At 36.9% G+C, this 72,089-nt stretch overlaps 4 protein-coding genes and 1 long non-coding RNA gene across 7 annotated transcripts in view; 3 read left to right on the top strand and 2 right to left on the bottom strand.

The window, feature by feature from the left end:
* LOC145781958 (large ribosomal subunit protein eL20-like) overlaps window positions 1–2,706 on the top strand; it is a 4,986-nt gene extending 2,280 nt beyond the window's left edge. Inside the window, exons 2-5 of the mRNA XM_082593669.1 lie at window positions 148–263; window positions 643–792; window positions 1,943–2,096; window positions 2,573–2,706. Of these exons, the coding sequence (XP_082449795.1) occupies window positions 148–263; window positions 643–792; window positions 1,943–2,096; window positions 2,573–2,671 (519 nt within the window). The 3' untranslated portion in view covers window positions 2,672–2,706. The remainder of the gene's footprint in view (window positions 1–147; window positions 264–642; window positions 793–1,942; window positions 2,097–2,572) is intronic.
* A 1,767-nt stretch (window positions 2,707–4,473) lies between these two features.
* LOC145782480 (uncharacterized) lies at window positions 4,474–8,150 on the bottom strand. Its single transcript, XR_014290839.1, has 3 exons — window positions 8,021–8,150; window positions 7,425–7,484; window positions 4,474–5,075 (listed from the first exon to the last, which is right to left on the bottom strand). It is a non-coding gene; the product is annotated as an uncharacterized LOC145782480 (long non-coding RNA).
* An 11,059-nt stretch (window positions 8,151–19,209) lies between these two features.
* LOC145782459 (uncharacterized) lies at window positions 19,210–30,249 on the bottom strand. 3 transcript variants are annotated; one of them, XM_082594251.1, is made up of 14 exons: window positions 30,128–30,249; window positions 29,409–29,565; window positions 29,025–29,209; window positions 28,523–28,658; window positions 27,774–27,968; window positions 26,882–27,084; window positions 26,424–26,499; window positions 25,887–26,009; window positions 25,406–25,563; window positions 24,788–24,916; window positions 23,680–23,821; window positions 23,239–23,482; window positions 22,429–22,474; window positions 19,210–21,993 (listed from the first exon to the last, which is right to left on the bottom strand). In XM_082594251.1, exons 1-14 carry the CDS (start codon window positions 30,193–30,195, stop codon window positions 21,924–21,926), a joined length of 1,932 nt encoding a protein of 643 aa, XP_082450377.1. In that variant the 5' UTR covers window positions 30,196–30,249; the 3' UTR covers window positions 19,210–21,923. The 3 variants fall into 3 exon arrangements, with proteins under 3 accessions (XP_082450377.1, XP_082450379.1, XP_082450378.1); XM_082594252.1 differs by lacking the exon at window positions 19,210–21,993 and having other exon boundaries at window positions 22,468–22,576; XM_082594253.1 differs by lacking the exons at window positions 28,523–28,658; window positions 29,025–29,209.
* A 6,098-nt stretch (window positions 30,250–36,347) lies between these two features.
* On the top strand, window positions 36,348–44,403 carry LOC145781808 (DNA polymerase beta-like). The gene is made up of 10 exons (XM_082593480.1): window positions 36,348–36,490; window positions 37,987–38,111; window positions 39,694–39,827; window positions 40,367–40,468; window positions 40,914–40,968; window positions 41,630–41,773; window positions 41,929–42,015; window positions 42,332–42,405; window positions 42,524–42,663; window positions 43,028–44,403. The coding sequence occupies exons 1-10, from the start codon at window positions 36,430–36,432 to the stop codon at window positions 43,120–43,122; spliced, it is 1,017 nt and encodes a 338-aa protein (XP_082449606.1). The 5' UTR covers window positions 36,348–36,429; the 3' UTR covers window positions 43,123–44,403.
* LOC145781810 (prefoldin subunit 5-like) lies at window positions 44,403–47,249 on the top strand. The gene has a single exon (XM_082593481.1). The coding sequence runs from the start codon at window positions 44,449–44,451 to the stop codon at window positions 44,911–44,913; it is 465 nt and encodes a 154-aa protein (XP_082449607.1). The 5' UTR covers window positions 44,403–44,448; the 3' UTR covers window positions 44,914–47,249.
* The last annotated feature ends 24,840 nt before the right edge of the window (window positions 47,250–72,089 follow it).

Below are 72,089 nucleotides of genomic sequence, written 5' to 3'. Positions count from 1 at the left end.
TTAAGTTTTAGGTCAATCGCAACAATGATGGATGTAAATAATTTCTTACATATGTAGTTCAAAAAGCGACCCACATAATAAAAACTAAAGTGATCTCTCTATAGCTGCTTTTTTGCTTTTAATTCAACATGAGATTCTGTTTTGCAGCTTCGAGAATACAAAGTCGTGGGACGAAAACTCCCCTCTGCGACTGTTGCAAATCCACCTCTGTTTCGTATGAGACTTTTTGCTCCAAACCATATAGCTGCCAAGTCTCGATTTTGGTAAGCGTTTTGTCTGTTGTAAATTTATTTTACAGTTTCTAAAACTAAGATTTATGTCTCTTCAAATTAATAAAGGTTACAAGTAATGTTTCAATGTAGCTAGATCAATTTTACTGAAATAAAGAAACCTTGTAATGCTAAAGGTAACCGATTTGTTTGTTTTTTTAGCCCTTTTTATGTTATTCTCTTAAATTGATATGGTGTAAACTTGACAGTTGATGTATTTTCTGTTGTAGGATTTTTTACAAAATTCAATTTCAATGTAAAAATTTTTGGATGTTTTTGTCTTAAAATTAAATATTTTTTTAAAACTCTAAACTAAACACCAGAATACGCAAAGCACTCTAAGTTAATGAGTCGCTTGTCCATCCCGTTTCAGGTATTTCTTGTCGTATTACAAAAAGATCAAGAAAAACGCTGGAGAAATATTACAATGCGACAAGATTCCTGAGAGATCCCCTGGTGTCGTGAAGAACTTTGGTGTGTGGTTGAGATATGACTCTCGCAGTGGCACGCATAACATGTACAGGTATTTAGTGTGTGCACAACATATATTTTCAAAAATATGTAACCAACATCTGCAAACCCTGGGAAATTTGCTGCCACCCTGATGTCAGCATCATATCAATGGGTGTTGTCAACCTGTTCATACTGCTCAATGCGCATTGCCTTAGCAAGGTGCTGGTTGAATGAGCCTCCTTTTCACTTTTTGTGTGGCCCTCCTTTCAGCTAACAATCACATGTATATATTTTCATTCACATGTTAAACATTGACACGTATAATTTTTATATGCCGTATATTTTCAATCTTGTTTTTGGTTTGTATGTAGTTGCCGTGACGTTCTTATTAATTCTGAGTATATGAATCAGTGTTTATTTGCAGTGCAGCCCCCAGTAAGCATTACATTTTCCAACAGGTCCTTTTGTTAAAAAGTTACCCATCCCTGCCTTAGCTCTTTTGCTGCGAAACTTCGCGCCATTGCTGTACGGAATTAACCTCAAAAGTTTTGATAAATGAGCGAGATATTCATCATTATTGCATTTGCACAGCAGAGTCAGTTTTTTTACCACACAGATGTTACTGTGCTGGTTGAGCAAGTGCTACTAAATATGTTCTCCCAGCCAGAAATCTTGAAAAGTGAAAACATGATTGCTTGGTTTGGAGGTTGTGTTTTCACACTGATTTGTCTTGAGAATTTTTCCTTATGTCAGCGAATAATATGTTTTATGTAACAGCAATCAAACAAAAAATGATTTTTATGCAAATTTTTTTCCGCTTTCCCTATTTTGTTAATATGTTCGTTTGTCTGTTTGGAGAAAAGCAATTTTAAACTATACGTCTGTACCGGAATGGCCCGATTCGGTGAGTCCGATCCCTTAACGGGGGATTTTTTCATTTTTTTTTTAAATTATTGGGTACCGTAGCCTAATTATCATTGCCGTTTTAGGGTTAGAGGTTAGGAACTCACCGAATCAGACTCACCGAATAGTAGCAGACCTCGTCTGTACACTGTACAGTTTATCTTATTGCATCCAAATTTAGATTAATATTTTAACTTTTATATATATCTAAATTCTGTTGTTCACTTGAAAAAGACTCATTGCTGTCCCAGAGTCGGATAATACCGCTTAACAGCAGCACATGACCAATAATGACATTGTACTTTGACTGTTATCAGAGAGTACAGAGACGTGAAGGTTGCAAGCGCAGTCACCGCATGCTACAGAGACATGGGTGCTCGACACAGAGCAAGACCTGGCTCCATTCAGATCATGAGAGTGAAGGAAGTTCCTTCCAACAAATGCAAACGGAAGCACATCAAGCAATTCCATGTGAGTAAAATTATTTCTTGGAATTTTTAGCAGGTAGTTATCAATTGTCATCATACAATTGGTCCTATGATGGAGGAGGCTCCGTTGGACTGCCACGTACAAAGAATGGAAGAGGGCTCCTGGCCTAAGCTGGTTCAGTCGATGGAAGTAGAATGACATAAATCACGTGAACGACTAAAAAAGAGGTGGTGCGATAACGTGCATAGGGACCTCCGAAAGGGAACGTTCTGGCGGTCAACGTTCAACATAGGAGTACGTGGAACCCACCATAAGCCGGGTCGAAATTTGCTGACGTCCAACCTTTGTTAATACGGGAAACAATGGACGTAAAACAGTGCACTAACTATAATTGTTTTATTTTCATTGATATTTATCATAGCGGAAAGGTCCGAAAGGAAATGAGTAATAATAAAGTAGAAATAATATGCAGTTAAAACTGGTGTTAAATTACTTCTAATGCGATGTTTCGCTCGCAGAACGCGAAGATCCGATTCCCGATGCCACGACTGGTTCTGAGCAAATCCCGACAGAACGCTCCGAGGTTCAAGACGAAGGCTCCAAATCTCTTCTTCTAAACCGCGACTTTAGAATAAATAATATTCCCAAACTTGAGTGTTTCATGCAAGAGTGTGAACGAGCAATCGAAGTGGCAGTCTGTCCAGGGACCAGTAGATAGTTAAGGTCACTTTTGGATATGACTTTGGGCTAACTTTTTTATTGCGTAGCTTTTAGATCAGTTGTGTTTGTAATTGAACTTTAATTAAATCGCTATCGGAGAGTAATTTCAAATTTGACCCAGAAAATGCGCTGTACAGTAAACGGTTTCTAATTTCATGCTTCCAAAGATTTTAGTTTCTCCCATGTCGTAACTAATAATAGACCCTAACCCTACTTTTTTTGAAAAACTTTTGTGCACTGCAAAAATTTAAAGAAAAAAAAAGTGGCTTCGATGGGCGTCGAACCGTTGTTCTCACAAATATAGGCACAAGGTGAAACCACTGAACTAAACACGCTAACAAAAAGATGTAAGTTATGCATTCACACGGTATTAATTCAAACTTTAAGCGAAATAACAGAAAGTTTGTGGAAAAAAAATCGCAGCCTTGTCACCGAGGATGATAGAGTTAAATTGGCGGTTTTTGAAATGTCACAAAACCATCCGTTGCATGAAAAGCTTTCCGGTGAGTAGAACCATCGTTTCTTGAGCTAACCGGACGCTTAAATCATAGATAACTTGCAACACAAGTAATCTCTGCTTAAACTGACTGCCTTTGTTGGGGAGATGACGTTTTGGATCGCCAATACCGTGGCTTAATGATTGCCCACACGTGGTGGTGCTTTTGAGCAAGAATTTGCTAGATCATGCTAAACAATTTTTACAACTGAATTTTGTAGTGGTCAGTACTCAAGCTAGCAATCGGTTTGAGCTGGTTTCATTCCCTTAGGGAACGTTCAAATATTACGTAACGCTTTTTTCCGAATTTTTGACCCCCCTCCCCCATATAACGCCAACGTAACGCTTTTTTCAATCTCCCCCCCTCCCCCATGTAACGCTTTTTCACTACGAATTCAGTACAAAAAACTACCATTCCGTACTCGAAAGCGTTACGTAACGTTTTGCTTGAACCCCCGATGTGACGCTAACGTAACGCTTTGCATGAACCCCCCCTCGAAGACGTTACGTAATATTTGAACGTTCCCTTTTGGAGGATGTTCATCACGGCCCTCAAACTTTTTCGATAGCCTACTGGGCCAAATGCTTAATTTCATTATCTTCGGCGGGCCGCATATTTTGAGTACCGGTATTGAAAATACACTCAGTAGCCTATTTAAAAGTAAAACTGTTTACATGCGCCTGTTTAATTACGTAGGCCTACATATAGCTAACTAAATTTGATTTCTTGCACAAAATTATTGAAATAGGCATTCTGAAGAAAACACGTGAGCCGCATTGTAGGCCTAACTCGCGGTTTTCCTGAAAAACTTCGATGCGACTTTGCCAAACTGGCAAATGTTTTTAACAAGTAACGACCAAACAAAAATTATACTATTGGCTGCTGTAAAACGTATGATTGATTGGATAATCTTTACGGCCAAAATGAAAACTGCACCGTTATGGTTAGCGAATCGCAATTGCTTACTGTTCTAGTAAATAAACTACTAAGCCTTGAGCAGAATGACAGATAAATCGCTCCTTTCTACATTCCAAAAAGGTTGTTTGCAGAGCACTGGCCTTTATAACTGCGTGACTGCTTTACCCTGCATTCTTTTGTCGTTCTGTTTACTCTTGACATGGCAGCATCCTAATGGAATAGGTAGTTGATAGGTGAAATTTCTGTCCCAGAATTTCCGTGTTTGACCAGCACATCAGTTTTCGTTTAACATTTTTTTATTAAGAACATGAAATTGCATTTGAAGAAATGTAAGCAACAGCGCAAAATAAGACTGGCGTTTTGATCAAGCAAACCACAAATAAGTAAAAACTGTTTCTCAAATGCGATTAGTTCTTCAAAAAGACTTTTAATTCACATCTTCATTTCTAGTTTTTCTGTTACCCATGGCAGCTAGATCGAAGGAAAACAACACAAAAAGTAAGTTGGCTAGGTCAGCCTACTGTTTGAATATCATATGACTCAATTTTGTTAAATATCTTTCCTTTATGTAACGTACGGTAGGCTACTTGTTGCAAGTCACAACTTATAGCCTACGCTAGGCTGTGGCAATAATTGTGCAATATGATGATTCGGATCGCCTTGTTCAAGGACATCATAGGATATTCAAACAGTCCACAACAAATTTCGGCTAAGAAAGTCACGGGCCGTCTCCATCAGTATGCAAAGAGTTCCACAATCAGAGAACGGCCAGCTTAATTTCACCCTCCTTGATACTGGGGAGTTGTCGAATGGGAGGAAGGTGCACAAACTACAGCTTCCTTGCTTCCTCCAGGCACGGAACTGTGGATTGCTGTTTTTTGAGGATCTGCACAAAATAAAAAGCCTGTTAGCCGTAACATAAACGAACTGCAACCGGCGGGCCAAATTCGGCTCGTTTAGTCTCCTATTCTGGAAGTGGCGGATCCAGAGGGGGATTGGAGCCCCCTACAACACAGAAAGGCAACTTTATTCATGGTGTATTTGCAAGGACGGATTAATGGAAGACCTACACATCATAGTGTTTTGTTGAAATCCCCCCAACCTTCTTAAGGCTATTTGTTGGATCCGCTCTTGTATTCTGGCCCACCTGATGGTAGTGTAAAATAGTGTTTCTGATTTTAATCAATTCCTATTGTTCAATGTCACAAATCGTTGCAACAACACCACATGAGCTGCAATTGAAACTGATCAAACTTCAACGTGACAGCGTTTTGAAAAAAATTCAACTCTCAGAAGATTTACGAGTAGCCTAACAATGACTTTTACAAGTTTTACGCGCCACTGAGTGATACCAGCTTTTTAAAGATTTGTGAGATGGCACAGGGAATGCGTGTGTTGTTTGGGTTCACATCACTTTGTGAACAAATTAATCTCATGAGTCATGAGTATTAACTAATCTAATCCAACTATAGTTGTCACTTCTTTGATAAATGCGCAAATCTGTTCTCGTAAGCCAATCGTAGCAACCAAACTAACGCCCAATCTACATCCTTTGATGAAAATTAAACCTCAGCTACTGTGTTAGACTGTAGTTACAGTAAATCCAATTTTTAGATCTACTGTATTTTTTTGTAGCAAAAAGACTAATAACAACTTTGCGGTAAAGATGAACAGAGTGCAAGTTTTTAGTTCAGTAGCTTATTATAAGTTTATTTTTAGTAATGGACGCTTCGTCTATCGTAACAAAAAAATAATAACCATCCCGCTGAAGGTTGTAAACTTTGCAAACAATGGTTGCTGAATAATCAAGCAAATATGCACCTGCCCTGCGTTTCCCTTGGATAATTGTTACCGTAATGTGACACGTAAGTTGCTTATCTAGCAAATTTCGCCATTACTGTTATTTGCACAACCTTTGGTCGCTATGTGAATTAACGATTTGTCAGTAATCGTAATATTGTAAATTTAAAAAGAATTCCAGTCAGCTCTTAACGGAATAGGTTATATTGAAAGACAAAAAACGGAAACAGACTAAAAACAATATATTAAAAACATAAAAGAAATGGTGACAGCCAAGCAGGTGCACCCATCTTATTCACGTGTGGATTTCTAATCGCATGTAAAAATTGAATGATAATTAGGGCCATTTTTATTTTGACCTAAAGAAATTGTTTTTTGACTTTATTTTTATCAAATTTTGACTTTATTTTGACCTAACGAAATTGCTTAGTTGTAGAGGGCACAGTTCTTCCTTGAATTGATACCAGTTACCCAAACATAATATTTCGTCCATTTCAGACCCAAACGTAATATTTTGTCAAAAAGTCAAGATGTTTTATGGATTATAAAAAGTACGTCGTGTTTTTTGGCGATAGGAAAATCTCCACAAATCTGCCTAACTTTTCCTGAGACGATTTAGCTTGCTTAGGCATTTTTGTATTACAGAATGTCAGTAGGCTATTCCTAAAATCCAAACTGTTGATCTTCGAAAAGACTACGTTTGTGAAGAGGGAGTGTTTTATAAAAAAATTGTCTAAATACGTATCAATGAATAAACAATGGACAATTTGCGATAAAAGTTATTGCTGATCCGTGGGCATTGTGACATATTTCCTGCTTTCATGGATCAATATGGTTTAATTATGTTGCAGTTCCTGATTTACAATGCTTCCACGAGGATTTTGACAAAAATTACTCTCAAGAAATACTAAAAGTTTGTCAAAAGCCATAATTTGACGAATTTTGACTTTATTGAAAATTTTGACTTTATTGTCGATTTTGACCTATAAACTTCTTGGAAACAGTCCCCTAGGTGCTGAAAACAACTTTATTCTTTGATTCGTGGATAGACGAGTTCCTTAAAAAATTTTGACTTTATTGACTTTTGCGGGCCCTAATGATAATTAATTTAATGTTTTTGTGCGAACTTGGCTTAATTTATGGTGGACCGTGAGTCAATGAAAAAATCGCACGGAGACCATCACACAAACTGTTTGAAAAAGTTTGACAACCACTGCATTAGAATCATAGCAATCCGCTCATATGACGTGACATGCAAAAGACAGCTGGGTTACGTCATTCATTCAGATAATAATCTGATTGACTCATTCTTTTTATGACAAGGCACGAAAAAAGATCGATAAAATTTTCCTTTTGAAGTGACTGTTGTAAAATTGTCATGCAGAGACACTAGGCTGCTGAGTTGAAGTAAGACAACTTAGTTTTTACATCTCACCATTATTGTTGTCCGTTTTGTCTTCGATGCAAAACACACTTTTCCAGAAAGCCTCACAGGCTGAAATATGCAAAAAGCAATTGATTAAAGATACTCAGAAAGTAAACCAGTTAAAAACCAGCACATAACCTACCCCTTCCATCCATAAAAAGATGGCAGCTTATTAAATCGTTGTAACAAATTGAAGAAGTAAGATTTATTTCTTGACAAAACGTTGTTTCCGTTTTCTTATGAAATGCAAGCTTTTATAGCTTTGGTTCGTTTGTATGAGTTCATGTGCGCCCCGATAGCTCAGTGGTTACGCGCCTGGCTCAAGATCACGCGGCGCTGGTTCGACTCTCGGGGTGTGCGCTTGAGCAACGCACGTTGACTGCTTTCTATTCAGCGGCACCTAGTGAATGGAATAATTCCCCGACAACAACATTTCAACAACCGGAAAACTTCACTCTGCCAATCTCGGTAACCGGCCCTGCGTCAAAAGCCTCTACAAGTATGCGAAACTACCAGGAATAATGACCTATCAAGCCTTTGTCAGTCCGAGGATAAAGATTTAAAACAAAACCAAACCAAATATATGTGGTTATTAAATCAATTACCTGATATTATTAGTCAGCACATTTAAATAGTTGAAATGGTGTCTTCAGTTGGAAAAAATAAATCACGTAGTGTCTCCAAGTTTAAATATAGGCTACATAAAAGCTGTATTGATATATATTGTATAAACCTGCAAAAAATGAATTCAAAATGGTTGCTGAAATCATAATAAATATTCGTTTTTCTGAAGGAATCGAAACTGCTTTGTGTTGCCAAGAATTTTACGCTCACCATGCCTTGGAGTTATAGAACGTCTCAGTATTAAACAGGCTAAACTTGAACTTTTGAAACTGCTTAGCCTACTTTACTGTGACAATGCATGACAGTATTTTTTTAACCAGGCTATGTAGTAAAGCCGTTCGAAACAACGACATAGCTAATATTTCGAAACGTTTTTAAAAAAAATTTTTTGCCCTGGTAGTTTAGAAATGGGTCTACATACAATTTCGTTGTCTCGCTACGAAAATAGATGGTGGGAAACGCACAAGAATTACGTGATTGTTTTTATAAAGACTTTCGTTTTATTTCGAATCGGTTTTCATTAAGCAAATTTTTAGGTAAAAAAAACTGTTTTAGACATTCTGGTTAGGATGCATAAACAATTTTACACTTTAAGTTTTCAAATCAACTCTTTATATTACCTCAATGCACGCTATTAACTTATATATCTTAAAACTTCTATTACAAGCGTGTAGTTTTTTAAACAATGTAAGTGAAATATTCTTTTGGTTTACTTCAAACTCTTAAATGTATTACTTACAAAAGCTCAGCAATAAAGTTCATAAATTTGTAACCAAACTGATTCATTTCAACTCTATCAAATAGCTCGTTCTACATCCACTATGAGAACTAAAAGAAATAAAATCAATTTCTATCGATTTGTTAGAACACTATAGATTACTGAAAGTTCAACGGTAGGACGTTTCCTTTGTATCTCAACAGTATTTTTATTTTTCAAATCGCCTAGTAGCCAAAGTGCAAATAAGCTAAGAAAATGTAAATACACGTCATATGGCCTATCAAGTTACACCTTGCACAACTCTTCAATTTTAGTCACTGAACGGTTTCTATTTTCTTTATCCTTTCTAAAAGCAGAGACACTGCTACTGTAACTGCATTACAGTATTTACCACAGTTACTATTTTCAGAACATCTTACGTCATACAGTGACACGATAACTCACGTGTAGCCTGTGACAGTGCGGGATAGTAGCTACTCGTTCTTTCTGTTATTTGCGTAAACTAAACTGTGAACTACGAAAAATTTCGTGCAATTAAACATACAGAGAATTTCCAGCCTTACAGAGAATTTCCTACTCGCCTTAAGGAACTTCTAAAATCTAAACTGTTAGTGACTGTACTATGTTATTTGCCAGTTACTCAATACGCATCCAGTTGGTTTACCTCGGGTCAGCAAGTTGACTCAGGCTATGACTAGTAGCCCATAAGGAAATGATGCAGCGTTTTTTGAAAGGCATTTGAAATGAAGGTATTGCTGGTGTGGCAACCGAAATTTGCTTTAAATATTTTTAATTTTGTTTCTTGTGTAAAGGTTGTAAAGTGTTGTAGTCTTTAAAGAATTGTTGACTTTTAGACCCGTACGACAAGATATAGCTCAAGCCTTAAGCCATGTTTATTATTTATACCACTGTGCTATTTAGTTCTTTTTCATGTTGCTGGTACGCTTATTTACCATTGCGCATACAAGTTCCCTAAATTAGCCTACCATCGTTGAATCGAGCTGACGGAAGTCACACATATTGTAGGCTTACATTCCCCCATTTTGTAAACTATTTTTACAGGAAATAATACGAAAAAGGATTTAATTCGGGTTACTAACTTGCAAAACCGCCAAGCCGTTAAGAATTGAACTTTTCTGTCATGATTTTTGCCATTACTAAGTCATTGTTTTCTAAAATTCGCTCGATGCGAAAAAGTCCAGAACTATCTATCAGTAGCCTATTCATAGGCGTAGCCAGGGGGGGGCAAACGGGGCCATGGCCCCCCCAAATTTTCAAAGTTTGGATTCCGAAGTTGAACCCTTTGTTGAAAATATAATATAATTTGTATAAATTTATATTGTTTTCCAAGACATCTGGCTATTAACACCCCCCAGGACTTGTTTTAGACACACAGAAAGACACCAATAAATTTTGCAAATCGTAAATCGCGCAAATCTGTGGAAGCAATTTCAGAATCGCTTACTCTGTAGAGTTTTTGTGTAGCTGAGTTTTTTGTGTTCTCTAATTTTAGCCGCAGTTTTTGCCCGTTTGTGTGTAGATAAGAGCTACCTTTAATAAGTTAATAGCTGTTTATCTGCTAATAAGTTTCATACAAATATTACCCTGAAAGTGTTTCCAGAAAGCGTTATAATCCATTATTTAAGTGTAATTTTGCAAAAATTTTCCGGGGGAGCATGCCCTCGGACCCCCCTAGAATACGCGTGCCTTCGGCACGCTCTAACCCCCACCAGCTTTATTGCTTCCCTTGCTTAACCCACCAGGATGCGCCACTGCACATCAGGTGGCGATGTCTTAAATCAAACATTTTGTCGTTCTCTTCAATTCATCAAATATTTGGCCCCCCCCAAAAAAAATTTCTGGCTACGCCACTGAGCCTATTACTAAATTTCGATGAAAGTTTGAAATAATTTTTTTTAATTAGCCACAACTGCGCAATAAAATGCCCAATATTAAATCTATATTTGATATTCAAAACGGTTATCATGTATTGAAACTGCATTAAAGATGTTTTAAGGGCCATTCTATAATTTAGAGTTAGATTCACAGCAACACAACATTTAATGCTTTTTCCCATGATACGTCAATTTATTTGTGCCCAGTAGTTACATATATTTTTTCCGACAAACTTTTTACGGTATTATAAACAACAATTTTTTAAATCTAACCCCAGCCATCCTTATGATGACTGAAGCTATTTTTTCGTGAAAATATTGCTAGTAAATACCTTTCATTATGCTGATTGTATGAATTTCCAGCAATTGAAATGCTGCTGTGCTATGCTCTGTGCAGTGCTACCACTGAAGCATTCACCATTTTATATTGAAAGTAGAACGAGAGCAATGTGAAAAAGCTTTGGTGCTGTTGAAAACACCAGCCTTTCTTTCTTACTGGTGAGAAGTAAATAATATTTTTGATTTGTCATCATGACAAACCAAATGAGACACGATGGTACGCAAACAGTTTTGGTGCGTGTTTTATGTGTTTGTTTTGTAAATGCTACATGCCTAATAACTGCACACGAAGTGCCATCCCAGATAGCAAAATATAACGGATTTTGTTGCCTGGGATCGTAAAGATTGGTTTCAAAGCAAGGTGAGTCACTTCACCTTTTTTGATTACATGCTTGAACATAGTGTTTTCACCGTCTGAAATGAGAGATAATGCAACTTGGTCAAATAGCCTGCAGCCAATGTCAATGGATAGGCTACTAGGTTTTGTCATTTTACCCTTATCTGCTGCTGGTTCTCGAGATTCGTAGAAGTGACAGAGCGGGAAATTGGCTTGACTGCGGAAAAGTACGGTAGTCTAGCTGTAGCCTATTTATTTCAGCTGGAATACTATCAAAGAAAACGTCAAACGATGTAAGAGTACCAAGCGCACATTTCAAAGTTAGCTCACATAATCTCTGTACCTTCTACCAGCGCTGTCGCAAAAATTTATCATGCAGCTTATGAAATTTTTCAAAAATATACAAATTATGGTTGAAACAATGCGCAAAAAGTCATTTTTTTGTCAGCAACAATCCTTATATACCGTTTTGAAGTCCATAAAAAAACAAAAATTCTCCTGCACCACTAGATACGATTAAATAACTTATATTAAATTCTTGAAATAAACTTCGGAAAGATCAAGTGCACAGGCTTATGTGGCGGGCTATAGAATAAACCAGTTTCAAAGTTGATATACAGTAATTAGGCTAGTCTACGCCAGTTCAACAACATTCGGATTTATGATATTTTGTGAATAGAATCAAAAAAGTACAAAGCATTTTGGCAACTTTTGCTTTGTTTTAACTACGCTTTAAGCATTTTTGATTTTGTCCTACTGATTGTTTAACACAAAAACTGTATTCTTGACCATAACCATTAAACCAAATTTAATACTAAATTCTTCCGCTCTGGTTCGAGCACGTCTTGATTCAATTTCAGGTCGAGGACTCGAGGTATTGTCTACTTTTCTACCAGACAATAAATATAGTGCACTGCCGCTAGTGTTTTCTAAATTTCTAAACTTATAGTAGAATTTCAATGTATAGAAAAAAATCTTGTTTCTAGTAAAATTGAAATAATTACAGCAGTGTTTTAGTTGTGAAAAAGTTGCCAGAACATTGTTTTTGGATTGTTTTATTACAAAGGCTATTGGAAAAAATGTTTGCAGCTACGGTATTTGTAGAATTTATCATTCAAACTGAAACAAAGACTTCAAAACTCCTTCTAGAAAAATACAACCACATTAATCGTTTACAGCGCAATGACAGAACTATGATTCGACAAATATGTGGTGTCAAGCCCAAAGACCTGACCACAGTGCGATCAACCGCGTTGCTGGATCGATGGTGCGGTGAAGTTGGCTCGCAATTTAAACATTCCAGGAAGACGTAGGGTTGGTCGGCCAATATTATCTTAATAATAATAATGTTATGGTTTATTTATTGTCACTCTACTACATTTTTAATTTAATATTAAGTTTACAAAGTCATCACATTATTACCGGACATATTCTCGCTGCGTTATACAAGAACACGATCGGTACCGTTTTTAAAGTCTTTGGTATGACCTGACCTGGAATCGATCTCAGATTTACCAGCACCAGAGCCGAAACCACTCATCCTTTGAGCTGGTCTCAAAAATAGCTTGGGAAGCGATAACATTAAAAGACCGCAGAGAATGCAATTTATTGGGATCCGGCCCTTGTGACCGTGAGAAGTGGAGAGCCGATATGCAATCTACCATGTGTGCAGTCAGTCATCTGGAGTGGGGTCTACAAGTGTAGAAATATTCGGCAAAACCAGCATGTTAAAAAAACAAAACTCGACTATGATGATTAGTGCACTGATGCTGCTAGCAAAGCATCCTAGACCTAGTTGCTCAATTTATTAACTTTGCAACAAAATGCCCCCAAAAAAATTGTCACTTCCAGCGGGGGGTCTGGGGGGCCTCCCCCAGAAATATTTGAAAAACACTTCCAATTTGGTGCGCTCTGAGAGCATTTCCAAAACAAATCAAAAGTAAAAATCTGTCAAATTGTGCTTCGCCTATGTCGTGATCATACATTCCTTTAATGTTTAGAAGTCATGAACAATCTTAATTTTAACGTTGCAGGACCAAAATCCAGTGTTAGACATGGAATAATAGTTGTCTAAATATTTAATTTGTCATGAATGTTCATTCTCAGATATTCAGTTAGGCCTACACTACAAAAACTAACACTTAGGCCTAAACATTACAACCGCAAGCAATTTGTACAAAAAGCTGGATAAGTTTGCCTCCTGCGTACAGAAGCTTAACGAACTAAATATTGCATCCGCACCTAAACGTTCATTGGCGAAGTAACGTTATATCAACGCTTCAAAAAAAGCACAGGCATGACTATGAAAGCTAGTAGGCTAAAGTACATGGCGAGGAGACATCAAAAAACAGCAACAATCTTTTTGCCTTTATGATGCTGTGCTGTGTACCGTGACGAGAGACCATTCGACCATTCTGTGCGTATGATGAGTAGTCTAGCGGTTGTACGCATTGAGGTCACTGGGAAAGCAACTCCAACCATAACACATCTGATTGGCTAAGCAGCTGGTGACGTTTTGCAAAACGAGTGAGGATTGGATAAAACGAAGGCGTTTTTTGACGTGGGGAAAGCAACTTTGCAAGTTGCTTTTCTGGAGCCTCAGTGGTTGTTTCTGACAGGAGCGTTTGCGTTAATTGGCATTTATAGGCAAGACATGCGGTTTGGTGAGGACTTAGACTACTCACAAGCGTTACGAGTAATTCTAGTCACGAACACAGTAATTTTCAAGTTAAAATAGACGTGATAAAAATAATAAGAAGTTAAACCTAGAATTCAGTCATTATATTTTGCATAGTTTTCGCTCAGGTAAGCACTGCTTTCCTTGCTTTCCTTCACCGATCGTCACTGCTAGCCTACAGGGTATAGCCTACTTACATTTCTACCACAATTTCATCTGGGCCTGCTGCCTTCGAAGTATCTAAAGCTCACTGTACTTCTTCCTTTAATATTGGTGGACCAGTTTCACAATTAATCATATTATTATCGATATATTCTCTGTCCTCTTGAAAAAGGGTAGTAATGTACTCTTCTCAACTTCTCAAAAGAAAGAGATAATTGAGCAACGTGTTTACTTTGAAATATTGTATGCTGTGATATTCCAAGTTTTCGAAGGGCAAACAAATTTCTACCACCTACATACAATAGCATAGCTTACACTATTGAAAACTTGCATACCTTATGCCGCCGGTTAAAGTTAACAAAATATGATTGCGAGAAACTTTGCAAAACAGAGGAACATTACATTTTTTCTCGGTATTGGGGGGCACGTTACTAATTGCTTCCTCTGGATCCACTACTTATATGTGCCGCAGCTTCTTGCTGATTATTTTTGTTCTTTCGATCGAAGACATGTCACTATGGGAGATGATCATGTGCATTGTCCAACCTTATTTGCTAGTTGTTACGGCCAATCTCTGTACAAATCAAACGTCATATAAAACCGTTCAAGTCTACTGAATATTACGTCATGGAAGTTGCTAGAAAATGTGCCAAAATTGCACCATCGTTCATAAGACCTGTTTGGACCTGTTTGGGCCTGTTTAAACAGGAAATATTACATCAGCTTTAAACACCTGTTGGAATGACTTCATAATTGTCTTTCATTTATTGCGTCACAGTTACTTTCTACGTGAATTTGAGATATTGATATCTATTCTGGTCATTCGTAAAATGATTGTTTGAAAGTTGGCCGCACATTTAACTGTTGGCTTAGTGCTTGCTAGCTGGACAAAGGTTCCGTCTTTTATCCAATTAATCTGTATTGTAGTGACAGTTTTTTTAGAGGTGTAGGCGTTACACCTATTTTCGATAGCCTCGGGCTAATTTTACTGGAATACACTGTTTGAATAGACGTTTCGAAAGTGTGTTTATTTTTGGGTCATTGCATGCAGACGAACGGATTTGGGAATCTTACGTTACAATTTTCCCACGAAGAGATTATGGTTTACCGCTGTGACCACTAGTGACTATGACTCCCACATTCAAACTGGAAGTTTACAGCGACAGCATATGCAGCTATTTTAATAACAACGGAACTACTCCAATGATGGTTGGACACAGTTGTTGTAAGTAGCATACATGCTTCCAATATCACACATCCTTCACCTCTATTCCCACCGAGATAAGTTACTTGAAGACCTTGAACGGTCACTTCGCAGCCTCCGCTGCTGTGATGCTACCATCATTTTTTACTCGTTTTCTTTTATTGTAAACTTTTCAACAGTTTTACTGTACATTGTGTTTTGATTTATTGTACATATTTTTCGCAGCGGCCAATAAACAAACAATAATATTAGTTCTATTTATCTCCTTGATAAAGTCAATTGTACTGACTTGTAAATTGTTGGAAATAAAGCTGATTATCGTTTTCAACATCTTGTGATGGCCTAGCCAGCTGTCACAAAAAAAATGCAAGAAAATATTTTATAATTACCCTAGTTTGATTGTTATAAGTTAGTTTGATGTCGCTGAGTCAGAAATTATTGAGCTTAAGAATATTGCTTTTTTCATTTTTTGAATGGCCACTTAGCCAAGTCCTCCTCGCATTACATTCGCTTCCGAGGAAACACACCTTTTCTATATAGACTAGTAATCGGCAGTGGCGTTTTCAGGGAGGTCCAGGGAGTATTTTTGGACTCGGGCGCGGGATTATTTTAGAGGTCGATAACCTTTCCAAAGAGCTCGAACTTGAAGAAACACCCTCAAATAATCTGAATATAGTGGGTTTTTCTTTAAAGTATCTTGATCTGGAGCCTGATGATCTCATTGGTACGGGCCCAAATTATCCTCTCAACAGCTCTGGTAATCAATTAGGCAATTTGATGTGATTAACAATAAAGAGAGTCAATTTTTGTAAAAATGAAAAAAATTGTAGCCTAGTTTTTCTCGTTTAGTTTGGGAGCACGTGACTAAGTCTACAACTGATGCTTACTGACAGTGACAAGGACAGAGGAACTGAGCCGTCTCTTGGTAATAAAATGGAACAACTGGCTCCTTTTCACACTTTGATTCAAGTCTATGATATTTAACAATAATGATTAGTAGGCTATGTTTAACGACTCTTTTTTAGCAACGCATAAGCAACTCACACCTCACTATGGAAAAAATCACAGCTACGACATTGGGTAGCTTATTTTCTTTTAGTCGTTTTCGATAACTTTTTTTTCAACAATCACAGTAGGCTATTTCGTTTGATACTTTGGTCCTCTACCTGCCTGTTAATTTGTTTCTTAGGACAATTTGTTTCTAACAGTTGCTCAGCTTTAACAGTCCGTTTTGCTTTCTTCCTTAAGTTGAACTCTTTACCTACAGTAGCCTATAGGCATCCGGATTCCGGACCTTCAACTCTAAAGAAGCAAGCAACTTCTAAGTGACTAGACCAGGGCTACTCAACTGGCGGACCGCGGTCCGAATCCGGACCTTCTAGGTGTTGATGGTGGACCTTGAGCTTTTGGAAGAATAACCTCATTGCCACGTTTCAGGGCTTCTTTAAACAGATATCTACTGGGAGGAAGCAATTTTTACTGTGATTAATGATTATCCTAATTGCTGGGGGGCTTCGACTCCAAGACTCTCCAACACTTTCTCAGAAATCCAATTCGAGTTATATTTTACCTAAAAAACTGATTTGGTACAGATAATTTAACTTTCGTGGTTGCGTGGGAAATAAGCTAACTTATTTACCGGACCGCTAAAAATATTCAACTTGTCAAACTGGACCTTTGTTAACATTAGTTGAGTAACCCTGGACTAGACCAACTTCAAAACTACACTGACTTTTCAAGAAGCATCACTGCGCTTTGTTTTTTGTCAACTACCCGACTAAAACAACTTCCTGTCTGTGAAATCGCCGACTTTCAGGCAACGATATTTTTCCGCACAATGCCGCACGATGAGATGGCAAAAATTATTTGATTATTATCACACAAAGAAACCGCGATGCTTTTCAATCGTAGGCTATTTAGCTTTTAGCGTACTGTCGATATAAGGATTTCCGTTGTCCTTTTCAATGCCCAGCCAACCGAAACAAAGCTCACAAGCGAACTCATTGGCAAAGAAAACGCAAAGTCATTCCTTCATTATGGTTATTTAATCGTGCAGAGCTCGAAGTGAGAGTTAATGTATGAGGAAGTTCATTACATATATGTTCATATTAGTTCATTACATTACAGTTGCTTAACTAAGTGAGCCCTTGATATTTGTTGAAATAGGGTTCTCTTAAAAAAACTATTCACTCCAATCAGCAGTGGATGCTCAGGCTCGGTATCAACATTAGGCTTAAAACTGCCTGATGTGATTCCAAGAAAAGTCTGTATTTTTAGTCGAAGTATCAATGTTTTCTCACCTAACAAAGCAGGGCTGTTGAACGAAACCTTATACAAAGTATCGACAATTTATTACAACGAAACGACATTGAGACAAAAAGATTTTGTTTGGAAACGAAACGTGATGTTTGAAATATTTTTGAATTACAAACACTAGTAAACTTGAATCAATAGGGAGTGGTTTCCTTTCGAATTTACATTGAAGCGAAATTGCATTCGTTACAAAATAATAAAAAAATGTTGCTTCATAACAAAAAATTCGAATAGAACAGTTCCAGGTTCCAGCTAGAACAAAGCTTTCTTAATAGGCTACACTTTCACTAACACGTTCAAACTCGTCTTTATTTTTGGGGTAATGTAAGCTGACTTTCATACCACTGGGAGTTTCGTTTCACCAACATCTCAATAGGCTACCTGAATCAGATCTCATAAAATTCTGTGTAAGCCTATCCCACACACCAAATCAGTCGTTTTTTTACATTGATTTAATGTCTGCAGACGTTGAATTAATGAAAAAAAGCGACCGATTTTCTGGCTGGGCATATGTATATATATAGTAAATTATTTGCTGATAAATTGAAAACAACAAGTATCTGAATCAAAGTACGGTTTACACATATAAAAAAAAACGCTCATAAGCTAAAGGTTAGCTGTGCTAGAAACGAAGCTAAAGATTGTCGAATGACAAACTCTAGTATCGACTAGTATTTCTGCTCGATTATTCGCTTATATTATAGCTGAAATATGGTATAAATTATGACAGTGCCACGCAAAACGGCAAGATCAAAAAAAGATAATCAAACAGCCTATGGGACCACCATTTATGTGGTCTATTCGAGCAATGCACTTCCAAGAATGCCTTTCCATTCAGCGCCATCTAGTAGATAGAATAATTAGCAGTTGCCTTCAACAGCAATGAGAAAATATCAAATTATTAACAGCGATGATCTGGTCTGCGTCAATGGTTAAAAGCCTCTACCTACAAATATGCAAACTGCCAGGATTAAGTTTTCACAAACATCTTTTCATTTAAAAGTAAAAGTTTGAAACAAAGTTGCGTTTAGATTGATTTCAATAACGTAGCTTACGTTTTTTTGGTTCGTTGGATGAGCGTAGCTGAAGTGGTCCATCGGGCATATATTTTATGCAAACGATGTATTTTTAGACGGAAAATACGCCATGAGCTACAAAGGGCAATTTTTTAGATCTTTTAAAATGAAGCAGAATGCTTCTTTAGCAGAATGCAAGCCAAGTCCACCTAGACCGAGAGAAATCAAGCAAAATTGTAACATATCTTGGCTTTTTGCAAAGATAAGAATACAATAGTATAGCGGGCAGTAACAAGCATCACATCTATAAATGTAAACTAATTGGCGTTAATGGAAAGCTATATTGGAAGTTACATGGTAGGTTTTGTCGTTCTTTTCAGGGGTTGGTGTTTTCTCTGTAACTTACGATGGCCTAGAAACTTTCAAAAGCGAAGAGTTTTGCCACCACAGTGACCAAACCATAGCAACAATGGTAGCCTACGATCTGTAAACAACATACAAGCAACGCATTTGTGATATTTTTTTATTGCATGTGCAAACTACATATGAAGAAGCATTTGGTCAAAATAAAAATTATTAAAACACATCACTGGTGAAAGCGGCTGTACCATGGTTTAAAGTTACATAAGCAGAAAACACACAAGCAAACAATAATTTGGTGTCAAATTGAAACTTTAACTTCAAAATCAGTCAGTAGCTGGTAGGCTGAAGCTGACAGTTCAACGCTTTGATACTTTATAAAAAGGTTTCAAGCCTCAAGAATTTAAAATATTCGAAAATTTTCACATATTTTTTGTTTCGTTTCCACCATACTGGTCAATGTCACCAACCAAGCATAGCGGAAAATATAAGCTTAAATGTGTAGCCCAAGCGTATATTTCAAATCAATTAAGCTATTTTTGAGAAAAAACATCTGTGGTAAGGTCTAATTGTTCAACAACATAAAAGTGCGATTGCTTCATTGCAAAACCAGTAAACACATTCAATGCAATTCTTAAAAATCAACAGATCAGAAAAAAAAACAATAATCTTTACCATGAAGCTGAATGATGGTACAGCTGGATTCAACATGGATTGATTGCCAGAATCTTATCCCCAGACTAAAAAGCTTTTCTGGCAGGTTAATCTGAGCAGTTTCTCATTCTTGTAGAGGCGTAGAACCGCTGACGCAAACCGGGTATTTACATTGACAGAGTGACGTTTCTGCTTGTCATATATATTATATTCAGTCGCCATCTTCGCCTGCAGCAGATTGCACATACACGGACCACCTGTTCTTCGAAGCATTGTTTTTCTGTAAATTATTCCACGAAATGAAAAGCAGTTCTTGAAATGCATTGCTCAAGCTCGTAACCCGAGAATCGAACCAGGGCTGCTTGATCTTGCGGTTTCTTTGTGCACAAAAGCGGGCGCTTAACCAACTGAGCTACCGGGGCAGACTTTAGAACAACTGAATATTTGGCATAGCCATGCGTTCAGAAATGACGCAGCAATTTATCTACTGAGGTTACATTAGTTTGTAATGACTAGACTAGGCCTACTGTTGTTGATTTATCTCATTTCAATGTTTATAAAACGAAAAAACCAATACGAATAATCTTAATTTAAACCACTAAAAATATTAAACTTGTTGAATATACTGACTTATGTCTGTGCAACATACATTGAAAAGCATCAAACTGCATTCTTTGCTATAAAAAGTTCAAAAAAGTGACGTTCTATGACGTTAAAACCGAACTATCAAGAGATTGATAAAGAAGCTTTTTTCAAGCCTGCGTTGAAGACAATAACACAAGTAAACCACAACAAAATTGTTTAGAGTGAAATTGCTTTCTCTAGGCATGTTTTTTAAGCACTTCTAAAAGCATTTCTATTGATTTTGAAGCCACGCCCAACTCTATGTCATGGCTGAATGGTCACCATTGACATCACAGAGCAAAAGAAGCTAAAAGCAACAGTGATAAGTGACTGCAAACATGAAAAATACAGTGGATGTTATTTACAGTGATATCTCGCAAAAGCAACGTTGAAATACAAACTACTAACAACTTGCAGGTTGGGAAAGAACTAACAATGTTCCTCTAAGAGTTAATGGTAGCCCAATTTCTGACAAGATATGAATGCAACACTTGTACTATACTGCATACTAATTCATAATGTACATGATTTTACCAAATGTTATAGCAGGGTTGGGCAAACCAAAGTGCGGTCTCAAGGTTTTCATGCAGGTAAAGTCAAGAGCTTCAGTGAATGGCGACATTAAATCGTGTTCTATATTTTATACCTGTGTCAATCCAATGCATTGTCAGACGAAGATTTTGCTTACAAATATTAATTTATAAAGTGAATAGCACAATTCCTTAAAAAAAATTTGTTTCGACTATTTCGCTTAAGGGGACACTAAATTGGTCGAAAAATGTGCTTAACTTGTAGAAAACCCTACATATTATATATCTTTGGAAAGAGTATAAAAATTGCATTCAAAATATGGCACTTAAATAGATAAAAAAAAAGGGAAAACTTATATCATTCCTAACTTTTTGCTGGCATCGTCGCCATCCCCTGCCCATATAATGACGAGATTTTCTTCCACAAGTGTATATTTAAAATGTATGTACCGGTACTAGAATGATATATCTGCAATTGTTTGTTTTTTTAATTTTAAGTGAAACTACACGAAAATAGGAAAAATCCTCTAAATCACTTCTCCAGTGTATATTGATTATGCCTGCAAAATTTCATGCCATTCTGACAAGAAATAAATGACAAGTTGTAACTTGAGTAGCTGACAACATCAAGAAATGACTTTCGAAGAAAACAGCATTTGAAAAACACCCATTAAAACACAAGCTACATTACTCACAATTATCACTGTAAGTTTTGACACACAGAGACATTGAATAGAATCAAGATTTACCCTATTCAGAATCCTGATGAAATTTACTGCTTTTTAGATACAAAAAAAACAATTTTGATAAAAAAATTATTTCCATCAGGTGTGTCCCCTTAACTTATGAGGCCGTCCTTTAAAAAGTGTCATTTATCGAAATAACACCCCGCACTGAAGAGTTTGCCCAGCCCTGCGTTAAACGAAACGTGTGATTAGATTGCCTGTGTTGTGCTTGGCAGCGTCAGGAAAGGAACAACATTTCGAGTGACGCGGCTGCAAACGAGGAATTAGCTGCAATCGAACATGGAAATGAGGAAAGAAATTTTCAGATGTCTACGCAAGGCTTTCATTCAGAGATGAGTTGGGTTGCGTCTGCTCTGGAATGACTACGGACGATCCATGACTGTTGAAAAATAAAAAGCGACAAAATGAGTGACGTGACTGTATGACGTCATCGAAACACTGGCCGCGTAACAAAAGACTTGCAGATCTTGTTTTGATTGAAGCATTAACAAATTACGCCAACTTTTTTAGCGTATGAAACGTAATTAAAACACTTATTTTTTTAATTGATTCATAGAAGAGGAAGTCAACAGCCTACGCCCTATATTATGAAAATAGAAATAAATTAAATAAGTAAAAGTTATGCATGGTGTCTGCTATTTCATTGAACAATTATATCATCAATGTGGGCAAACAAGGAACTCGGTTAAGTTGTAGTATCTTTTTAGAATTGAACTGTCATCCTTGAACAATTCAATTCTAAAATGATGCTACAACTTAACCTACTTTTAAACGTATATTTCGCCAACTCGGCAAGCTATGATTGATAGCATACCTGTTTCTTCGTGAATGTTCACTCATCTCTTGTTTTGCTGTGATTTCTAAACATTGCAAAACCATTATTTAGATGTTTACTCCCACATATAAAAAATAAAAATATCGTTCCATCGGAGCCTTGATGCCTTTACAAATTTCCACATCTCCTTAAAAATCAATAACCAAATGCTTAAGTACTTTTTGGAAAATACTGTAGTTTTAATAAGCAGTTTACACTTATGATGGCCAAAAGTAGAAAATGCATCTCTGGAAGTTGAAAATATCCGATTTCTATGATAAAATATTCTACATTCCATCCGATTCCAGCCATTTTGCCGACCGTATCCAACAAACAAGAATGAATTGAAATATTGACGTAATAGTTTTAATTTTCAACTTTTAATCCAAGCAACATTTTGAGCTCATTTATGTTGCAAAGCTATGCCGTTCACCGTTAGCTAACCACGGTCTGGTAGTATTTTTAATCATTCTCTCCCTCCTTTAATGTTTTCAACCTTAAGAAAATAGTTACAGCAATATGGTTCGGGGTACCAGATAACAGAGATTTCGAATCCCTAATCTCTCACATTGTTGTTGGACAAGAACAGGGTCATAGAGTTTAACAGCAGCTCGATAAAAACTTTAGTAGATTTTTACAAGTAAAATGCTGCATTGACGAGACCGGTTACACATAAATGCTTTTAATGAACTACAGATAAATTCTGAGAATCCTTTTCCTGTCAAGGGATGGAGTTAAACATCCTGTAAGGCTATATTTGGTATTCCGAAACGTGGTATCATGAAATAAAAGTTATGTTTTCCCACTCACTGATGCTATGAAGCGCAATCACGCTGTCTTCTTCATCGTGAAAACCCTCATCTGGGATGAGGTCACGTGCTCCAGGGGCGGTCCACAATTTTCTGACACCGGGCTCATGTGGTCTTTCCTCCCTTCCGGCTCGGATAAAGCAGGCGACGGCAAACATCTTCAGGAGCATCCGCCTCTTCACTGGACTGACAAGAATCAGATCGAACTCCCGTTGTTGGAGTCTTCTCGAAAACGCCGGCAAAACCTATCAGTTGGACTATAAGTTGACACTGAAGCGATGTAGAAAGAAAAACAAGCTTCTTAAGTAACACACGTTTGGAACGTAAAGTCAGGTTAGGAACCTTTTCACCTAACCAGCAAATTAGTCCTTTTTGCATTGATCCAACGTCTGCAGACGTTGGATCAATGTAAAAAGGACTAATTAAAGGATTAGGCACGCACCTGCATTAGTTTTGTGATGGTAGTCTGCACGTAGGCCTTCAATGACTCTGAGAATATTGAAACAGGGCTGAGCTTGTTATGGAGCTGAATGACGTCATCAAGCACGTCCCTCAGGGATGAGTGCACAGGATCGCGGATGTATCTGCGCGATAGAAAACAACACAACTTAATAAAGACGCATTTTGATATCACTTCAAACTTGACCAAAGTGAAGTTTACAAGAAGCAACATTTTTAGGTAGGCTGGATTATGAACCGCAAATATGTCACTAGTGATCAAACTAAAGTACGTAACTAGATTACAATTGTTCAGCTGACGTATAGCTAGCATCATGGCCCCCTCTGCTAGCATATAGATGCTGTTATTATCGGCAATCATATTCAATAATCACTTTTAAGGTCAGCAAATATCGATATACGCCTATCACATTATTCATATCCCCAGGGCCGTGTAAACCACCCGCGTGCCTCTAACCTCAATATTTAACCAAACTTTCTACACAAATACAATTTTAATTTGATAAATTTGGTTAGTTACGTAGGCCTACATAGAGACCTACGGCTTTTTCGAGGGGCAAGCTCCCCACACTCCCTATCAAGCTTTCCTTTTTCGTACATTAAGTTTTGAATTGTCCATTCATCTTATAAATTTTGGTTTGTTAAAACTCTGGTCCTTTCCCAACTATTTTCCAGATCCGTTACGGCAATGTTGACATGCTTAGGCCTACTTTTTTTTTTTTCTTCTAGAAATCAGAGAGTTGTTTACTCTTTGCTGAAATGATGACTACAAAATTTTTCCCGACATTGAAAGACTTTGCAGCCATAACTAACGCCTTCTTGTCCTATTCCAAAGAGCTATCACTAAACATAGAGGCCCACTAGAGAATTTCGGGGGGGGGGGGGGAAGATGGTGCTCAAATGGCTCTACGTATCCCTTTCTGTCTCCAATAAAGTTCTGTGGGGCGAGGTGCACTGCTCATTTGCTATCAAGTTATTTCACATTTATAATAATTTGGATAATAACCAAGGAATAAGTACGAAATACAAGTACTGAAATCATGCGATTAAAATAAAATCTTTTTTTGAAACCTAAGCCAGCAAGTACTCACTCAGCTTCACAAGCGAGAGCATTGAGGACCTTGATGTGATGAGCCAGGTCTTGCACGGGGGAGAGTAGTGCAGGAACGGATGTAGCTTTATCTATTGCTATTTTCCCATTGATACAAGCAGTGATATATCTGTGATGCACCATAATATACAATGTATAGCCCTACTTTAAGACGTTAAAACAATGTAAGTGAAGAGAAAAGAATGAAGTTCTTATGTTGCAATTCAAAAATTCACAAACAAGTGTGGTCAGCTGTAGGCATACATCCTGACAGCAGCCAATAACCCTCCACACGTGCAAACGTGAAATACTAAACTCTGCTCAAACGGACCAATTTGGCTTGGTTGAGGTGTGGTCTGCTTAAGCACAATTGACCAGGTTTTAATCAAATGCATAGGACAATCAACTTTATAAAATCCTCTTTCAATATATCCCTTGTAATCATAATTTCACCATAAATTTTAAAGTTGTTTCACGATTGTTAGTCTGCGAAAGGAAACATCTTTATCATTCACGTCATCATCATCATGAAGGCCACAAGTTCACAACCTGTTTCTATGTTTTGATACCAATGGTACAACTAAGCGTTTATTATACCGCGAGACACACAGCGCGTCACCTTTCAGTGTTGTCATTGAGGCTTCCTCGACCAGGCTTGAGCAACGTCGGCCACAACTGCGACATTGGACAGAAGCAGCCATAAACACGAAGCAGGCAGTAGGCGGCCCATAAACACATGCCAAACAACCAACCAGCATTGATAAAAATGAGCTCTCCCTGGTTTGTAAACCAAAATTATAATTGTGATTGTGTGGCGATGAATAGCATAGCATTTTAGCACAAAGATATTCGGTATAATAGATGAGTGTACAAAACATCACCAAGAACATTAACTCACGCATTGCCATGAAAACCATTGGAAAAGGACATCAAAATCAAAAGATAAAAAGTGTGCTGTTATTTTTTGTGGATAAAAGAACAATGGTCTCTTGTTCATCGAAAACTGACTGATTGAACAAACAAATTAAACTTTAACAACTTAAACTTTCACAACCATGATTTCAATCTTTCGAATGCAACAAAAGCTTTTTCTAACTTACCCAAATGTAGTCTGGCAAAAGAAACACGTTTTGGATCCCGTCGATATTTTTCAGGAGTCCAATCACAGTCACCGAGGCGAGGCACGCCAAGTTCCAAGCATGAGGGAAATTGAAGCTTGATACCTGGAAATACATAACAATGCAAATGGTTATTGTTATCCCCTCATTGAAGTAGGAAACTGGGGCTCTATCAAAGTTGTATCAGTTACAGTTCCTGTACTCAAGTCGATGATTAGCAAATTTGACATCAGGGTTGGGTATCTAGCATGAAAATCAAAATCCTTTCGCAAAAAGAGATGATTGAATTCAGTTTCGCATGACTGCAATGATAATAATGGAACAGTTTTTCGTGAAGACAAACTTCAAAGTCAACTTAGAATTGTTGTAGGCTATGGAAATCCAGCTAGTGTGAAAAACTTTCAAGGCACCTGACCCACTCGGCCTGTGTCAAGTAGGTTTGAAGGTATTGCGCATAGAGGAAGAGAAAACACAAAATTTGTATCAGAACAACAATAACACAAATAAATCTGTACTTACTCGAAATGGCAGCCTTATTAAAGAGATGATCATTTGCAAGAGAAACAATGCGAATATTAAGCAGCTCTGAACCAGTCTATAAAACAAGCACTGTATTCAGTTTCTTGCAATAAAAAAAAAAAATTAAAACAAAAAATCACGACAACTTTGATATAAAAAAAACATGATTAAAATAGTCAAACAGACAGTTTAACTAAGACTTTGGTTATTAGTTGGCTTCTATGCTTTGCTACGTCACATCTAGAGGTCTAAAGTAATGATGCATGAAATATTTTTTACAATTGTAAATTTCTGAAAAGAATAATAGGCTAGCCTACTACAAAAAGACAACCGACAAAAGTTAATCATGCGATTGAATTACATTATAAAAAAAATACAATAAACTAAGACACATGTTAAATGTTAATATTTTGGATAAAAAGAGAATCCAGTTATCTCGTCACGCCGTTACAACTTGCTTGGCATTGAATAATCCTGCATAGAAGCATATGATCAAGAACTTTAATAAATGTGTGATAGGTCGGTGGAAAACCCAAAAGCGACGGAAAGAAGCGAATGTGATGAACAGGTGTTCGTTCCAAGAGTCATCCAACCCATGTAGGTGTTCGCAATGTTTCAATCTGAGGTACAGTTCATGCTTCCGACTGTTGGTGGAAATAATCTTCAAACAAAAAATTCGTGTTTATTTGTTATTCTTAAACCTGGCAATGTTTTGAAATTATAGTTATTAGAGATATCTGTTTTCTGCAAATAATAATAATGACAACATTTATATAGTGCCACATCCACAGTGCAAACTATGGTTTTTGGCAGATGAAATAATATATTTAAATTTTCAAGTTTTTTTTACACAAATAGGCAAACAATTCTAACAGCTTCGAACAACAATATAGACCTACAGTCATCCCTGATACTATTTAGTCACAGTCAACATATTCAGTGTCAAGTCAGCTTATTCTAAACTAAAATTGTCAAAAGTAAAAATCACTCTAGTATATTGCTAGATCTAACTCATAGTCCCGGTAAAAGTTCTTTTTAAATGGTGATAGTGTGAACCACAAGTGTTAAGATAAATCTGTGTCTAACAGTGATACTGCAATTACTGCCATAATACGTTTTTACGATCTCGTCCAGGAACATGCCACCGTATATCCATGAGGCATGTTTCATTTCATATCCAAGAGACTTAAGTGTTTGAAATTAACTTTAAAAGCTAATCTTCAGCACAATGTGCAGTAAAATGGACCAAAAAGACCTAAAAATGAACAAAGTAGACCACTTTCGGCAGAACCTATGAGATTCAGAATATATGTAAAAGCGTTCGAGATAACAACATTACATTTTTCATACTTGTCTGTTGATTAAATTAGCAAGCCAGGCAGGGTAGATGAGAAAGGTGGCAATGGCCACGAGCAAGCCGAGGAAGACATAGACGGCATGCTCAGCACTCCAACACTTCAATGTGTTGTCAACGTCCAGAAAGTTGTCAGTCGGACGACACCAGAATAACTTTGCAATTTGAACCCCAATTGGAAGAGCGAGCACCTTAAAATGCACATCATTAAAATACCTGCAAACAGTGCACACCGTTTCGGCTTTCTGGCCTCCTCAGTGCATTAGGTACATTGCGTATGGCCACGGAGATATATACCTTCGTGTGACGTTTTCCCATTTGTGGAACCTAAGCTTCAAAAATGGTACAGTACTACCGCCATCCTTGCCAAAGTGCTCAAACTGCAAGCAGTGAGCTTTACCAATATTTGACTTCAGTCTAAGCTAGTTAAGTGTAAACAAAAGATGGTCAGTTTTGTTAGTCATTTGGGAAGATGCCCATTAGACATGGACTGATAGCTTGAACTACGTCTGGCCAAGGCATCCCGATTTTCACCATCAGATTAAATGCGCATTTAACAAGCTTTTGACAATAATATGTAAAGCAATCAAATACATAACCAAGTATTCAACACCGATTTATTCCTATCTCATAGCAAATGTAAAAGCATTGAAGCTGGAAAACTCAGAATATTAATCGATTCAACAATGTGCAAAATAAATTTTGGAATTCATCTCACATGATATAAATAGCACTATCCACATACCTGACACGTGATGACAAATGTTGTCATCAATATGTTCAATGCTCTGTATTTTAAACCATTGGTGAATACTGACCGAAGAACAAAGAAAACAAACACTCCAATAATCAGTGCAATCAACCAACACAGTAACATCACTCTGCAGAAATAATAAATACAAAGTTAGTTTCACACAGGCACTGGCTACAGATAATGTATTAGGCTACTAAAGCAAGATAACTGTGAGTTGAAGTGATAAATTAATAGTGATATTGTGTGACTTGTGTCAACTCTTACAAAATGATGGCAGAGGCAGTTAGTTTTAATCCAACTTCACAGTGTTACCGGTATTTGGGGAGGATATTTGGACAAATCAGAAAGATTTTGCATTTTCATAGTCTTAAAAAATTCAAAGTCATAATAAGACCTTTTAGTCAGACTTCACAGCCTTGAAAAGTAGAATGTTATGCCACTCACAAATAAGACTTTCTTGACAGTTAAGCAGCCTCCATGAAAGATGGCATACCTGTAATTTATTGGTACATCAGAACTTGGAACATAGTAGTCTTTAGCTTGAATATATGCTGTGTCAGAAGCCATTTTTGCTAGTTCCCAAACATCCAAATTGAAGATGAATAAGAATGCAAAAGGTTTTGTCCAAGATGTAGGCCATGGCAATCTCAATGATATAGATTGAAGAAGTGCAAACAACTTGAAAATAACACATTACATGTTAATTTCATACAGACATAAGGGGCAATTTAGGATTTTTTGAAATTACAAACCATCAGCAGAAAAACTGTATATAGCATATTAAATTTTAAATATGTCTATTTAAGTTTTATGGTATCAAGTAATTTTCACATCATCGAAAATTTTAATCATATGCTCAATTATTTCAGAAATAAACCTGTAAATATTCCACCACGAAAAGTACAGCATCCAGTATCATTATGTTTTCCCCTCGTTTGTCCTTCTTTTTCAATAACAATGGCTGACCTTCAGTATCCGAAGCCTGGTCATCATAAAACTCGTGTTCCTCATCAAATGCAGGGTTGTCAAAATATCTTTACAAAAAAAAAATTGAACTATTAATGTCAAGTGATTATGTTATTATACAATTCCCAGCACTTACAACAAAAACGTGATGAACATATAAAAAGTATTCATGGTAAATGTAAAATAACAAAAAAAATATGGAAGTAGAAAATAATAAAAAAACATCAATGAAAAAAATTTGCAAATTACTTTGCATATTATATTACAATGGTTGTAACTAAGGATTACTAACTTAAAATGGATTACCAAGGTTTTAATTCTATTTTAAATCAGCAAAATTCAAAAAAACATACAACATATTAAAGCAAATTTGGGGTATTGCAAGTTTTAAGCTTATTAACTCGTCGCAGCGTGGAAAAATGGCTACGTTTTAGATTATGGTGGTGCAAAACCGAAGTCATCTCAATTTTAATTATTGTATAGCAGATGAACGTTTAATGTAACTACTCAATTCTGCACCTAAATATGTAGGTTCCAAACAACATTTGCAAATGCAGCTCTTTATTAGTGGCATAAGTTAAAAATAAAAAATTATACATAAAATGTCTATTCAAAAAATTAACAGATTACCTTTGATTGATCATGGCACTTTCTTTTTCAGAAACAAAAGAGTTTTCCATACTTTCTTTTGGCTTCATGTTTGTAACAAATGTTTAAAATAATTCATGTACTTACCAGTTCCAGGGATATCTAAAGAAGGGGATACGAAGGCTTTTATTACGTCTGACAATAGAAGGGCTTTTGTTTATCGTAAATAATTTGTGTTTATCATAAAATGACAATTGGCACCGGTAGTAGTTTAATAAATCTTGTTATGATAACTTGCATTGCGCTATTAGCATCAGGCCTGGATATTCACAGCATGCTCAATTGCTCATGGTTGCTTGTTAATTCAACTACCCATATACCGGTACTTGCTTTACATCTAGCCTACTGCAATGGCTTTGTTACAAAAAACAGCTTACTGGTAACTTTTCAACTGTCTTTGTAAACAAGTAGGCTTTTCTTTAAATATGCTCTACGTAACATTTGCTAACTGTTTACTGTAGCTCATTGTACCAGCTGCACTACAAAACTTTCTACGATTTAAAAAAGAACCACGTCATGTTTAAAGCACTACAAACTACCGCCCTGGTAGTGTCACGGGAATAAGGCAATCGCTGCGAGCCTTCATATCCCCTTCTCCAGATATCCCTGACCAGTTCCTGATTTTAAATTTATAAAATTGAATACGTTTGTTGATTTATTAATATTTAAACTATCTTTTAGTTTAAACAACCATAACAAAAATCAGAAAGAGTAATTTAACAAGAAAGGAGTTATGGTATGAAAAAAGTACTGTAGTCAAAATGATATGCAGCAAATGATAAACAGTAATCAATTTAAAAGCATCATCACATCACAGACATTGTACATGAGTAATGAACATGGCACAGATAACAATGATTGCAACTATGGTGGGAAATGCACTACAACACATATTTTGTGTCTATTCAGTGTGTACGGTACGAAATGTTTTCAGTTGGGCCTAAGACCTTAAATATCAGTGTGTTTATCACACTTTCTTCATATAAATTCTCATTAGCAAGTTCAACCTAGTGTGATGAAAATTCCACATCTTTTATTCAAATTTTAAAAGACAAGTTGTTGCAAATTTTCAATTTATGAGCTTTCGCATTGTACAGTAACCTATTTTCGTATTCGTGACAAGGTATAACTAGTATCCAAAAGTCCAGATGCGAGGTCATCGTTAAATTTATTTTTATATGAAGAAGTCGTGCATTGCAAAAATAAACCTTATCAATTCGTAGGACAAAAAATAGGATATAGTTAGTGATGAATATTTCCTTTTGTCCTGGATCTCTAAAAACAAAGAGTCTATTTGCTTGGAAACTGCTTTGAGAGTTTCCAAGTTCATTTTGGATAATTTTGTTTTGGAATTGGGAAGTCACTCGAGATACAGTGTGATACAAATACAATTACAATACAGATACAATTGAGAAAGATATTTTTTTTTATATTTACATTTCATTTCAATGTAAAAGTTGTCAATGTGACGTCAATTTAACGTTTTTTAAGCTTAACCTTTCAGCATTTAACACAAGTGTTATTTTGTCTTGCTCAAAAAAAAAAAAAAGAAACATGGCGATGGAACAAAGTTGAATTTCCAAAAAAATATACTGTGCAGAGTACAGGTGTGCTCTATTGGAATTTTTCAAAAAATTTACATGAGTAAAATTGAAAGACTTTTTTTTCATTGTCATAAATTTACGCTCTGATCGTAAAAATTAAAAGTCCGCCTCAATAGCTCAGTTGGTTATCGCGCGACTTCGTGAACAAAGGAGCTTCAAGATCAAGCGGCGCTGGTTCGACTCTCGGGGTGTGCGCTTGAGCAACGCATTCTAAGAACTGCTCTCCATTCAGCGCCACCTAATGAACGGAATAATTCCCCAGCAACAACACTTCACTTCAACAATCGGAAACTTCACTCTGTCAATCTCGGTAACCGGCCCTGCGTCAAGAGCCTCTACAAGTATGCAAAACTATCAGAAATAATGTAGTTGAATGAGTTTCGCTTTTAGCAGCATGATCGTTGCTTACTTCACAGTGTAGATTCAAACGATCTGTTATAGCCTGATGCTGCGGGTTCTTTTTGGCAATATCAAATTACACTAGCTTTCGGAACACAGTTCCCTAGTCATGTGCTATGACGAATGGTGTTGAAGTCAGTGAGTGGTTTTTTAAAATGGCTCTTTGTTTTAGCTTGAGGCTGCCGACTGTTGAGTTTCTGTGCTGTTAGGCGTTATTGCTGTGAGGTTTTGTTGGATCAGTTGATTAGTAGATTAGGTGACGTAGTTCTTCCCTTTCGGCGCGGTTGTTGATTTTAGGATTTTGTTTGCTAATGAATATGGCCTCTTTGAAACGTAATTGTACCGCGTCATTTTCTCTTCCAATAATTTTAAATTCAAAGTCTGCTTGGCATTGTTGTTGGTGATCAAATACCGAACTTTTATCCGAGCTGAGATGTTCTTTGAGGCGGGAATGGAGTGGGCGAATCGTGCTGCCTATGTAGCTTTCCTTGCATTTTTTACATATAATCTTATAGACACACCTGACTGAATTCGAAAAGAGCAGCACCACACCTGACTGAATTCGAAAAGACAATCAGGGAAAACGGATACCCCAAAGACTTCCTTAAACAACCACCCAGACGACGACGACACCGACAAAGCAAACAACCCTCCCCTCAGACATCATACAACCCAATACATTTCGAATTTCCTTATATGAGCGACGACGCGGACCGTAAAATAAAGAAAATCTTCAAAGACCTGGACTTACCAGTCCGCCTCTTTCGGCGCTCCCGAACCCTCCGAAACGCACTTAAAAAACCACAAAAACCCGAACCCTGCCGGATGCAAAACTGCCAACTACGGAACGACAACATGTGCAACACCAAGAACTGTGTCTATAAGATTAGCCTGTATGTAAAAAATGCAAGGAAAGCTACATAGGCAGCACGATTCACCCACTCCATTCCCGCCTCAAAGAACATCTCAGCTCGGATAAAAGTTCGGTATTTGATCACCAACAACAATGCCAAGCAGACTTTGAATTTAAAATTATTGGAAGAGAAAATGACGCGGTAGCCTACAATTACGTTTCAAAGAGGCCATATTCATTAGCAAACAAAATCCTAAAATCAACAACCGCGCCGAAAGGGAAGAACTACGTCACCTAATCTACTAATCAACTGATCCAACAAAACCTCACAGCAATAACGCCTAACAGCACAGAAACTCAACAGCCGGCAGCCTCAAGCTAAAACAAAGAGCCATTTTAAAAAACCACTCACTGACTTCAACACCATTCGTCATAGCACATGACCAGGGAACTGTGTTCCGAAAGCTAGTGTAATTTGATATTGCCAAAAAGAACCCGCAGCATCAGGCTATAACAGATCGTTTGAATCTACAGTGTGAAGTATCAGAAATAATCTATCACAGTATCAACAAGGTTTTGCCAGTCCGAGGATAAAGATTCAAAACCAACCAACCAACCAAAGTTCACTTTATGTTAGTTTATGGAAAAAGTACTTCCGCCACCTTGTGATTTTCTGTTCATCTAAACACATTTTTTTGAATTGTTGGGTCTCGGGGCCGGGCCAGTGTTGTCAGATTGGGCGATTTATCTGCAATTGGGCTACTTTTAGTTGGGCTTGGCGCCAAAAAATGTTGGTTTGCGACTTGCGCTTTTTTGGGCTACTTTCAGTCTCTGATTTGGCGCGAGACGGCGCTTAAATTTGGCAGAATTTTAAGTTGTTTGACAGTGAATTTTGAGTTGGCAGAACTGAATAATTGGTAGAATCCGACCAGCCTTTGAAAATGTTGGTAAAGTTTCGGTTTATTACAGAAAAAATGACGTTATTTTTTTGATTTGGCATGAGGATTAATTTTACTGCTGACCATTAGCAGCTTTGACTGTTGTTACAGCAATGCTGTATTCATTTTCATCCGGGAGAATGGAAGGGCTGACTGGCGAGTGGCGAAAGCGAAATTGCACTTGTATCGAATATCGGAAATTATAGGGTAGTTATGATCTTGGTTTAGTACCGTACCATAATTTTTGAAGCTTTTATTGGTGTCTAAGTTATAAATTAAAGTGGGAAAAATTGAATGTCAGTGGAGAAACTTACTGAATGTAAACTGGTCTTCCTTGTATGATTAAAAAGGGAAATGGTAGATTCTTGTATTTTTTGTACCAAGGTGTACGAGTTTAGAAATGCTGCAGGGGAGTATAAATTTAGAGAAGTTGCTCAATTGGCACTAACAATGTAGCCTATACCAATCAGCAATGCATTACGGTAGTTGAGCGAGCCTTTTCGAGAGTTTCTGCAATCAAAACCAAACTGCGAAATCGTATCGGACTTCAACTTTTGTCAGCGATTGTGAGGATCAGAACTTTGCTGCAACAATTGGAAAAATGCTGTTTGATCCCCGGTCATCAATGCGGAAGCATGACAGCTCTATATATGAAAATGAAGCTTCAGCAGTTGATGATAGAATTTTGTTGGGTGTTGGTTCTTGGTAGTTCATCTGAGTTGACGGGCTTATGCTATGCATTAGCATCTACTATGAAACCATTTGTATCTTGAATTTGAAAATAGGAATTTGTATGAAGTCTGTATAGCATTGGCTCGTCTAAGTTTTTTTCTATTGAACAATGCTTGATTCAATTGTACTTATTGTATGTTGTATTAATGTATGTATTTTGTATCTACACAATCAGCATGATGGACAAAGATGTTGCTTTGTCCATGACTCTTGGGGGCATGCCCAAAAACCCCCCTAGAAAGCCTGCGCCTTCGTTGCTCAACCGTCGACGTCGCGACGGCAAATTGGGCTACTTTTAAGTTGCTTTGGCGCATTTTTGGGCTCTTTTTTTAAAAAAAATCTGGCAACACTGGGCCGGGCTGCGGGCTCTCGGCCGGACCCGAAATGCGGTTTGGCTTTTGGCTAGTCATTTGTTTTTTTGGCCAAATCGGAGTTGTTGCTTCCACAATCTGGTGGTAGAATACCGGGACGACTCATTTTACTGATTTTTTTGCGATATGGACAGCTGGAGGAGGGTCATGGCAAAAAGTTTTTTTTGCTATTACGTACAGTAAATTCATTTTTGTCAAATAAAATTCTATATTTTTGCGTGAAATTTTGGGTGCTAAAACATCGGCAGAACCTTACCATAGCAGTGTGAGGCTAACTACTGTTACCACTGTAGTGTGAAATCTATCGCTGCATTATTGTGACTGGAATAGAATTAAATAAACATGATACCGGTATCATGTACAGTATTTTCATACATTTATTTTGACAATACACACTTTGTACACATGCAGACAAGTAATATACGCTACACCTTGGTATGCGACATGTGGGCGGTAGACCTCAAGCTGTAGTTGAACCAAATTTTCTCGTAACACTGTCACTGTGCCCCACCAGTTATAATAATAATAATAATAATAATAATGTATTCTGGTCCAGTACACATGGTACTACAGAGAAAAACATTAACATACTCGCAAATAACAATTGATAAGAAAACGTAAATAAATAAAAATAAGAAATTTTTGAAGAGAAAACAAAAATCACAAAGAACAAAAAAGATAAGACACAATCATAAATAGTTTTCGACACGTCGCTTAAATATCGCAATAGACATACTATTGACTACAGCATATGGTAAATTATTCCAAGTGTCGACTACTCTATTGGCAAAGGAAAATTTACGGCAGTTCAGTTGAGCAAACTGTTTATGCAATTTAAAATTATGGCCTCTGGTTGAATTAGAGTTAAAAAGTTGTTCACTTTCTTTTTGAGTGAGCAATCCCTTCTACCATCCCTATAAAAGGTGTATATATTTTGTTTGAACTAGTATCCTATATTGTTTGAACAAAATCTGTTTGATGATTTTAATCGAGTTGTTGACATAAAGATTCAGTTACAAAAAAACAACATGTCAATGCAATAGCTTTGATAGTACATGCAAACGTTGAAATAAGCAGGAGCAGTGAATTATTTGAGGTCATTGGTTGTGAAATTCCATAACCTACTGTACAGTCCTATGACTACAATTGACTAAGCTATTCAATAATTTTATTACTGTAGGCTATAACTCTTAAAAAAGCATAGCGTACCGTACTAACGTAGGCCCTACCATACTTTTTTTGTAAACTACCGTACTTGAGCTTATTATTTGAATTAGAAATTCAACGATTTTATTAGTAGGATACCGTAGGTATTATGCCCTTCTCTAGCCTATATTAAACATCATTGGGTTAAATACTTGTTTTTAATGTAATTAATCTTGCAAAGATGAGTAAACGCAAAGCTCCATCTAGCAACATCAATGACGAAATATGTGAATTTCTGATAGGTATGTTGTTTTTATTTAAGATGGTACAGTGAACTTTTAGGAAGAGGTTGTAGTTACTGCATAGTGCATATGATCATCAATCATCATAGCTTCTGAAGCTACAGTTTCCCTATGTCACTGTAGGCTCTGTAGCACACAAGTTCCAAACTTGGGGTTTGCGGACCCTTAAGGGTTTGTGAGATAGTGTAAAGGGGTCTGGAAGTGTCTTGGTATTGGCTGCATACAGGCTACAGTACAATATTTCTCTATAGTTTGCGCAAAAAATCATAAGCAAAAATTATTTTAAAAAATGAATCATGGCAGAGTACCACGCCCCATCGGCCTATCACTTCCAAGATAGGCATGGGTGCGCCTCATCCGTCTCCGGACGGGCGTCGGGCTTTTCTGCTCAACCATGCACCAAAGGGAAATGGCCTCTTTCTCCTCCTGTGAATGTGGTGCCGAGGAACAGACCACAGCATCAATGACTTCCATCTTCAAGCCACCTAACGGAGTGGAAGGTCTGCATGTCATGGATAATGAAACCAAAGACTGGCTGCTCTCTAGTAGCCTTCCAGCGTAGTCCGGGAACATCGTGAATCTGAGGTGGCAAAAGGATAGATCCTCTGCCCCAGAGGCTCGCACGACGACGACAACCATCTTAATAGGCCTAGTTTTATAGCCACAGTTGTAGCAAGTTTAGTTTCCCAAGTTGGTACTTGTGGAGATGATCACATGGAGGTGTATTTGCTTTCACTCTCCACAATCATGTGAACTGTCACTGGCGTCTCAGACGAACTCCAAATGACTGTTTGCCTGTCCTTGCAGACATTGAGCCAGCTATACTACGGTGCCAGCGTGCTGTCCTTTCCCTAAGCCATAAAGCCCTAAACCCCTGGCCACATGTTACATGCAACCACACTGGGAAAGCCTCCAAAGCACCAGTTAAAATCAAGAAGGCCATTTCTATGAGCTGCACACAACCTTCTATCAGCTTTTTGTAGACAGTAGACACCCTAGTAAACAAACAGTGGTGCCATGAGGGTTGGTGTGAACAATGGTCAAGTAGTACAACACCACTTTGTCAAGTATTTGGATCTGCGTCTGAAAACCAGTTGGGTCATGGCCTCTCCATTTTTTATTAAATTTTGGGTGGGGGTTCGCAGGCTTAAAAATTTATTAAAAGGGGTCAGTGACTAAACAAGGTTGGGAACCACTGGTAGCATGATATCATGCTTTTAAGCATATTTCCAAAATGTAAGTTTGCGCATGCACAATAAACAGACGAACTTGGCGCCAACATACAGAAAAAATGTTAAAATTAAGAAGTTAAAAATTTAAAACTTTCTTTATACAGTAATAAAACTTGCATTACCGGTATTTAATTAATGGGGTCCATTGGTCCCCAACTAATATTTTAAAGTTTAAACTTATGTTATTATTGTTTGGGTGATATAAAGGTGTTTGTTCAGTTTGATTATTTTTGGTATAAATAACTTGTGCTTTGTATCAAACAGAGTTAGCTGACTATGAAAAAAATGTGAATCGAGCTATCCACAAGTCAAATGCGTATCGTAAAGCAGCAAGCACAATAGCGAAATATGATCAAAAAATTGCCAGTGGTGAGGAAGCAAAGATGTTGGTATGTAACACTTTTGCTCTCCTTGTGTTATTTTGCTTATCTGATTGTTAACTTTTTTATTATTCTAGTTCGTCTTTTTACTATATGATATTATGAGTGTGGACGGTGGAGCCTACAGCCCTACATTGCTTTAATAATAAGTTATGCCAGTGTTTTTCAAACTTTTTTGACCCATGAAATAATGAAATATCATCATCATCAACCAATTTTGATTATTCAGGCCATGAATTAATCCTCATGTAGAAGGTGTGACCTGTCTGTCGAGGGCGAAGTCTTTCTCTCCACACCTCACAGTTCGTTGGGTTGACAGTGTCCATGTTCAGGGCTAAAAGGTCACGCTTAACAAGTTCTTAAGAAATTTTTGGTTTATCTTCACCCCGCTGTGCTGCAATGTTGAGTCTGTTGACACATATGACTTGAGAGATCCCGCTAGTGCTGCACTCAACATGCTCAAGCCATCTCATTCTGCTCGCTTGAAGAACTTCACCAACGTCTCTTACTTCAAGCCTGGGTAAAAGAGTTTCAAACTGGATGTTGTCTTCAGGCAGGTCCATCTTACCATCGCTCTGTCATTACCGTATGTTGTAGGCGCTTGATGGACATGGCGCTTGCTAGTGTTGCCCACGTTTTGGAGCGAGTGAAGTAAAAATGACCTCTGATTGTGGCAGGAAGGTGCTTGCTTGTAAGGATAAGTCCTGTGAATTTTTTTCTGGCTGACTTGCACCGTGTTATGGCTGCAAGTTCACACCCCCTTCCAGAAGACATGGATGCTTCCTATGTGGCCGTTCCAGTCACCACGTCAGTCACCAGATTGCAGTCGCTACATGACCCTGTGGCTGGAGATTAGATTGGTGAGTGTCGAGATGTTTTCGCATGTCAGCCGGCCCTGCTCACTGCGCCTCTAGGGCTCCAATCTGCTCCGAGATCCTTGCCAGTTAGCCTGGGGCCCCAGTTTTCGTAGTGTCCCTCTGGAGGTTTGGCTAGAGATCTTGTCAGTGGAGAGATATGTACCAGCAAGAAAGACTTACGCACTCGGCTTCCTTTTTATCCAAGACTATCTGGCAGATGAGACTGTGAGCAATAGATGGGAAGCACATGCAACAACATCTACACCCAGCAACATCACTAGACACATCACACTGACCTGTGGCAAGGCACCACATACACTACCAAGGAACACTATATGCATTAAAATAATCTTGCTGAATACCAAATGAAATTTTATAATGATGCAATAAAATAAACAACCCAACAACAATTTATTCACTTTCAGTTTTTCTCACTATGATATCTGCGTCTGTTTGGATGAGCAAAAAGTTGATATTTGGGCAGAAATTGTAGAAAGACAAATGCGAAGCTCTTGTAATTTTGATTTCTGGCCAGTGTTCCATTAAACACTATTCAAACTAATCAATTATCTGGGGAATACCTGACGATCTTTCACAGAACGCCTGTTAAAAATCACTTACTTATGCAATGTTCCATTAACAAAAGAAAGATAATAGCAAGATATGCTAAAATAGTTGTGTTAATATATTGCTTGTATGAAATGTAAAATGTTAGACACATGTGCTGTTTGCAGGAAGGTGTTGGGAAAAAAATTTCCTTAAAGATTGATGAATTTATAAAAACTGGCAAGCTGGAAAAATTGGAGAAAGTGCGACGTGATGAAACTTCAATAACAATTTCACTTTTTACCAGAGTTACTGGCATTGGGTAAGAGCTACTCGACCTAAGAACAGGATTTGATTGTTTAATACCCTCTTTCCATTATGTGTGTTTTTATATGGCGCTGCAAGCCTCTAAGCTTCTTTATTTTTCCGGCGACCAAGCATGGCCTGCCAGAGATTCTTCCAGGCGGCTAAAGTCTTGCGCCCAACAGCCAAACTAAAAAATCCGTTAAAAATTGCATTTTTAAAAGTCCGTTAAATAATATAATGTTTTTGCGTTCATGCAGGTAAGAAAAACGCAAACAAGGCCCTAAATCTTATTTGCAGTTGTACTCAAACGCATTGCTTTCCAAGAAGACACGTCTTGGATTCTAGCATAAAATTATCAATTAGTATTCTCGAACATAATCCCCATGTACACTATTGTACAGTAAACACATTTTCAAAACTAGGTTATGTGCAAACTACCACCTGCAATGGTTATGTTACTTAATCATAAAATTCACAATATTTTTGGTTGCTTTCATGGTATGCACTCAACATAAGTTACAACCAACTGACCGAAGGGTTTTTATTCATCCTTAGACCCGTTGCAGCACGAAAGTTGTATGATAAAGGGTTTAGAACTTTTGATCATTTGAGGAATCACACTGAAGACCTAACACATCATCAAGCGATCGGTTTAAAGTAAGTTTGCACTTAAGAACCCGAGTTGAATTGTTGTCGCAGATACGGATTGCTGTTGCAAAGTGCGGATTACAGGATATGAATAGTAACGTAATGCTTACTTTAGGACGACAGACTACTACATGTATATTTTCTGCATTGGAAGGTGCAGAATTTGTATAATACAATAATCTTATACAATTATATAATAAAATATGAAAAGTCCGCTACTAAGTCTTACTCTCCAAATACGATATTTGCTCATGTGAAAAACTAAAACCATCCAGGACTTTCAATGCACAAACCCAAACTACAGTCCAATTTGAAACACAATTTTTATAATAAAATAGCCTAGCATTATTTATAAACAAGCTTTACAATCTATCATCTGGATAAATAACAAAATTATTTAACAGAGCTTTACTGTGGTCATTATCAATACATTTACCGTACTTTCGTCACATAGATACTTTGACGATTTTGAAAAGAGAATTCCACGAAAGGAAATGGAAGCACTTTCTGTAAGTTTGGAAAACTCTCTGTGAAATTATAGTAAACTATTGCCATAAATTAAAGGGCATGTCTTCGTCTAAATTTTCGGTAAAGTCACATTGAAAGAAAAGATTTGCATCAGATTTTACCAATGCTTGTTTTCTATGTTATGTCTTTTGCAGTTTGATTTCATCAAGTTTCGTCATTTTAATGTGTTTCCACTTTCATTAATTTAATTGAAGATGAAGAGATGTATCCTCATTTCCTCACACTGTAAAAAATCAACTGAAGCTTATTCCGGCTGTTTTGCATACTTGCATCAAGCTGATAGTTAAACTTTAGAGGTATTTTGGCCATGGATACAGACAAGATCACCAATGTTGAAAGCTTGTTGAACTATATATGTTCTGAAACTTGGAAATTATTACATTGATGTCTACTGCATAACGAAAATTTAGTTTTATAATGAGTTCACTCCCGCAAAATACCAAGAGTTGAACTAAACTTTGTTTTCTTATGCTCGATGTATTTTCATTTACAAAGGTAGGTTCCAACTGAGCTATGGGGGCAGTTACTACAAAGATATTGTATGTTGAGCAGTTTGTCTTTTCCATTTGGGCGCGATTTAATATAAACTAAGTGTTTACATGGCATATGTGTGGTTAATAACTTTAATTTATCAATTTTCAGACGGTGGTATTAGAGAGTGTGAAATCAATTGATGATAAATACACAGCCAAGGTTTGTGGGAGCTATAGGAGAGGTGCAGCATCAAGTGGGGACATTGATGTTTTACTCACCCATTCTGATTTCGATTCAAGCACTCCTAAATCAGTAAGAGAAACTAAGTTGTAAAGCACTTTTGTTTTTGGGTACCACGATTATTTTCTTAAAGTATGACGTTATTTACTGGTTTTCTAACCAACGATTTTGTTAAATTTATGCGGAGTCATGATCTTAAATCAGTTTTTATTTTGTTCCTGTTGCAGAAATCTTGGCTTCAACGGGTTGTTAATAAGCTGGAAGACATGAAGTTCGTCACGGACGTTCTATCAATGGGAGAAACTAAATTCATGGTAGCGTACTTACTGCTTATATTAAGAAATTTTCGTTTTATGCATCACTGAACTGTAGTTAGGGTTTGTGCATTGAAAGTCTTGGATGATTTTAGTTTTTCACATGAGGAAATATCGTATTCTGAGAGTAAAACTTAGTAGCGGACTTTGCATATTTCTCTTTTCGTGCTTGTAGCAATTTGAGTGAGTTGATGACCTTTCTGGTGTATAAGACTCGTTATAGTTTCCCGAGTAATAGATATTTTTGGTTTTTAAATAGGTTACTTATGCAGTCTTTGAGGCAGCATTTTCTGTCACTTTTAAACATCTGTTGCAGGGGGTCTGTAAGCTCTTAAAGAAGATGGATGAAAAATCCGACGACCCTATTTCATTTCGTCGCATTGATATAAGGTATGTTAAATTGCAAGTTACTGCTACCATGTAATAATAGCAGCCGCAGCCCATTTTCATACTACGTCTGCTAGCGTTTCATTAACGTAATTTTTAGTTATAGTTTTTGACCTCTCAGGTTGATTCCTCACGACCAGTATCACTGTTCACTTTTGTACTTCACTGGAAGTGACATGTTCAACAAGAGGATGAGAGCACATGCGCTCGAGCAAGGCTTCACCATCAACGAATACTCCATTCGACCACAGGGATCAACAGGTTTGAAAACCTGGAACATTGCAATCTTTGATAAAAATCACCTTAGAAATGCTGTAGACTGTTAATGTATTCATCAACTCATGTTTGAACAGCTGAGTGGACCAGAGCGTCACACCAATAATCGGAAGGATGCTTGTTGGACACCCAGTTGCGTCTTGACGAAACACTCATGCACTGGCTAGATACGATCATCAGTTCCATTGCCTTTTTGTCTACTTAAAAACAACTCCTTTATCAGTTTAGCATAATCCTATATTTGATAAAATAAGAAAAATGAACTGGACTATTATACAGAAAATAAATGAGCTTTAGCCTTAAAACACAGTTTATTTTATCGATGCATTTACTCTGTATCTTTTTACAGGTATCCCTGGAGAGCCCCTTCCCGTTTCTTCAGAAAAAGATATTTTCGACTACATTGATATGAAGTATCTGGAACCTAGCGAGCGCACCCAGTGACATATCAAGATATTGTGTTGTCAAATATTCAGATAGTGTTATTATCGCCGTTTAAAATTTTTAGTGTACTCGTTCTGTTCCGTGTGTTTTTGCTATCATTGAAGAAGGTGTTCACTGTTCAATCTAATCTTTAAATGAATGCGTTGTCGTAAAACTATGAGGTGAAAAAACACCATAATTGAGACTTTGGATAGACCCTAATTTGGAAGCACCCGTTGGAAAATACAACACAATTAATATTCTTGACCAAGATTACTCATGATTTCATGCTTGTGCCGCCATGGAAAGTACTTTGAAACGTGTGTTTGAGTAAGTCGGTTAAATGCTATTTTTGTAAAAACTGGGTTATTATTTAATGTTATGCATAAGTGTGACGTTAAAAACGTGTGCGCATAGAAAAAGACACAATCGGCAATCAAATAGTTTTGAGATGCGATTTCGTTTAGTGATGTTTCTTGTATTGAATTTATAGATTTAACAACAAATGAAATGTTATGAAATACCTTATCGAATGAACGTTTCAACAAAGCAACGATTTATAACTTATTGCACAGTTGTGCATTGTAAAGTCGCAATTAAGCTTTTAATCCTGGTAAGTAAATAGAAAGCCAATTTTGTTTTCACCTTCAAGCAGGTCACTAAGTGTTTCCCAAGACTCAGGTGCCTGCTCTTGAATGGTCTTGACCAACGTCCTTCCACACTGAGTAACCAACCGTTCTCACTACTCTGACACACGGCAAACTGCTCTCTCAACTATCACTTTCAAATATCTTCATTTGTTTTCCTGTGAACCACACATGCAACCGTCGCCCATCCAATGTGGTTATGATTGTGCATTTTCATTATATTTTTTTATTTATCTCAACAACTTCAACTATTATGTTGCCAAATTGGCTTAACAACATGTTTAGTGTATGTCATGGGCCGTTATCTCCTTCGTCTTCTTTTAATATGTACTCTAAAGCTTGTAACCTGATTAGAAATTAGCGTTTGATTGAATGTTGACTTGTTTTGTGAAAAGATGGGTCATAATTTCATGCTATCATTTCGTTCGTGCTGTAGAGTTGTGCATGCGATACAGTACTTATAGTTTTTTTTTTGTACAGACGACAGCGTTCGTGAAATGGAATATGCAAAAGTTGTGATAAATCCTTTTTCTGGTTTTCATTACCCTCGAATTAATACAAGTTTCTATATTCAGAAAATATAACATGATAAACTAAACTTATAAAACTCCATTTTACTCCTAAGATGACATCACGCTTTTTGTCTTTTCACAGATTTATTGTCTTGAAGTTTGTAGTTTATATAATTTAAAGTGAAACTATGTCTGGACAACAACAAGAAGTGTCGCTGACATCTCTTCCTCCTCAGCAATTGAAGATGCTGCACGACCAGCTTGATCAAGAGATCGAACTTCTTACCGCATCCATGCAATCTTTGAAAGGAGCCCAGTCTCAGTTTGTCGAATCCAAAGAAAGCTTGAAAGAAATTTGCCCGAAAAATGTCGGCAAGGATATTCTTGTTCCTCTAACAAGCTCCTTATACGTTCCAGGACAGTTGGCAGATGCGGATACTGTGCTCATTGATGTTGGCACCGGTTATTACGCTGAAAAAAGTATCCCTGATGCTGACGAGTTCTTCAAGAGAAAGATCGATTACCTTAAACAGCAAATGGAAAAACTTCAGCCAGCTGTCCAACAAAAATTTCAAACCAGGCAAATAATCGGTGAAGTTTTCCAAGCAAAAATGGCGGCGATGGCCAAAATGCAACAAGAACAGAAAAGCTAGTTGAAAATTTTTTTAGCGTAGCTTTTCGTAACAAAGTTTTCCATTTACTGCAGAGGGCGACACTTTGATGAAACGTTATTTGGAACGTGACAGGGCTTTAAATTAACTGAAATGTTACCCCAATTGTGCAGCTAAATACATTTCGCTGAATAACTTTCGAAATTACTACGTTTTTCTGGTTTTTACGCTGTATCTTCAACTCTTTAATTATTATTATCATCAGCGATGTGTTTGTTAATCTTAGTTTCCATACAGGTAGTAGATCGGTTTTTTCATATAGTAGACTACACTGAACTGTTGTTCCAATTTTCTGCGTGAAATGAGAGATATCGTTTAGTGTCGTTTTTGGAAGAAAAAATGCCTGTAATTTAAACTGTGATCGTTGTTACCTGAAAATCAATTCAGTGTCTCATGGACATAACGAGTTTGCACCTATTGGTCGTTTTCTCAAGGCTAGAGAGTCTCGTGTTTACCATATGCGTTTAATGCATCAAATCTATTTTTCCTACCACGTTTGCTTTGAATGTGTTTGATAAGGGGAAATTGTGGCAAGGAATTGGTTACAAAAGCTTGAGTTACGTGTTTTTGCATTGTTTTTACCAGGGATATCTAGAACAACGGGATTGCTGACTCTGTTTTGAAGTGGACAATAGGAGGGTTACTGCATCATTACTGCACAAGCTAAAATGTGGATTTCTTAACATACAACCCATTTCTTGTTTTTAAGATGATGCTTGAAGATGAAATAATTTAAAAAAAAACAAAAAAAGTTTGAAAATGTGGCCGTTTTTCCCCAAACCGCCACCAAGTGGTGAAAAATACACAAATTTAAAACACAAATATTTTTAATACCACTTACTGGATTTGAATCAAATTTTAACAGAATGTTTATAAATATCAAGACTGAAGCTCTATGGAAGGAAATGAAGATATTTTAAGAAAATAAAAAGTTATTCGAATTGTTGCATTTTTTCAAAAAATTTTGATCCTCGGACATGAAACAAATGGATGCCGACAGCATCATGGACAAAATTTCCAAAATTCTTTGACCAGAGGCTTTGCATGTTTACTCTGTCTGATAGTGTTAAAAATTTGAAAGCGATTGGCAAATAAATGAAAGAGATATTTGGGATTAAAATTTGGTACTTGGTCAAAAATCACATTTTACGAAAAACAACATTAAACATTTTCAACACCTTAAAGCTTCCTTTATCATAAGTAGACCCTTTTTTGCCTCTGCTTGGGTTTGTAATTTTTTCTTAAGTGCTTTTAATGTTATTCTCCTGGCCTTGGATGTGTCAAAGCTTCTTTTTCTTGATTTGTCTGTTGTTGGATGGATTTCTGGTGTTACAGGAAAGGTTACACTTGTGTTGCAGTAACAGTTCATCAAGTCTACCACCATTGTTAGACTTACAACCAACCTTATCCAACTTTCTTTGCTTAGCAATACCACGAAATTGAATTTTCTTACTTCTTTTCATTTTTTTTTATTTCCTATTTTTGATGGCTAAAACTTGCCCAAAAGTGATGCAATAATCAATTAAATATGAAAACTAAAGCTGTGTTCAATACTCAGTAGTCTTGGATGACTAACAGCAAAAGTTTGCTTTAAAATGACGATCTTAAGTTATAGACAAGGCCAGCCATTAGTTGTTGCTATGGGCGTTGTTAGGGAAGATGCCTAGGGGTGCCCACTTTTAAGACTTTATTTTAGCTTCAAAGCAGGAATATCTAGAAAAGGCGACTTCTCACAGCGTAATTGACACGCGCTTTCACCTTTTTCATTTTCGGGCGTTAACAGCGCTGACCCTTCTAGTGTCCATCGCTTTATCGAAATTTGCAAAGTCAGCAATCCCGTTGTTCTAGATATCCCTGGTTTTTACGTTTGTGCTGTAATCGTAAACGTGTGTGCTGTAATCGTAAACTTGTGCTGATAGCCAGGAAGAACGCTTCCTTCACAGTGTGGTCTCATTTTGGCAGTTCTCTGTTAGCACAGGTTTAATATAGGCCTAGGCTTTTTTGCTTGTCTGGGTATGCTTCACTGTTTGTTAACAGAAGCAAATACTTGCCCGATGCTGAAATTAATTTAGATGTCACAGTTTAGACACACTCGATCGATCGAAATTGCTTTAAAAAGTTGCTCCATATAATCTAACCATAGTAGCTTTCCATATGTTTGCTGCATAAAAGTCGTGTGATAGTTTTTTGATGGCTCTGCTTATTGCTGACTTGCAACTATTTCATTAGCCTGTTGTAACAGATATGGTTTCAAAAAAATATAAACTTTTGCCGGTGTTTTTTTTGCTTATAAAAGTTGACTTTATGTGCATTTTTAGGCAGTTGAATACCTGCACAGGGTTAGCTACGGTTCTGTTGTGGTGTGTTTCTGATTGACTCATAGCCTTTAGCCCTCAACTGAAAGGATAGAAGTAATGTTCAAGAGAAAAAACAAACAAGAATCGAGAAGACAACAGGTTTATCATTCTCCAATAACATGATTAGGTTTGTTGCAGTAACAATGGAGAATCTACCAACTGTGTAGGCTACAGTACTTTTGTTATGAAAGTGTAATTAAGTGGAAGTATTTAAAGCTAAAACCATGAGTTGTCAAAACTGTTTTTCGCTTTTGTTTAACCTACTTTGTACACGAGCAGACTAAAGTCTTTTGTTGGATCTGGATCATGGCTAGAAAACGGTCCAGGCAATTTTTAAGTGCCTTTGTTAGCAAGGTATGATTTCAGATAGGAACCTTTTAGTTTGTGACGGGAGCGTGTAGTTTTCGCATCTGCAGTTACTGCAAGTCCTTTAGAACGTTGATCCAACGGCGGATGTTTGGGTTACGGTACCAGTAGGCTAATGATATTTTAATAAACATAAATCCTCCCAGAAACGCTTGGTGCAACGACTCAAGTCCTACTTTACTATAAACATACCCGCTGGTAAAGGTGTTGTTCTTAAAGTTTAATTTGAGCCCGGTATTAATGGTAAGCCAAGGCTTGTCAAACAATACACTTCCATGTGTATGAATAAAATATCACAAGTCATGAGAATATGCCAGGTTTCGTTTTTATGTCACAAAAAGGGAAGCCTATGGTAGTAGGCCTAAAGTCACCCAAGTAGCCTATTTAGTTTGAAAAGAAGCTGCGTTTTCTAACTAATAACTTACTTTTATCCATAGAAGCACAGTCGAATTACTTTCGGAAAAGAGAGATGACGCACTGCAAAACTTTCCTTTAGTTTGAAACCAATGACGGGATCTAACTTTTTACAAACACACGTCGTTCGCCAGGTGATCTCGGAACATAGGCTACTCTTGTGAAGCAGCTGTCGATCGAATTATTTTTTTAATGTTTTCAAAGTGTAGTCAGATATGTCACCACTAATAACGGCCTAATCAACACCGATGTTTATGCAGACCTACACAGATAAGTTACTGTAGCATTTAGAAGGTAATGATAGCCTATTAGCTTGAGACCTTTAAGCATATTTCATAACGCCGCAGGGTAGCTAGCTACGTTGTAGCAAATCAGCCCCTCTGCGCACTTCAGGGGCAGCATCCTTCTTAACGGAATATTTCACTAACCACAAGCGTATTGTTGATTGTGGGGGTTTATCTTGGGCTGAGAAGGCTTTGAGTGCTTAATCTTGGCGATTTGACATACTTGTTGAGGCTTTAAACCAAAAGCGTAGGCTCGGTCACCAAATTTGTAGGCTACCATAAATCTGTGCGAGCAAGCATGCGTCATTGGTTCAAAGCTTTTACATTGTGTCCATGTGGGTGCGAAATACCACAAATATCCGAAAAAAGACGCAACTTAGTTAAAACAAATTTTCCCACAATCTATTGATAAATGTTTTGGAAAGTTGATTATCATAGAAAATCGTATTTGAAATAGGCCTAGTCTTCGCACCGTGAACAGGGCTGTATGCACTATGCAGGCCATTTGCTTCCCACAATTAAACTCCGGTCACGACCTAAATTGCTTAGCCTGCTAGTGTTATTCATTAACAATTTGATACTTTACGAACGAGTTTGGATGCTTTTCGTAAGTAGCCTAATTTTTGTCTTGTATTAGTCGAAAGGGCTTTTGAGAAGTTACGATTTTATACATCTGTTTCAGATGTCACCTTTTCCGCTAAGGGCACAATAGAGCTACTGAAATTAACTACGGCAGTGGTTTTGTTATGCCGATAATCTTGTACTGAAAAACAAATGATTTATAGGTTGCAAAAGATATTCTCTTATGACTCAAAGTTTAGGGTTCTTTCTTTGTCATACCGAAAATATGGTAGGCCTACTGCTATTTTGTATTTAAAATAATTAAAAATTTATTATCAAAACGAAAATATTTGTTCTTGCTGTGCATTGTACGATTAGTTTAATTACTATTAAGTTACACATATTTCAAGAACCTTTTACATACAGTTTTCACAATAAATAAGTAATAAAAAAAGTTTAAATTTGTTTGTGCTATTATTTTTAACTTAACAAGGCTGAACCAAACTTGACTGACGATTTTCTTTTGAAATTCAACTTTTTTTGTTTTACACTATAGCTTCCAGTAACAACAAAGACCCACACAAATATACATCGGCGTAATCCACTAATTACTGCTGTGAATCGCATGCTTGCGACTGCAGTGGTGCGTCATTTGCCGAGGCTATCTCCCTGCATATCAGTTCACTTTCATTTGACCTGGTAAACTTTTTGTTGCTTTTGCTAAATTTTAGCTAAAACAACGGAACTAAAAAAGAGGCTATGGCGATGTCTGCTCCATTTTTTAAACACAGAGCACTCACTTTGTTCTTTATCCTCATGAAATAACAAGATCTTCCTGTTCATTGTGTGAGCCACGCGCAGTGTTGTTGCATATACAAGCCGTTCCAACCGCCAACAAGTCAATCTAAAACTTTTCATAAAACTAAAAAATACCGGTTGCGGTATGTAAATAGTAGGCTATTGTTTTACGTCTGTTGAATATCAAACAGGGCAAGGTAACACCTTATTTTGTGTTGTCTTTGTCTATAGTGGCATGTACGTTTTGAGCAAGAAGTGAAGTTCATTATTGCGTTGCAATTGGGATATGGAGAATTGTTTGATGGTAAAAGTTTTTTGAAACATGTTCATATTGATCACAAATTCAGGATGTCACTAAACAATCACACAAAGCCCACTATTTCATTAATTAGGTTATATGTTCCACTAAACAGCTTTTAGCTTAGCAAATAAACGAACCATTGTTTTAATAGGGTCTACCGGCTTGTGTATAAACATGATAATAGATCTTTAATATCGAGCATTATTGCGTGTTTGGCAAAATATGACACCTGCCTGAAGATCTTCTGCCTTTATAAGACAGGAATTAATGCATATGCATGTATGGGTAGATTGGATAAAGAAGACTTTGCTTTTTTATTAGTTCAATTTTGTGGTATGTTTTAAATTGGTCTACCAGTTTCTTAAGTTTGCAAGTAAGTATGCGCAGTTGTAGCTTACGCACCTTCCATATACGCTGCACCTCTGAATCTCCACATTATATGCAACTTTGTTACTGGTACCATGGTGTAGTTAGAAAATGTAGTTTGTAGAAGTTGAAGGTAGAGTTCTAAAAAACTCTTAGCAAAGCGGGTTGTCATACGGTACAATTAAATTTTACTAAAAGAAGAAGCGTAAAGTGTTTTCAAATTGGAATGTTTTTGAAAACCACAATGTTTTTGAAAAAAAAAAACAAAAAAAAAACACAAACATTTAAAACTAAGTAACAGAATCGGACTAGCATAATTTTATTTGCACAAACAAAAAAAATTGTGCAAAAAAATAGGCTAAATCGAAAGCTATCTGTACATTTATTTTTTAGCAGTTAATTGATTTTTGTGTCCAGATAAAACGATGTTCAATCAGATTCTGTAGCTTGGTTGAATGCTTTTGGTACAACCAAGCGAACTCGCGAAAGTGTAGCCCGATTTTTAATAACTCTTTATTAGAGCGCTGGTGCGGCCTATGTGTGAGGTACGATAAAATTTTTAATCCTCAACAGGCCTATAATAGTAAAATCCGATTTCTTACAACTAGGCACAAAATTATTAATTTTTTTTACTTGTAATGACTGTCCTTAACTTTTTTGCGACAGTAAGCTTTGCTACTCCTTATCTGATCATTCGAAAAAGAAAACTTACCGGCTTTTGTAAGTGGAAAACACTTAAGTTTTGTTGTTTTAATGCCGTTAATTTCAATCATCTTTTTCTCCTGTCAACTCACACCGGTGAAAGAAAGACTTCAGTGTTTAAAAAAGCGGCGATAGAACACTTACATCATTCACATAACGCTATCAAATGCTCTGCTATCATCATTTATTTGCGAACACACAAAATGATGAGTAAAAGAAAATTTTTTGAGCTTCGTTTGTCCGCCGTTGGCGGTGTCCTTTCGTTCAATGCATTAGGTGTGTTTGCTTACACGAAGAAATCTGTGAAAATTTTTGTTGAATTTGAGAAAAGCAAATTGTTACGATTCTTCTTTAATATCTGCTAATACCCTTTCCCAAACAAAACATGCTTTTTTGTTATGAATTGTTTGTCTTGACTAAGTGTGGACTTGTTTCCCGTTCCAAAACAGACTTGGTAAACGTCAAATTTGAATCGAATAAAGACAAATTGAAATTGAGCAAAAACATTTTTGTTTGTGCTTCTTCAATTGTGTTACATCATGGTTCTGTCGTGACGATTTCCACTCATTTTATTGGAAATATTTTACATTTTACAAACAATAAATAATACTTAGAGTATTGAAACTACTAAAAATAAAACGTTTGCAAAATTTAAACCTTTTTGAGGTTTAAAAATTAATGTTGCTTAGTCTACATGAAATAACATCTTTCAAGTTTGTATTTGTTAATAGCCTATCTCAAAATAAAGCTTAAAATATACAGTACATAAGTGCATCTCCACTTTCTTCGAAAACCGTTCGCTTTCCAGTCAAACTACAGTTTTCTACCTTCGTCTCAGAATGTTGAAACAAACACAAAAATACTTTTAATGGTCATTAGATTCAGAGTGCACAACCTCTCTGGTTGACAAGTGATGTATGAACGTCGGAAGGCCCTTTAGATCTGTTGTCAAATGCTTCACTTGTTCCACGCGCCAAGCCGGTTACGTAAACTCTAATTCTTTCTCGATCTTGCTGAGGGATGACTTTGCTGTTGAGCATGCGAACAAGATAATCTAATTGCACCAACAACCAGCCAGATGAAAAGAAAAAGGGAATAAATCACTGTTTTGCCAACACTAGTTTTATTTACAAACTTCGCTAAAGAAAAACAACGACAGCAGAAAACATCTTGACTTGGTGTGCCTTCTTCTTCACTCCATGAATGCACAATTCTTTTTTTTTCAATTAAGTAATAAGATACCCCACTTTTGCAATAGATACCTTACTGTTGCAGTGACCTGCCACCGCAAGCATACCGCACCAAAGCTCTAAATTGATCTTCTAGGCAAGATACAGTGCTGGTATTGTAGCTTAAACTATGTTGAAGCTAAAAATAAATATCTTGTCTAAACTTTAAATCCGAATTAACGGAATGAAGAAAAGCGCAGAAAATAGCACAACAAAGCCGGTTACAGTCAAAACTTGTTTGAGGAGAGAATTTTTACACTCATTCAATCAATGCCAACCACTGATAATAAAATTTCTCGACAGCGATCTTGTGTTTTCCTGGCTGTGTCTCGTGTAACCGGGGTCCTAATAAGCTATTTCATTATTCACATAACATTTAAACAAACTCTTCATGAAATGGTTTCATGCCCATCTCAACGTCAATCCAGACAGCAAACCAACCGTTTCTTACGTTGATTTAACGTCTGCAGACGGTCCAGTGACGTCTTTACTTGACACTTAGTGAGCAATAGCCTGCTCTAACGCTTTTTTAATGATCATAAAATCGATTCCGTACTTTTGTGATTGTGTACGCCGTGATAAAATCTCTTGTGAAAAACAGTTTTACGTTTCTTACCACTCGTAGCTCGACGGTTTTTCTGTAATCGTAAGTTTTCCGTTCATCTTAGTCATTGTTTATACTGTAAACAAATTACATTTGTATAAATTTCACTTTATCTGTTGCACAAGCCCATTCAGTTTTATATCATCATCGCAAACCTTGTCCAAACAGATTTGCCACATCTGAGCGATAAATGCGGTTGATGCGTTTTGTTCTATTATTGCTGAAAATGACTCATTTAAATCTTTTGTTCCCATTTCTGTTTGCAATCTCAGTTGTGAATCTTGAAGCAATAAACTTTGCTTCGTTGAAGGTTTAAATTAAGCTAAATCTGAGTTATTGTTTTTTTACTTCAATTCGATAAAGAAGAAAATTGCATAAATGAGGAATCGAAATTTGCAATCATACGAGTATCGGAAAGCACTTTTTCTTGAAATGGCGTTAACTTCCAAACAGGGCATGGAAGACCTGTAGATAGGAAGTTCTGCTTTCTGCAATTAATTTGAAGTGTGACCATGTTGTTTGAATAATTTCAAAGAAAAACTGTTTTGTTTGCATTGTAAACGACGTCACAAACCGTCGTAACAACGTGCAATGATTGATTGACTTTTTCTACTTTGTGTGCTGACTGCCAATCACTGGGGGTCATTGGCCCCATGCCGGCACCTTTTCCCAATCATACCGTCAATCACTTGACCGCGATCACAGAAACATTGTCATTACGACGTCACATATCTCACAGTGTCTGACGACTATCATTACGTAGATTAAGTGACACAATTTGAAAGTAGTTTTACTAATTGGATCTTAAAATGTTTGATGTGAACTTAGACGACAACGAACCGCTCTAAAGACACTTTAAATTCTCATCTGGTGCTACTCTGTGACGAATGCATCACTTTTGTGGTCGAATTTATGTTTTTTGCGAACCATTATGCTAAAGGCGGTGAAAATGGAAAAACTTTTACACATGGACATTTAGAAGTCCATGCTTTTACATAAGCTTACAACTCGCAAAAATGCTTAGAGCTATAGCCAGAACAAAAGTTCTTCTGTAATTTTTGCAATAGAAAAGGAAAACGAAAGTTAATTCATAATCTTGCTTTGCATTTATATTTTATTTTAACAAAAACATAGTAGCATTTCCTTCAAAATTTAACCAATTAAATTTGGTAAGTTATGAATTGAGCAAGTTAAGCCGGAGAATTTGAATAAAAATACATCGTCCAAACTTCAAAAACTAAGTTCATGTTTGGCAAACGTTTTGAAAGCTGAAGTAGTCTTATCTTTAGTAGTAAAATTAAATGATTGAAATCCGTAGTTCATCCTTAGCGTCTTGGATCTAGATTTTTTGATGCATTTGATACGTTCGCGTTTGGAATGACTCACATATTTCAGGGTCTTGGCAAATATTTGCTTGTCGATTTTGCAGACTTGAAGACTCAGAAAAAAATAACAAAACTTCCCTCAAGCAATATAGAGCAACAGCCCTTCACCCACTGGTGTAGGCTACCATATTGAAAGGGTTTTTGGCAGGGCAAAACCAGTGATGGTAAATACACAGAAGCACATTGGTCGCAGCTTGGTTGCAAATGCCTTTCTTTTTGACAAAGAGGTCAGTAAAGAGTGCTACGGTCGCTCAAAGCAGCGATTTGAAATGTTTTGTTCTGACGCAACCTTCCTTTGTTTCGTGTTGCGTCGTTTCGAAATAAGTTTTTAAATAGTTTTTAGTAAACATTAGCTTACTAAGAAGCATATTTCGTATGTGAACAATAAATAGTATTAATACTACATAAAGTGCTCAACGTCAAGCAAAAAAGCCAAGCAGAACAAATTAAATCAAATATAGTTATTACTTTAAGGTCCTCATTGAATAAGGATCCTCCTTTTAGGGTGAAACAGGCTGTAGAGGTTTTAGAAAGTACTAACTATATTATTTTGATGTATTTCGTATATGAGATTAATTTAACCATTATGTTACTATTGACATTGCATTACAACTTACAAATAAGTTTTACATTTCCATGGAACTAACTAAACGTAAGAAGGGTTTCGTTTTGAAATTAAACCAACTTCGTTTCGTTGTGCGTACGAAACAAAAATAGAAATGGTAATTCTATAACGCCAAAAGCGTCATGAAATTCAAACTAAGTCGCCTGGCATGATCTTTTTGAAGATTCATTCTTTTTTCAAGTTAATTTTACGTGTGTTGAGAAAAATGTCGGCACGAAATTTCTTTGGCTAGATTTCGTTTTGTTTCTCATTTTGTTTCACGTCGATCATAAAATAAAATTTTGTTTTCATTTTGACACAAAAAAAAATTACTTCCATCACCTCTAAAATGGTGAGTTACGCTTATCGTTCCAAGTTCAGGGGACACACCACTCTCTTTCAATTACCTCCCTCTGCCTATACCAGACAAGAGTAGCCTAATATAAGTTTCTGTTTAGCTTGTGATATTTTTAATACTATGGTTAAATCACATTGTCAAGCCTCGTCGATTAGACGCCGTAAAATCGGCGTCGCTCGGTATATTTATCTATATAAAAGTCTCATAAAACTATCGATGATTATTTATTTTGGTACCACCCTACTACTACTGTTACGATAGTTCATATATGTTTGACGCAATAAAAGCGACTATTGAAAAAGGTAAATTGGAATTTTTTTCAGGATGTAAAGGAGAAATAAATGAACTGAATTTGATTAATCAGCTCCATTGGCATGAAATCGCATTATTTATTGTTGGGTCTAGGATACTTTGATGCTCCTTCTTTTAATCACTACTTTCTCCTTGACATTTGAACCAGTGTATTCACTCCTGGCTACGCAGAGAGTAAACAAACATACCGAGCATTTGAGAGCGAAAAGCTAAGTTTATATTTGGTAAATGGTAAGTTGTGATGAATGTTAAATTCAACACTAGTTGCGAAACACCCTTTAAGTCGGTCAAGCCTACTAAGATGCTTGACCGGACTGGTTTTAAATCGCTTGTTTTCTGTAGCGGTGTAGCCCACATGTCTCTCGAAAAAATAAAGTTTTATCTTCTTATAGTTGGTTGAACGTGTTATTTTATAATTTACCACATTACTGTTTGTAAGAAACCAATGTTGCTCGACAAAAATATCTTCTGTATCTTTGATGATCTCACTGACGATGGACAATTGGACATACCTTGTGCAACGACGTCATCTTTTTGACGAACAGCTATGGTTTTCTTGTAGTTTCTGTACGCAAACATTCTCTGTGTATTAGTGAAGTTACATATTTTTCATAACGGCTTGAATGGCTGAAAGTTTGCGCATGGTGTGATTTTGTAAGGGGTTTTGTTCACTTTTAATTGTTTGCAGCGAAAATAGACAACAAAGTCGATAGTTGAATGAACAAGTTTTTATCAGCGATAAGCCTCAATAGAGTAATATTATCTTATGATTCCTATTTGCAGTGACGTTTACAGGGGAGTCTAGGGGATACTTTTAGACCCTGTCGATATAATTTTAGGGGCTCGTAATCTTTCCCAAAGACCCGGAAGTTGAAGCAATCACCACGTATTATTTGGCTATGGTATTTTTCTTAGAAGTGTCTTTTGGTGCCCTTGGATCTCATTGACGCTGGACTAATTATTCAATCAACGTCCCTGTCTGTATATTGTACCATAACGAGTTTCCTACAAGTCAGCAGTTGTGAACTGAGCAAAGGACAGTTAAGCAAGTGACAACTGAGCTTGCAACATTTCAACAAGTTGCTGAAGTTAATAAATGATGAAACAGAGAAAGTAACAACTGAGGAAGCGGCAACTTTGGCATGTCACATGTCAGCATAATCAGTTTAGCAAGCGATGACCAAACAAGTCCGATGCTAGGTGAAAATCTCATTTGCTGACTTGGACAGTAGCAGAAATGCACTTGCTGAGTTGAAACTCTTGCTGATTTGTCGCTAGCCGAGTGGTCTGACGACCTACCGTAATATTTGATGGAATTGGTCGACAATGTTGAAAACTGCAAGCCGTTTTCAAAAAATGTAAAAGCGACTAAAAGAATCTTCTGAGAACTTTTGTGGTTAGAAAAGTGTTGTAGAAATTCAGAAAAGTTTTGTCATCTCTCGCAAACCTATTACTTTTCTCATAAGTTTTAAGTTCATAGGTCAGGAGATTCCCGATTTTGTCGGAAGCAAAATCTTTTTAATTTGAGCCTTGTCGGAAGCTAAAGCTACACCGAGTAAAATACAATAATACTGCATGAACACTTGATGACGTATTCTGCTTTATATAGAAAGATTACTGAAGCTTTTTCCAAATACGATCGTATTACAGTTCAACCTGAACTTGACCGTGTTTCAATTTCTCTGTATTTCCAACAATGGAATGTTTATTGTCGGGTTAAACCGTCATTAGCTTGAATCGATCGGTAGTTTATCACAGATTAGTAGAACAGCAAACAACCTCCCAGTCGAGATAGTGACAAGAAAATAGACTAGCTCTTTGTTCAATATTGAAATACGCCTTCTCAACCTTGCCATGTAGCATTTTCTTAGTGTGACGAACTGATCATCTTATCATACGCAGACCGGTACCTGCAAAGAAAAACTTGTTTTTATAAGTTCGCGTGGGTTCATTTGGTTTGTGTTTTGTTCTCCCATCCAGAACTAACCTTGAACAATGCAATGAAATTTATCAAATTATCTTTTCTTTTGTCCTATTTTATTGTAATTTTAATTTTCTTTCAACCAACACTTCATTGTTTCTGATTGGTCTTGATTATGATTTTTACATTTTGCAGAAAAAATCTCGCTAAATGAATGGACAGCAGCTTACATTGTGGGAACATTTCAGTGTTTGTCATTTCGTCACTTTACTGATGATGATATAACAAACGAGTTATGTGTTTACCCGCAACTGAGTTACAAGCACTCAACTGAACCTGTTCACAAGGTCAATGTTTCCCACAGCAAAACAAAGTTTGATCCAAGTCTCAACACACGTTAGTCATCTGTTATTGATTCAAAAATGCAACGTACTTTCACCAAGGCTATTTGTGTGAGGCCGTTACACCATGGATGTGTTCTTTAATGTAGCCTACTTACCGCATTTCTAAACGTTCAGTTATTTTGTGGTTCAAACGTACTTAATTGAGCACAACAGCTGCCGAAGTAATTTATAGCGATCTATGTACAGGTCGCCGTGGCTTAATTGTAATCGTTTATAAATTAAAAAGCCGATTTTATGAATAAAAAACGATGCTTTGCATACATGTAAGTAAAGGAAACTAGAACCACGGTACTGCACTTTATTTACTGGACTTATTTGATATGCCCGGGTTGGTTCCGCATTTTTCCCCGCAGTTTTAAACTGAATTCACAAGGCTTCATGCTCATTGTTTTGCATATAGGTAACATTTTTTTTTGGTTGAAAACTTTACTGACATCATAACGCCAACTAATTTTAAATTTTAATTTTACTTTTGAATCAAAGATTTGCAATGTAGCGTTTGCAGAAACTGAGCTTTGATGGAGAATTATGGTTCAAAAAATAGTGTGCATTTTAAACAAGCAGCATTTTTAAAGTGTCCAAAAAGCGACTAATATCTGTCAAAATTCTCTCTGGCACCACCCCCACATTTTTTCTAGTTTTGCTTCCGCAGAATAGTTTTAAATTGATACTTATAAATTTATTTCACAAATTATCAAGAAATAATAATAAATCAATTAAAGGTTTGTCATTTTTTCTCCTTTAAACCTGTTTTTTTTTTGCCAATTTAAGGCTCGAGTGCCTCTGCCTTTTATCACGAATAGTGTCAATGTCAACACGCAAGGCATCTTTTTATACCAGTGTCAATTTGATGGCAATGGACACTGCGACTCTAGTCAGGAGCCCCAGTATTTTTCTGGAGCGTAGACTAGCGTAATGGTAGCAGTGCGCAAGGTGCCAACTCCGGCATCCAAGCCAGGCCTACCAGTTGCTTTAATAAAGTTGTATGGGGTGAGATTTTTTCCTTGGTGACTTCAAATGTTCACTGTAAGGGATCATCGACCTGTCCAGAACTACCCCCAAATATTTCAGGTTAAGGCAGAAAGACAGTTTTTTTTTTAATGGTGTTGATCTTAACCTCAATTTTCCCTTCTTGGTTGTTTAAACAGAAGGCTGCTGTAACTTTTGGTTTAGCTGAGCTTTCGCCTTATCAATTAAGGAACAATTTGCACATCCATCGAATCTGCTCGCTAACAGTTAGACCTAATAGTTATTTATCACCATCAGCTACCGCCAGAAAGCAGTCAACAATTATGTTTATTATCTGCATTGGATGAGGCCAACCAGTCCATCATGGGACTACATTCGTAAGCAGTGCTTCGGTGTACATCTCTTGGTGTAAGAAAAAGTTTTATTTCATTTTATCAGGGCTGCATTCCTACAAATGATTTAGTTAAGAGTAGCCTATATCAAACAGAAAGGGACAAATAGAAAGGAACTGAGGAAAGGGACAAATGAAAATCTTTTCTGGCTACTACTTTGGAGAATTGCCTCAAAAGTTTTCATAATTTTGTTGCCATCTCGTGATTCATTCACTGACGTAGCTTTTACATTTCCATTACGTAAGCAACACCGTAGTCAGGTGGTTTACCAACGTTTTTGACTTTTTCTGCGGGAATCATTCTTAGCACAGATTAATGGGCGTTGCTACAACAACACTTGCCCTCATTGGCCTATTAGAAGCGTAGTTTACAAACTGAATGTCAGTGACACCATGTTTTTGCGTAGCAAGACGGCTTATGTTTTTGTTTCATCGCTTTCACATAAACTAATGAAGTAAGCTTTGGTGGATTCTCATTTATATGATTTCAGCTCCATTCTCTCAACATACACATTCCACATGTCACTGCGTGACCTATAGTTGTAGGACGCACACACTCACTGCGGTATTGGTTGTTGATAGCAGGACATTAAACTTGGACTGGTGGTTTTTGTAAATAAATCCAGTTTGATTTGTTGTTTCACGGCGTAACTTACTGTAGATTATTTCTACTAGAATTTTGTATTTTTCTCCTCAACTTTAATCTTTAACAATTTTAATAGGTGAGTGTTATATTTTTTCTTGACTGTATCTTGTGTTTTACCTCCTAGTTTGAAGAACTCGGTGTTAGACCCAAACTGGTCTAAAACTTCCACCAGTCTAGATTTTCAGGGTGCCGTATTGTCCTAGTAATCAGATTATTTCAAGGAGAAATTATTAAAAAATTACAATACGACAGTGAACCATTGTCTTTTCTATGGTTATGTTTTTGTGCATTTCTGTTCCATTCTTTCTCGACTCGCATATGGAAGGTTGATAAAATCTCTCTCTATTTCTCTACCTCAACCATTTAAATTTTCGGGAAAAGAAAAATTTGATGATGACCCAAGTGTTTCTTTACGCAAAATTTGAAATGATAAAGATATATCCTGCATTTTTTAAACGTTTTTGGTTCAATTTTTTAAACGTTTCTGATTTGTAAATTAGACCAATTTTTACTTGGGTCGAATTTTTGCAACAACCTCTCCAAGCTTAGTTTTGAAGACGTGACAGATAGTTACAATGTGGAGTGTAGACCATTTATTCTCGTAGGCGGGGTGAATTCATATTTTCTCGGATGTTGTCTTTTCGACTACTTTGCGTGTGTGGTATGGATCTTGTGTAGTACGCTCGTAATACGCCTTGACTATTTTCAGTAGCGTATAGCCTACGCCAGGGCTACTCAACTGGCGGACCGCGGTCCGAATACGGACCTTCTGGGTGTTGAAGGTGGACCTCGGGCTTCTGAAAGAATAACCTCATTGCCACATTTTAGGGCCTCTTTAAACAGATTCCCATTAGGGAAAAGCAATTTTTGTGATTATCCAAAGGAGCTGGGGGCTTCGCCCCCAGACCCCCCAACGGTTTGCCGTCTTCTCTGATGTGCGATCCACACAGCTACACTACAAAGAAACACAATATATTTTTTCCTTTTCTATTTCTTTGTTTGTGTCAGACAAAAATCCAAGACGTGTTAAGGCCTACATACTACCTGAAAAGTGTTTCGGTGGAATCGGTGCTCGTAGGCTGTTAGGCGTAGGCTCGTAGGCGTAGGTTGTTTAATTTTCGTAGTTGCATAATATGAAATATTCACCGGACCGCAAAAATATTCAACTTGTCAAAATGGACCTTTGCTAACATTAGTTGAGTAGCCCTGGACTACGCTGTGATAAACACTTGGTAATCTCTGAGAAGATTCGCTTTCAAAGACATCCTCAATCGTATTATGCTTTTCAACTTGTAAGTTTTCGTCTTTAGCATCTTCATCACTTATCTGAACTTATTAGACTCTCCAGATCACCTCTTGGCTCTTACCATGGTCAGTGGAGCACCCGAAGAAAGATAAGACTTGAAGGTTGCAACACAAAGAGCAGATATCCTGCTCCACGAGCTAAGCCACAATATCTACAAGTCACAACCGACGTCTACACAACAGTCACTGTCTACAATCTACATCGACGAAAAACAAACAATCTATGCGAAAAGGCGAGGAGCAGCTGGCAACGATATGGGCTCAGTAGCGTAGCCAGGAATTTTGAAAGGAGGGGGTTTTGACCACCCAGCGGCGGGGGGTCTGGGGGGCCTCCCCCAGAAAATTTTGAAAAATTACTTTGAATTTGGTGCATTCTGAGAGCATTTTCAACAAAAATGTGGGTATGAATATTCCTGTAAAATGGTGCTGTCCGATAGCATAGCAAAAGGATAAAATCATGTTTTCTTCGGCATTTTTCGGAAATAAAGCTTAGTCTCTGTGTTTTCTTGTTGCTAATTCCTGGCTGAGATGTTTGGTATTGGCAAAACTCGCTCTTTTAATGCAATTTTGTTTAAAATTAGGCAATTTTTTTTAGACTGAAAGCATCATTCTCCATATCGTGACGTCACACGCGTGCCAAAGGGGGGGTTGTAACCCCCAAAACCCCCCCCTTGGCTACGCCACTGTATGGGCTAGTTTATCGCTTTTTTGGATTTGAATGAGGCTTTGCGCTGTGCATTGAACCGGTTAAAATCTTTGTCATGTCACTGACAGCCAAAGGTACAGTATTAGCGAGTTTATCATTCTCTTAAACTTTTCAACATAGTTTCGCATCATTGTGTGCCGCACCAACTGTGAGTATGCGATAGAGCAACACCGGCAATTTAACTTGTTTTACACCGACTTAACGTCAAGCAACTTGGGCTATCATGTCGATTCTGCAAGGATAAATTTTTCACCTCAAATCTTTACTGATTATCGTCTGGTTTGTTTTGATTGGATGCCGCACGAAGGAAGGTCGTGTCGCACTATCTACCGGAAATGATTTCTGTAGATTTGCTTAGAGAAAATGTTTTTAAATCAAAGTAAAATCTGTCGTCACGGTAACAGTGATCTGATTTGCTTTTTTTGATAAAATTTTCGATAGTACTTTCACGACTTGCGGCAAGTTTGGTTTTTAAACTTTGTGCAAATTGGTCAGAAGGATGAGCCGCGTATTTAAAACAGAATTCAGTGTGGAAAATGACTGTGAAATGAAATTAAGCAACTTAATATAAATAATTGCATGAACGCTCCAAGTGGAATCAAGTTTAGAAAATAAAGTTAATTAAAGCAATGTGCAAGAAAGCGACGTTTTCAACGTAGGTTACGTTTTTGTGATGGAAATTTGTTTGTTGTTTTTAAGAGATGTTTTTATAGAAAGTTGCCTATTATAAAAATTCGGAGAAGGTTACAATTTTAGCCTATTCTTGTTGTTGTATAAACATTTTTTAATACAAAACTGCACAAAATGCAATGTGTGATGTATAACAATGTTTGTACTACAGTTCATAGACGCGAATTCTAGACGGCATATTTTTAGTTAGCTTTTAATTGAATCCACTCCTTGTTTTAAGCTAGACTACATACGTCACATTAATATTTATATTCATTTGTTTTCATTGCGTTTTTAACCCCGAAACGAAGCTACAGAAAGGTTTTTGTTTAATGCGGAATGTAGACTATTGTGCGTCTAAAACAGGCTTAATTATTCAGTTATGGTCAAAGACTTTTTAAGACCAGCAGAATAAGTTATCTACAGTAGCTGTTGTCAAGTTTGTCTTAAATATAACTTGGGCATGTATTCTTTGTTGTGCTTTGATTGGTTAGTCTGAGGCAAGTCGTTTGTAGCACGTTTCCATAAATTGATGCAGACTGCTTTGAATACTGTTGGGCTGCACGAATTCATAGACCCCAAGTTTGCGAAAAAAAGAATCGATAAAGTTAGTACTTTGTTTTGCTTGCTACCGCCAGACAGACGTTAATTGCTTAGAACAACACCACGTATCATGGCCGTTTAAATATGGAGAAATTAAGCAAATTACTCAAGTTCAAACTTCAAGGAAGCTTTTCACAATGAACAAAGTAGGTAACTAAATCACAAAAGATGCATTTTACAACGTCTGGCTAAGTTGAAGTGATGCAAACAGAGAATGTTTTGTTCTCAGGGTAAGAAGAAACATCGAGCATGCAAAGATAGGATCTTTTTGATGTAAGAGAAACCGCGAATGGAGCTTTCAACTTTAATCTACAAAACGTTTAAAAGATTACAAATGCACTGTGAAACTTTTTTCTCATATGAACGTTCGCAACAGTGAAACAAAAGCAGTTTGTCCTAATGCATCTTGTCTGTGATGCCCATTAGTTGCCTATACGAATTTGCACATTTTGCCTCTCTTTTTCTGCATGGTCTTGATCTAAGAATAATCCACCCAATGATGTAACCATGCTTCAGCTCTTCTTCATTCACAAACGATAGTGCTTCTATAACGTTCACATAAGCATCTTGACATTTTTATAAAAGCATTGTCCTAATGCATTCTGCAGTTTTGCACAAATGGCTTGTTTGAAGGTAAACGACTGGTTTTGCCAGTGGCATGGAAATATCTTATGCTCATTGTAATCGCTGGTGTTATGATAGGTTTATCAGCAATATATTTTCGCTTTGGTTCTACTTTCAGTATCGGACCTATAATTTCTGAAGGGTTAGATATTTCATCTCGCCGCCAAGTTGTGAAGTCGATATTCATACAAAGTTGCGACTTATCGTGGATAAAGATCAATGCAATGCGGACAAAGAGAAAAGCTTCTATTTCTCAAACTTAAAGCTTGCTTTGAAAAGTTGATAATATCTAAATAGCGAGTGGTTTGCCGCACTCAACAGTTGCCGCAAGATATGAACAACTCAACATTTACGTCAAGAAATGTACACAAATATTGGAGCTTGCGATTTGACACGTTTTTGAAGGGATTTTTTGGGATTTATTATACCCATATAAAGACAAAACGTATTCCATGTCTTGTAGATGATGATTGTTACACCATGTAAGATCGTAAAACTATAATGAAAAGAAAATAAGATAGCCTACTAATTGATCACGTTCTTTGCTCTTGGTTTATGAAATATCTAGTTGCCCTTTTGAATTTTCAAAAGTTGGCTTTTGTAGGGATGTTAAAATTACCAAAAAAGTTTGACATCGAGAATGTCACGCGTTGTAGCAGTGCCGACGCCGAATCATGTGCTGTACCGGTATATCTCAGATCTTTGTTTTTCTTGGCGAACGTGTGTCTGAGGGACCTGCTGTACACATAACTACCGCGGTGTCAAGGGCGCAACTAAAGCTTTGATTTAGGAAGGCCAGCCGTCATAGCTAATGTGGCCTAATTTACCATATCTTTGATGCAAATGCTGCATACTGGCGCTCTTTATATACAAAGAGGAACTAAGTTTTTATATTGAACCTGCCACGAGTGCGTTCTTCACCTGCCGCTTTCAATTCTTACTTTCATCGAACCAGCTACCAGCTGATATACAACACAACGGTGCAATTTTTCGTCTCAGTTATACTGACTCACTGTTATCGCTGTAATTGTACCTCCATAGTGACATTCAAACGACGTAAAAATACCACTTTTTTAGTGATGACAGAGATGATAAACAGACTTTTTCAAGGATGAATTTTTCAACTGCAGTTTTAGAAAATTGAAGATCAATTTGCTTTCAAAATACTTTTTTTACCGCATTTGCTTATTATTTCAGTGCAGGTCTGCTTTTCGGATATCATTGATACAAACAAGCTTTTCAATAGAGCGGATTTTTGTGCGCGCAATCCTAAACAAGAGTAATGTGTATGTTTCCACAATGATAGTAGGAAAACTAAAGAAGGATGGAAATACCATCATGAAGCGGTGGATAATTTTCGCGACTTATATGATGATGTCTCTTTGCGAGCAAGAAGTTAAAAATAAACCTAAAGACCACCAAACATCCGCTAAATAGCCGCATCAACGTTTGTGGGCACCACTAGCCTGATTCCTGAACTTTCTGAAATGTCGAATCATATTTACCAAACGGTGCAAATTTAACGTTGGGTTATCACCAGCAAGCAATAAATTAACGTAATAGCAACATCACCTTCATCTCGGTCGAAATGAATATGTTCGTGTCGTTTTCTTGGGATTGTTGGGTTTAAAGTGATAAAATGTGTAGGCTACCAGCTGTGACGTGCAAGAAACGCATGTTTCTCGGCAGTCGAGTGTACCGGTAGCAAGAATTGACAGCGATAGACACTGCTGTTTCGTCCATGAGGCTGGGCTCGAACGTGGAAAGGATTCAAAACGTTGTAAGGCTTAAAACGTGTGGAACTGGCTTTTTTATCGAGTCGAGGAGCATGTCATGGTGATGAAGCTTTTGAACTAAGTGTATGGTGAGAAGGTAAGGAAACCAATCTTCGTGTCACTCTCAACCATATCATCAATTGTTTCACCAAGATAGTCACCACCATGTGCTTTTGGTGAGCTTTGAACCGACAACCTTATTACTGGGCTATGTAGGATTCGATCTCTTACAAAGCACAGCCCGAAAAAGCTGCGACAGTTGGCTGAGAATCGCCAATTATGGAGACTTTTTATTGACGCTATTTTGCACCCAACTGGTGTGAAATAATTTATCATTATGTAGCGGACAGGTCGCATTGTGAGTAATGCTTTGTAATGAAGTGCGCATATCAACCAGTTAAATTGCTAGGATAGGTTCAGGCCAAATTAAATGGTTTGAGGGGTGACCCACACAATGTTAATTTCTTTTTTGACATGCGCAGTCTTAAGATTTCTCTTCCTTTAGTTCCCATAAATGTGTTTTTTTTTGGTTGGTTGTATGGTACTTTTATGCAATAAATAATATTGCATCAGTCTGACATGCATAATTGGATACTCATATCAGCTTGTATGAAATTTTGTGCTCGGCGTCAATTTTTGAAGGTGATGCTGAGTAACCATTGAATTGTGAAATGGTTAAGCTAGTTTTCTGATCACCGGTGCTGACACCACAGGGTCCCGGGCGCAGTCATTTTTATTTTCAGCGCGTTTCTTTTGAGGTGAAATGGTGTCGAAAACTACAACTTTCCGCTTTGTTTTCATGCTTGTCAGAAAACCAGTTTTGTATCCATGGAAACTACCTAAATGTGTGGATTTCACTTGTGAAACACATCACTGTAAAATTGATACAATCATATAGTACCTTGTGATTTATTTCTAGTTAATTGTCTCTTCATTATTGCTCACTGGCTGCGTTTGTACACCGCATCTATTTCAAACAAACACGTAATGCTTATGCAAACTTTGCTATGATTAAAACTATTTTTTGTTACTAACAGGTAGCCTAATAGTCGCATCTTCCAACAAGTAATCTTCGCGAAGTCGTGGTAGGCTTGAAAACGATTGTATGCAAAAAAGAGCAAATCAGATTGGATGGCAAACGTAGTATAACTCTAAACATGCCAATCCAAAGTATTAGTCTCTCCGAGCTGCCCTAAAGGCGTGTTGTATTGTATCAGTTTTTTTTTGTATTTTTTCACAATTTTGGCCGTGAGACAAAGATTTAATTACAATTTTCACCATTGAGCTGGTGTTGTAGCACTGAAGTTGTTTGAATGGACATAATTGGACTGATTAGAAATAAAGCAGTGGCGTAGCCGCGCAGCCTAACTGTAGCAGTGTTTCTGTATATGTTTTCGTTTAATTTCAATTACGTTGGCGACGTTCAGCAAGTTAGGCCTTTTGATGTTAAACTTGTTATTTGTCGAGCTGAATAGAAGGCCTATTTTTTGGAAGATCTTGAGCTATGTTGTATAGCAAAAATAAATGCGTAGATATCAAAAGTAGTTAACGATAATCTGGCTTTATTAGTATGCTAAAAGTAAATTTGAAAAATACTTGGCAGGCAGAATAGAAAACTTCAGCTAGAACTGATATATCTTCAGAAATTTAAGTAACTACTGCAATTCAAACCCATTTTAAGACTTTATTTTTTAAAAGAAGGTTGTTTGTTATAATAGCTGATGCTATGTCATGTCATTTTACAGCATTAAAATTTTCAACGTTGCACAGTATCAATCAGGTTTAGTTTGTTACTCAAAAGTTTACATGGCCGCATTTTACCATAAATAGTATGCTGTGATTGTTTTGCATATTCGTTGAGTTCAAAGTGGTGAAAAGGAGAAAGTTAAGACGGAAAAAAATGTGCAGTTCAAGGGCATGAAACAAATAATCTTGTCTACGTGCATTTTGAGCCGTTTTACGTTTCGAAAGTCATATTTTTGGGCCCGAATGACTTTGGCAAGCCGTAACGGAAAACATCCGGGATTACTTCTCCCATGACATGCATTTTGCACATCAATTCACTGTAGGGCTACAGCTCAGCATAAATAGCGGTTAGAAATTCTGAGATTATACCATCTTTGTAGGTTTACATGTATCTTTGTGTGTCCGCAACTAGACTACACGCGCAAAAACTTTGCTCAACCAGAAAAAGAGTTTAAAATTGTGAGTTGTTTTGATAGCTTATCTTTGCTGTAGTTTTAATTGGATTTAACTTTGAATGTCATCAGTTACGTGTCTGTAGCATGACCAATACAATCTGATGTAATTACGGAAGTAATCAGTAAAGTTGTTGTTATCTGCTCATTCAATCTGAGATTGGCATTTTCGCGTCACTCTTTGGAGACATTCTCACACGAACGTGAGTAAAGACACAATTTTTTGTATAAGTCTTTTGCGGTGAGCACAAATGACCACAAATTTTTCACTTTTTCAACAAGGGATAGATTGTACAAAGAGATCCTATCAACTGCAACTCAGTCAACATGTCAAATAGCGGCTGCGTTTGTATGCGGATTAAATAGCGAATGTCCGTGACTGAAACCCGAATGAAAGTCTTGCTGGAAGACTAATATGTTTAAAATCAAGCCACCTGGGAAAACGGTTTATGATTGTTCGCACGTGGTGGTTTTTATGAAAGATGTTTGTCTTCGTTCACATTTTTTGTGATTTACTAAATATTTACCATGGATTTCTTATACACACTTACTGGCTGCGCAATCTCACGTAACGTTTCATGTTTAAGTGAAATTATATAAACAGAATTAAGCACAAAACGAAGCATTATCCACTTTTTAAGATGAGCGGATGAAATAAAAAAACTTTTACATTGAAACAGGTGTAGTGAAAAGATAGCGCATTTTAGTATATTAAAAGTTCACGCCAAAGACACGTATGTTTCGTTCGAGCGAGGTTGCTATGCACAAGAGGCTCACAAACTTGTTGAAGTTGGACAAGTTTGTTGCTGTTATTGATTACACTGCTTCAGAATGTAGCCTAATAGCAAAACCGTGAGAAGATCGTAACCTACTCAAACAGAAGCTTTAAGGTAGCCTACCAGAGCCACAAGTTAGCTCATTGGTATAAACCGTATAAAACTTTCCATAATACTCACTTGAGCAGGTGTGGTTTCACTTGCTAGATGATTTTTGTAACCTGATGTCAATGTCAAGCATTAATCTTCGTTACTACAGTACCAGCGTTTATTACAATGAATGGTGATGAGTTGCAAAGTTTTTATCCGTTAGCAATGGGCAGGGTATTCAATCGGGTTGTCTTAAGTTTGCATTTCCTTTCAGCGCGCCAGTTTAGCTTTGCAATATTTCTTCGTATCAGTTATTATACTTTCAGTCAACAATGAAAACTAGGCCAAATTTCCAAAACTATCAGTTATACGTGAACGAGGTTTTATTGCATAATTCGAATTATGTTTTACAGTTTAGTTATTGATTCACATGAAGCACAATATTCATTTTCTAATTGAAATGATACATTTATTTTACCGTGATCTGAGAAACGAAGGTTTTATTTATTTTTACTGAAAGGTAGCGCAACGTTTAGATTTTACTAATGTTTTAATTCCAAACTAAAATAAGCATTTTTCATCGCTTGTTTTGGTTTTTCCGACGTTAGATTTGTTGGTTTCAACGCTTATTTCTGGCGCATCTTTTGCAACCTTCCGGTTTGAACCTGTCTACTCACGTTTCTTCCTGAATACACTGAATCCTTTCAGTGTGGTTATATTTGATTTTATCAAGCTTTGCTGTAGCGATACCATGGACCACCCAACTTGATGCGGTCGAGTATCATAGCTATAAAAGACAGACAGAAAATCGGTTATTTTTTGCATTAATTCAAAATCTTTAGACGTCTGAACCAATGTAAAACACAGTGATTTGCTGGCTAGTCATAGGCTATAAACTTATAAAGAGATAGGTTGCAAAAAAAGCTTTACAGAATGTTTGATAACTACATTACTTTCACTACTTTTGCTGATTTTACAATAGAGAGTTTACGTTTGCTTTTCCTAATTGTCATTTAGAATTGAAATTGCTTCTCATTAAATAATGCTAAGAGATGTGATTGCTCCAACTTTTAAAACACATATGTTTGGTTGAAAAACATCCTTGTGAGAAAACAATATCAAATGGTTGTATCGTATGAAGAAACTAGAACATCGCAGCAGTGGCTATTGTCATCAACATTTCTTATTGGTAGTGTTCAAATGAATTCAATCTGACAAATCTGAAAACCTGATTTCAATATCGATACTAAAATTGAATCTTTAAGCTAAATTCAGTATTGAAGGTTAAAAGGTAGTGCCACCACAAACTCACCTTGGAACAAAAAAAAAATGTTTCATGCATAAATTTTCCAATTATTTCCAACTTTGAAATGGTTTGTTGACTTTCTATGAAAAAAGATTCAAATCTTTACAAACAAATATTTCAAAGTTGATCATGTTAGGTTATTGATTATGTTGGCACATGGTTGGTATTATTTTTTATATTGAAATAGCAACTCATTGTAATGTGACTTGTGAGAAATTTTTGAAAACAGCATTTTTCTGTTGAAATACCAATCAAACATCTCTCTACTGTCGTTCATCATCATCAACGGATTCCTTTGCAGAGTTTTTGAGCATAGCAAGCAGAGTTCATGTTTAGTCCTGTTCTTTGCAGTATCTCGTGAATTACTTATGTCGGAAATACAAGACGGTGTCAATATTACCCAGCTAGTAGCAAAATCAATGCAAAACTAATGAGTTTTCTGGCTGGGTTAGACTAAAATCCTATGGCAAGAAAATTCGATTAATTCTTTAATCTCTCAAGTCATCAGTCAGAGTTCTAGTAGCTCTTCTTTAATACTGAAGTTATGGCCGCACAGCTGTACACGCTTTCTCACCTGCCTGTGATACGGAAGCGAAAAACAACATGATAAACTGGTTATTGGGTGATTTTTTTGTTGTTGAAAAATTCCAGACTAATCGTTAAAAGTTGTTGCAATATTTGGCTTGCAATTTTAGTACAAAAGTGCAAACGATAAAGACCTATTAAACAAGTGTATCCACGCCTTTTTCAGTATTGGAAAAAAACATTATTTTGAAGAAAACCAGGGCATGTAACGTGAAAAAAGTAAGTTCCGTTTTGTTGCAGGAGAAAAGGTTGCTCGTTTTCCAACCTATAACACTGATGTAGCAGTAGCGTCATTTTGGGACTAAACTGATTTCCTTTGCTTTTTTGATAAAAAAGTTTAACCAATAGGGCAAGTCTGCCTTTATTATTTGTGTTTTTAGTAGGGTATTGTATGTAAATAAACTCGTAACAATAAGGCTGTTTGTTTTCGGAAAAATTCTTGTGATTTTTGACCCAATCTTGGAAAGCTTAGAAACCCGAATCGACTTACATCATCGGATTACATGAAACATTTTTGAGTTAATTCTCTTAATCCTTAATCCAGTTTTGTAACAATAAAAAATAATCATTACCCGGTGATTGTTTGTGTTTGATTGCGAAATGCTTCCATAAGACATCAGTTTTGCCAATTAGTTCTTGTTAGCAGAATACCTGTTTTTAGCAGCAGCTTATTTTAGTGACATCTCTTCTGATGCTATGATTGTGGTTTTGCAAACGTAATTGAGTGTGAGCTTCTGTGCTAGTCTCTTACGTTCTTTGTGATGTCAATCTTATTTCTGTGGTTTTCTTATGTTAATCACTGCGTCCAATTTAGAAAAATCTTAACGTTTGTTTGAATTTAATTGATGTAAGAAAAGGAAGTCTTTCTCTGTCTGATCTGTCATGGTCACTTGATAATCAAGATTTGCGTCCAAGGATGGTTTTGGTGGTTTGGCATATGAATCCCATCCAACGAGATGAATAATATAATCTCCCGCTATTATTGAAAAGTGAAAGGCAACATCAAAACCTTTTTGAAACCATTAATAGTTACTTGACAACAACATCGGATTACATTAGACTTTTCTGACTTAAATCCATTGATTTTTAATTACTGACGAGATTGTAATGCTCTTATTTTGAATTCGAAGCCTTTCTTGTTTTCGAAATTTTGATGGACACTGCTAGAACAGCGGTCTTAACTTGCGGACCTGAAGAAGTATCAGACGCATACGTCTGTTTTCGAAACTACAGAAGTTTGAAAAGACGAGATAAAAACAACTGGATGAAGTCGTTAATTTAAGTTTATTACAAAGTTCAAAAAACAAAATTAATTTCTTCTTGTCAAAAGTAGCTTTGTGACCATCACCACCCTTTGTCAACCTATTGATCCATCTTCCAATTCTATGACTTTTGAACGGTTCACTGGTGTCCATGATTTTTTCTTGGGTTGAGATGACGATTTTTTTTCTTGAGATGATTATCTTTTGTATTCCATCTCGTCAGAAAATAGGACCAAGACTTGCATGATAGCGGATCATGTGGAACAGTCAATGATGGATCTGGATAT

This window comes from Aplidium turbinatum, chromosome 13 (assembly GCF_918807975.1).
Source record: "Aplidium turbinatum chromosome 13, kaAplTurb1.1, whole genome shotgun sequence".
Taxonomy (NCBI): domain Eukaryota; kingdom Metazoa; phylum Chordata; class Ascidiacea; order Aplousobranchia; family Polyclinidae; genus Aplidium; species Aplidium turbinatum.
The sequence above is the reverse complement of the archived record's forward strand: the minus strand, read 5'-3'. Positions and strand labels throughout refer to the sequence as shown.

Coding starts and splice junctions, on each gene's coding strand:
- LOC145782459 (XM_082594251.1), bottom strand. CDS start 30,195: ATGAAGCCAAAAGAAAGTATGGAAAACTCTTTTGTTTCTGAAAAAGAA. Junction 29,210..29,408: donor TCGTGGTGGAATATTTACAG/GTTTATTTCTGA, acceptor GTTATTTTCAAG/TTGTTTGCACTTCTTCAATC. Junction 26,500..26,881: donor GCAGGATTATTCAATGCCAA/GCAAGTTGTAAC, acceptor CTTGTTTTATAG/ACTGGTTCAGAGCTGCTTAA.
- LOC145781808 (XM_082593480.1), top strand. CDS start 36,430: ATGAGTAAACGCAAAGCTCCATCTAGCAACATCAATGACGAAATATGT. Junction 39,828..40,366: donor ACCAGAGTTACTGGCATTGG/GTAAGAGCTACT, acceptor ATTCATCCTTAG/ACCCGTTGCAGCACGAAAGT. Junction 40,969..41,629: donor AGGAAATGGAAGCACTTTCT/GTAAGTTTGGAA, acceptor ATCAATTTTCAG/ACGGTGGTATTAGAGAGTGT.
- LOC145781810 (XM_082593481.1), top strand. CDS start 44,449: ATGTCTGGACAACAACAAGAAGTGTCGCTGACATCTCTTCCTCCTCAG.